Below are 71,175 nucleotides of genomic sequence, written 5' to 3' on the forward strand. Positions count from 1 at the left end.
CTCTTTGTGGGCAGGGAACGTGTCCACCAACTATGATGTACTGAACTCTCCCAAGCATGTAGTACAGTTCTCCCCCTGTAAGCTCAATGAGGACAGAGAATGTGTCTGTTTATTGCTATACTGTACTCTCTGAAGTGCTCTGCACACAGTAAGTGCCCAATAAACATGATAGAGTGAATAAATAGCATGGCTTAGTGGCAAGAGCACGGGCTTGGGAGTCAAAGGACACGGGTTCTAATCCGGGACCTGCCACTTGCCTGCTGTGTGACCTTGGACAAGCTACTTAATTTCTCTGTGCCTCTGTTACCTCATCTGTAAAATGAGGACAAAGACTGCGAGCCCCACGTGGGACAACCTGATTATCTCGTATTTACCCCAGCACTTGGAAGAGTGCTTGGCCCTTAGTAAGCGCTTAACAAACACCATTATTACTATTATTATATAGTGTTCTGCACACAGTCAGCACTCAATAAATACCATTGACTGATTGATTAATATTCCAAGTTGCAGCCTGAACATTTAGAAGCCACACGGAAATGGAGAAAGGCAAAAAAAACCCTGCTGTCCATGAAAAATAAATTAGTACTAGACTTCTTCCTCCTCCCCCGACCCTCCTTTTCCTTTCCTTTCTCCTCCTCTTCCTTATCTTCCTCCTCCACCCCTCCTCATTTTCCTTCTCCTTCCCCTCTTTCCCTTCTCCTCCTCCTTCTCCCCTCCCCGCCCCCCAAGTGTCATTTAAGGAGACATATGCTCCCCACACACACACATGGATCAGTCAGGACAGACTGTCTGCCCTTCGGACATTTACTAATCAGGGAAACATGACATTCCTTCCCAGGGAAACCATGCAGCGTCAGAGGATCCGGTGACACTGCAGAAGCTGATAGCTGCCGATCACATCAGGCCCGCTCGTAGCCCGTCTCAGGGGTGCCAGCAATGTGCCGCTCCCCCCAGGCTAGTAGACCCTTCGCACATTCCCTCCCTCCTGCCAGGCACCCCCTCCCACCTTCAAAGCCCTCTGAAACCATACCTCCTCCAGGAAGTCTTCCCAGATTAATATTTCATCTCCTCAGGTCACATCCCCCGACTGCCGTCGCCACGCGTCAGGGCAAACTATGCACTTATACCATCCTTCCCCTATGCGTAGCCCTTCTGCACACGTTGATTTCCACATCCTACTCTGTAATCATTTACCTTCACATCCATCCTTCTATTCTCTTCTTTGATCTGTACATTATTCTGTTCGTTTCCCCTGCTCGATTGTAAATTCCTTGAGAGCAGGGATCCGTCTTCTAACTTTAGTGTCCTCTAACTCTATTGTCCTCTCTCAAGAGCTTAGACCAGCACCCTGTTCTCAGAATAAGTGCTCAATAAATATCATTGATCAGTTGATTGACAAACACAAGCCTTCGATCAATTAATAGCATCTGTTGAGCACTCACCGAGTTCAAAGCACTGAGGAAAGTACCGTACGACGGAGTTGGTAGACACATTCCTTACCCACAGTGAGCTGACTTTTTTATGGCATTTGTTAAGCCCTTACTCTGTGCCAGGCACTGTACTAGGCACTGGGGTAGAGACAATTTAATCGGGTCGAACACAGTCCATGTCCCAAATGGGGCTCACAATATCAATCCCCGTTTTACAGATGAAGTCACTGAGTCCCAGAGAAGTGAAGTGACTTGCCCAGGGTCACACAGCAGGAAAGTGGCAGAGCCGAGCTTAAAACTTAGGTCCTTCTGACTCCCGGGCCCATGCTCTATCTGCTAGGCCACGCTGCTTCTAGAGGACTGTAATGCTTCCCTCTGTGGGGGCTGATGTTGCATTAGGGACCATTAAATAGAAGGTGCGACTGGTCACTCTGTCCTGTGCCCATTTAGCAGGCAAGGCTCTGGGCAAAGGATAGGATGAGTCTCCCAGGAACCGCCTGCAGCCACCAGCAGGGAAGTAGAATGGGAGAGGGAGTGGGATGGGAGAAGAGACAGGAGGGACAGGCATCTTGAGAGAAGGCACGTGCCAAAACCTAGCAATGGGATACAGATAGCAGAATCTGGTTGAACAGGCAAACTGTTTCTTTGGGAATGGGAAGGTGCTCTCTGGGGAATTCTGTGCAGCTGCACAGAGCCTCTCCCTCGTTGGCACAGAGTCACCAGAGGCCTGGAGGAGAAATCAGGGCCCAAAGCAGAGGCAGCTCACCCTCTTGCCAGAGAGGCCAAAGCCTGTTCCACATCATCCCCCGCCCCCCAGACAAACAGCCTGCCCCCACCCCTGAATAACTGTAATAATAATAATGATAGTAACTGTGCTAATTTGTCAAGAACTTACTCTGTTCCAACCCCTGGGGTAGATACAATACAATCAGATCTGACACAATCCCTACCCGACATGGGGCTCACGGTCGGAGGGGGTGAGAGGACAGGGATTTGATCCCTCTCTGTACAGACGAGACTTCGCCCTCTAGACTCATAATGGGTAGAGAATATATCCACTCATTGCGCTGTACAGGGCTCTTACTCCAGGGCTCTACCCATAGTAAGCACTCAGTAAATACCATTGATTGATTGATTGAGGAAACAGGCACGGAGAAGTTCAGCGACATTATAATAATAACAATAATGGCACTTGTTAATTGCTTACTATGTGCCAAGCACTGTTCTAAGTAGTGGGGTAGATGCAAATCAATCAGGTTGAATACGGTCCTTGTCCCACATGAGGTTCACACTCTTAACCCCCATTTTACAGATGAGGTAACTGAGGCCCAGAAAAGTGAAGTGACTGCAGACATGTGGCAGAGACAGGATTAGAAATCATGTCCTTCTAACTCCCAGTCCCATGCTCTATCAACTAAGCCATGCTGCTTCTTAAGTTCCCACATGGAACAGGGACTAGGTCTAACCCAATTTGCTTGTATCCACCCCAGCGCTTAATACAGTGCCTGGCACATAGTAAGCCTTTAACAAACACCACAATTATTATTTTGATCAGGTCACAGAGCAGGTAAATGGCGGAGCAGGGAGTTGATGCTGGGCTTTTCAGCCCCCAATCCTGAGCTCTTTCCATCAGACCACACTGTTTCTTATACACCAGAATTGTTTTTAATGGTACTTGTCAAACGCTTACTATGTTCTAGTCACCGTACCGAGCTCTGGAATCTGGCGGGAGCGGGTGACTTTTCAGTCCCGGCCACCACCTCCCTCGCCGAGCCCCTTGGAACCGAGTCCGTCCCCTGCCCTCGATTCTGTCCACAAGCCCAAGCCCACAACCCGGCCCAAGAGACCACCGTCCCAGCCGGTCCCTGATTTCTCATTTGCACCACAGGGAATAGCCGATGCTCCTAGCCGGTGCGAAGTGGCAACATCTTCCAGCTCAAACCTGAATCCATCTTCAGGCCCCTCAGATAAAAAGCTCCAAAGGCCCCACGTTCATTTCGGAGGCAGGCTCGCCCAGAGGTCGGGGCACTAATGGAGGGGAGCAGATTTGACACCAGAGAAGCTGCTATAAAAATTAGCCTGTCATAAGATTAAGAGAACTAAGTGTTATCGGATGATAAGGTGTGATGTGTTAATAATAAATTATCTTGCCAGCAAAATTGAAAAAGTCGCCGATGAAATTTGCATTTATTAAAAGCTTTGATGTGATATTAAAAGATCCCAGATAAGCTAGTTTACGTCTACATTAAAGATGAAATTGGAAAAAGTCCTCCAGGTGGAATCGAGGCAAGAACGCATTTCAGAGCTTGGTGGCTCTCAGTGGGGAGCGTCTGGGCCGGAGAAGGAGAAACTGCGGGTTGTTAGAGGTTATGAGAGGTCGCCTTGGAAACCGAGCTGATGGAAAGCTGAAGAGGAAAGATGCAATGTGACCCAGTGGAAAGAGCAGGGTCCGCAAGCCAGGGGATCTGGGTTCTAATTCACTCATTTATTCAATCATATGTATTGAGCGCTTTCTGTGTGCAGAGCACTTGGGAGTTTCACTAAACAGACACATTCCCGGCACACAACACACAAGCTTTCAGTCTCCCCTGCTCCGTTACTGCTGTGCTGTGCGACCTTGGTTAAATCACTAAATTCTCTGTGCCTCAAATATTGCATCTGTGAAAAGGGGATTCAACATCTGTTCTTCCTCCCCCGTAGGCTTTCGGCCCCAAGTCGGAAAGGGACCGTGCTTGATCTGATTTTCTTGTATCCACCCCAGAGCTCAGTAGCTGAGAAGTAACTTGACTTAATGAATAAAACATGGACCTGGGAGTCAGAAAGACCTGGGTTCTAAACCTGGCTCCGCCACGTCTGCCGTGTGACCTTGGGCAAGTCACTTCACTTCTCTGGGCCTCAGTTACCTCATGTGTTAAATGGGGATAAGAGTGTGAGCCCCATGTGGGACAGGGACCGTGACCAACCCGATTTACGTGTATCTACCCCAGAACCTAGAAACAGTCCTCAGCACAAAGTAAGCACTTAACAAGTACCGTTATTATTTCAGTGCAGGGCACATAGTAAATGTTTAATAATAACAATGTCGTTATTTGTTAAGCGCTTACTATGGGCAGAGCACCGTTCTAAGCGCTGGGGTAGATACGGGGTCAACAGGTCGTCCCACGTGAGGCTCACAGTTAATCCCCATTTTGCAGATGAGGTAACTGAGGCACAGAGAAGTTAAGTGACTCGCCCACAGTCACACAGCTGACAAGTGGCAGAGCCCGGGAGTCGAACCCATGACCTCTGACTCCCAAGCCCAGGCTCTTTCCACTGAGCCACCTTATCGTTTGATTGTAAATTCCTCGAGAGCAGGAATCCGTCTTCTAACTCTGTTGTCCTCTAACTCTATTGTCCTAACTCTAACTCCATTATTAGAGGGCTGCCCAGCCTTAACTGGCACAGCTCAGGCCCTCCAGAGAGAGTCCACAGGTGCCCGCTTCTGCTGCAGTACTTGAACAGAAAGGAAACCCTGGGCACCACCCCTGCCAACACGAGGGGAATCTGGTTTCTGAGAAGCGCCAGCTTTCTCTCCCACCCCCTCTTCCCTGGTCATAGGATCCAGACTGGGAGAGCAAGTCCCAATAAGTTTTGGTTGCCCAACTGGTACATTTGGAATTTTTCAGCGTGGCATGGTCTGCAGCGAGCCCCGCAGACAGCTCTGCTGAGCTTCCTGCAGGGCCCCCCATCCTGCCAACGCGGACCATGGACCGTCCCTGTTTGGGCACGCTAGGCGGTCGGGCTACTCTGGGCCTCCAGGGAGGATGCCAATTCCCTTAGGGGTCCGGGAAGAGACAAAAAAAAATGTTGGTATTTGTTAAGGGCTTACTATGTGCCGAGCACTGTTCTAAGCGCTGGGATAGATACAGGGTCATCAGGTTGTCCCACGTTCATTCATTCATTCATTCAATAGTATTTATTGAGCGCTTACTATGTGCAGAGCACTGTACTAAGCGCTTGGAATGAACAAGTCGGCAACAGATAGAGACGGTCCCTGCCCTCTGACGGGCTTACGGTCTAATCGGGGAAGACGGACAGACAAGAACAATGGCAATAAATAGAGTCAAGGGGAAGAACATCTCGTAAAAACAATGGCAACTAAATAGAATCGAGGCGATGTACATCTCATTAACAAAATAAATAGGGTAATGGAAATATATACAGTTGAGTGGACGAGTACAGTGCCAAGGGGATGGGAAGGGAGAGGGGGAGGAGCAGAGGGAAAGGGGGAAAAGAGGGTTTAGCTGCAGAGAGGTGAAGGGGGGGCGGTAGAGGGAGTAGAGGGAGAAGAGGAGCTCAGTCTGGGAAGGCCTCTTGGAGGAGGTGAGTTTTAAGTAGGGTTTTGAAGAGGGGAAGAGAATCGGTTTGGCGGAGGTGAGGAGGGAGGGCGTTCCGGGACCGAGGGAGGACGTGGCCCGGGGGTCGACGGCGGGATAGGCGAGACCGAGGGACGGTGAGGAGGTGGGCGGCAGAGGAGCGGAGCATGCGGGGTGGGCGGTGGAAAGAGAGAACGGAGGAGAGGTAGGAAGGGGCAAGGTGATGTAGAGCCTTGAAGCCTAGAGTGAGGAGTTTTTGTTTGGAGCGGAGGTCGATAGGCAACCACCGGAGTTGTTTAAGAAGGGGAGTGACACGCCCAGATCGTTTCTGCGGGAAGATGAGCCGGGCGGCGGAGTGAAGAATAGACCGGAGCGGGGCGAGAGAGGAGGAAGGGAGGTCAGAGAGAAGGCCGACACAGTAGTCTAGCTGGGATATAACGAGAGCCCGTAGCGGTAAGGTAGCCGTCTGGGTGGAGAGGAAAGGGCGGATCTTGGTGATATTGTAGAGGTGAGACCGGCAGGTCTCAGTAACGGATAGGAAGCGTGGGGTGAACGAGAGAGACGAGTCAAGGATGACACCGAGATCGCGGGCCCGAGAGACGGGAATGATGGTCGCGCCATCCACGGTGATAGAGAAGTCTGGGAGAGGACCGGGTTTGGGAGGGAAGATGAGGAGCTCAGTCTCGCTCATGTCGAGTTTTAGGTGGCGGGCCGACATCCAGGTGGAGACGTCCCGGAGGCGGGAGGAGATGCGAGCCTGAAGGGAGGGGGAGAGGACGGGGTGGCTCGTGAGGCTCGCAGTTAATCCCCGTTTTCCAGATTTTCCAGATGAGGTAACCGAGGCACAGAGAAGTTAAGTGACTTGCCCACGGTCACACAGTTGACAAGTGGCAGATCCGGGATTCGAACTCATGACCTCTGACACCCAAGCCCGGGCTCTTTCCACTGACCCACGCTACTTCTCTGTAGCAACACCCCCCCCCAACTCCTCTGAGCAGGTCTAAGACCAACCAGCCCAACCTGGAGCCCTCTGGACTTTGGGGTCTGAGCTTCGGGGAAGGGGCTGCACTTTAGAGATGGGTCTCTGGCCTCTCCAATCCCTACCCCACCCTCCCCAGCCCCAAGGTGGGCTGGACGAGGGATATCAGGCCAGCACAAAGTATCCACCATCAGCTGAGATTTTTTTTTATATATATAGTATTTGTTAAACAGCTTACTATGTGCCAGATACTGTTCTAACTGCTGGGGTAGATATAAGATAACCAGGTTGGACACAATCCATGTCCCGCATGGGGCTCACGATCTCTGTCCCCATTTTTTAAAGATGAGGGAACCGAGGCCCAGAGATGTTAAGTGATTTGCCCAAGGCCACACAGGAGATAAATCACGGAACTGGTACTCGAACCTAGGTCCTCCTGACTTCCAGGTCCATGCTCTATCCACTAGGCTATGCTGCTTCTTGGCAAGATGGAGCATCCCCGCAAGGCACTGTGGGACCCCCCAAAGCCCCCCCCCAGAGAAGCAGCGTGGCTCAGTGGAAAGAGCCCGGGCTTTGGAGTCAGAGGTCATGGGTTCGAATTCCGGCTCTGCCACTTGTCAGCTGGGTGACTGTGGGCAAGTCATTTCACTTCTCTGGGCCTCAGTTACCTCATCTGTAAAATGGGGATTAAGACTGTGAGCCCCATGTGGGACAACCTGATTCCCTTGTGTCTACCCCAGCGCTTAGAACAGTGCTGGGCACATAGTAAGCGCTTAACAAATACCAACATTATTATCATTATTACTATTATTATTATTAAAATCCATGGCTACCTTTGGGGGAGCCATTCCCGGCCCAGGACTCCCGGATGGGTGGGCTTGTCCATCCATGAGGCCAAACCTTCAGAGGGAAGTGCTGACACCGTTGAGAGAGTCTCAGAAATTCATAACAAGGGAATTATGATAACTTTTCTGTTCCCAAAGAGAACACGGGTAATCTCAGTGATTGCACAAAACCTGTTTAACTGTTAACCTTGATTTATTGGTAATAGAAGCAATCACACGATCTCGATAACCTTAGCTCTATTTCAGGCCCAACGTGAATATCTGTGAAGCAGGAACTTCCGCACACTTCTCCGGTCTGTTTCCACGAGAGAAACGAGAAGCAGCGTGGCACAGTGGAAAGAGCCCGTGCTTGGGAGTCAGAGGTCATGGGTTCGAATCCCGACTCCGCCCCTTGTCAGCTGTGTGACTGTGGGCGAGTCACTTCACTTCTCTGTGCCTCAGTTCCCTCATCTATAAAATGGGGATGAAGACCGTGAGCCTCACGTGGGACAACTTCATTCCCCTGTATCTACCCCAGCGTTAAGAATGGTGCTCTTAACAAATAAGTTAACAACTTAACAACATAGTAAGGGCTTAACAAATACCGACATTATTATTATTATTATTGATCTCATCTGGCTCAGCACCGACCCCTTGCCCACAACCTGCCTCTGGCCTAGAACTCCTATCCGCTTCATCTCTGACAGTCCACCCCTCTCCTCACCTTCAGAACCTTCCTGAAATCACCTCTCCTCCGAAAGGCCTTTGCAGACAAAGCCCTTTATATCCCCTATCTACCCTCTCCTCTGGGTGGGCTACGCACCCGGCTGTGTACCCTTAAGTAGCTTGATACTTGCCCCAGCCTCACAGCACTTATGTAAGCCCGGCGTAGGCAGGGATCGTCTCTCTTTATTGCTGAGTACTTTCCGAGTGCTTAGTACAGTGCTCTGTACACGATAAGTGCTCAATAAATGCAATTAATGAATAAATACCATTGAATGAATGAATCCTCATACTCTACCATTTCCCCTGTCTGTAACTCATTTTAATATCCGTCTCTCCCTCTAGCCTCTAAGTTTCTTGGGGACCAGGGTCCTGTCTCCCGAGTCTTTTGTATTGTACTTTTCCAAGTGTTTAGCCCAGTGCTCTGCACAGTAAGTACTTAATGAACACGATAATAATAATTATGGTACTTGAGCACTTACTAGGTGCTCAGCACTGTTCTAAGAGCTGGGGTAGATGCAAGTTAATCAGGTCAGATACAGTCCCCTGTTCCACATGGGGCTCATGCTCTTAATCCCCATTTTGCAGATGAGGTAACTGAGGCTCAGGGAATAGTAACTTGCCCAAGGTCACACAACAGACACGGGGTGGAGCTGGGATTAGAACTCAGGTCCTTCTGACTCCCAGGCTTGTGCTCTATCCACTAGGCCAGGCCACAGTGCTTCTACCAGGAGGCCAGTGGCAGAGTCAGGATTAGGATCGAGGCGGTCGGACGGACTCCCTATATGGTTCTTGGACTCCTAACCCCTCCTGCCTCAAGGGCAGGGACCTGCCACTTGGGACTGAACCCCGGAGACCATCTGGCTGTGCCAGCTGCCCCGTGGGAGGGTTCAGGGAGTTGTTTCTAGGTGAGTTGGGAGGCTGAGGGGGGGCAGGGCTGGGGGGCAAGGAGGGTCATTCCTTCTCTTCCCACACCCTGGCCCTCAAAGGGAGCGGAAGCCACCTGGATGACTGAAAACAAGATGCATCTGCCTCACCGTGCTCCCTGAAAAGGTCCTGGGGGACTTTTCCAACATGTGGAATATTGACTTGGTTAAGCGGAAGGGCTTGGAGGAGCCGTTTAAGAGGCTATCTTGTTAATGGCTCCAGAGGGGACGCTTTAACATGTGGGCTATTGATCATGCCGAGGCCGGCTTCTAAATGAAACAATTCCTTCCGGAAGCTCACGGCTCCTGCGAGTGCGGGCCTGAGTCCCTCACCCAAACTTCTCCTCACCCGAATGCTGCCTCACTGGGAATGGGTCTCATGGGCACCTGACGTGAGTCAGTCTGGGCTCAGCTCTCCACTTTCTGGAGAATTTACAGTGGTATTTGTGATTCTATATTTGTCAGATTTGTTAAATGCTGACTATCCACTGGAGTAGATGAAAGTTAATCCAGTCAGACACGATCTCTGCCCCACATGGAGCTCGTGGTCTAACAAGGAAGAACTGGTATTTAATGTCCATTTTGCAGTTGAGGAAATGGAGGCCCAGTGAAATGACTTGCCCGAGGTCACGCAGCAGGTAAGTGGCAGAATCAGGTTTAGAACCCGGGTCCCCTGAACCCCAGACTGGGGTTTTTTCCATTAAGCCACACTAATAAGGGAGATTTTAGAGAAATGGGGAGAAATTGGGGAATTGGTGAGGGAGGAAAGAGGAAAAGATGCTACAGCGGGTTTCGTGGGATTCAGAACACAGTCTGTAGGACTCACACTGTAAAATGTGCTGTAAAATGAAATTCACTCTTTGGTTTAATTCCCTATATTCTGGGCATATTGGACCAAATTTTCCCAGCTTGTAAATTCTGGGGCCAATGGTGAGGAGGAGGTTGCTTATAATAGGATTTCTAAAGCACCCTTCTTCTGAGACCTTGAAGAGGATTCAGACTCCTTATCTAATTTGTATTCCTAGGTCTTTAGACAGGCTTTGAAGAAGGGGAGAGCTGTGGCCTGGCAGGTTTGGGAGGGAGGGAGCTTTACTGATGATGATGATGATGATTATAATGACAATTACGGTATTTGTTAAGCACTCACTTTGTGCCAAGCACTATACTGTACTAAGCACTGGGGTAGATAGAATCGGTCAGAGACAGTCCCTGTCCCACAAGGGGGTCACAGTCAAAGTAGAAGGAAGAGCAGGTATTTCCATTTTACGGATGAGAAAATAATAATGATAACAATAAACAATAATAATTGAGGCATTTGTTAAGCACTTACTATATGCCAATCTCCTGCACCAAAAACTGGGGCAAACACAGTAAATGCAGATTGGATGCAGTCCCTGTCCCACACAGGGCTCGCAGTCTAAATACGAGGAAGAATAGGTATTGAATCCCCATTTACTGATGAGGAAACGGAGGCCCAGAGAAGTTAAATGACTTGCCTGAGCAAGTCACACAGCGGGAAAGTGGAAGAGTCAGAATTAGAACCCAGGTCCTCTGCCTCCCCACACCCTTTCTCTTTCCACTAAGCTTCACTGTTTCTCTAGACTACTCCCTTCCTCCCTTCCTCCCCTCCCCACCTCACTAAGGTGACTTTCTTAACTTGTCTTGATTTTCTCTCCTTAATTTATTGTCCTCTACCTTGCCTACTTTTCTTCTACCACTTGAATTAATTACCTCTCCTTGCCTCCTTGGAGGAAATCAGAAAATCAGATATATTATCTGGGTCAATCAACCAACCAATCAATCATATTTATTGAGTGTTTACTGTGCAGAACGCTGTACTGAGCACTTGGGATGATACAATATGACAGAGTTTGTAGACACATTCCCTGTCCATAAGGAGTTTACAGTCTACAGTCTTATCTCTCTCCCTCTCTGCAGTCTCACATTTCCTCCTGCCTTCAAGATATCTCTACTTGTCCCGCCAACACCTCAAGCTTAACATGTCTAAAGTAGAAATCCTTATCTTCACACTCAAACCCTATCCTTCCCCTGACTTTCCCATCACTGTAAATGGCACCACCAACCTTCCTGTCTCACAAGTCAGTAACCTTTGGTGTTTTCCTTGACACCTCTCTCTCTTTCAACCCACACATTCAATCAACACTAAGTCCTGTAGGCTCCACCTTCACAACATTGCTAAAATTCACTGCCATATAAAAAAAACAGCTACGACATTAATCCGAGCACTTTTCCTAGTCTGCCGTGATTACTGTATCAGCCTCCTTGCTGCCCTCCCTGCCTCCTGTCTCTCCCCACTCCTGTCTATAATTTACTCTGCCGCCCAGATCATTTTTCTACAGAAATGCTCGGTCCACGTTTCCCCCCTCCTCAAGAACCTCCATTGGTTGCCCGTCCACCTCTTCATCAGCATTAACTCTTTACCATCAGCTTCAAAGCAGTCAATCAGCTTTCCCCATCCTACCTCACCTCACTACTCTCCTACTACAACCCAGCCCACAAACTTTGCTCTTCTAACACCAACCTCTTCATTGTACTTCAGCCTCGCCTATCTCACCGCCAACCTGTCACCCTTATCTGCCTCCGGCCTGGAATGCCCTCCCTTCTCATATCCCACAGACAATCACTCTCCCTACCTTACCGAAGGCACATATCCTCCAAGACACCTTCCCTGACTAAGCCCTCCTTTCCTCTTCTCTCAGTCCCTTCTGCGTCAACTTGCTTCCTTTATTCCCCCTCTCAGCCCCAAAGCACTTATGTAAATATCTGTCATTCTATTTATGTATATTAATGTCTGTCACCCCCTCTAGACGTTAAGGTGGCTGGGAGCAGGGAATACATCTGTCACATTTTACTCTCCCAAGCACTTAGTAAAGTACTCAATTAATGCAATTGACTGACCGGAGAGGGAGACAGATATTAACATGAATATATTATGGAAATGTACACATGTTGTGGGCCTGAGGGAGCGGTGAATAAATGATGCAAATCAAAGGGCAAGGGTGACACGGAAGGGAGTAGAAGACGAAATGAGGGCTTAACCAGGAAGGCCTCTTAGAGGAGGCAGGTTTTAATTAAGCTATATGAGGGGGAAGGTGTTCCAGCACGGAAGCAGGATGTGGGTAAAGGGTCAGTGGCGTGATAGATGAGATTGAGGAATAGTGAGAAGGTTGACATTAGAGCAGCAAATTGTGCAGGCTGGGCTGTAAGTAAATCAGTGAGGTAAGGTAGGCGGCGGTAACAAAATTTAGTGTTTTAAAGTGAAAAGAAGTTTCTGTTTGATGTAGAGGTGGGTGGACAACCAATGGAGGGGTTTTTGTGTGTTTGCTTTTATAGTATCTGTTTAGTGTTTACTATTCATTCATTCAATCATGTTTATTGAGCGCTTACTGGGTGCAGAGCACTATACTAAGCACTTGGAAAGTATAATTCAACAACAGAGATAAACCCTGCCCATGGAGGCTTACATTCTAGAAGCGGGGAGACAGACATCAAAACAAGTAAACAGGCATCAATAGCATCAATATAAATAAATAGAAAAGTTATGGAACGCTTCACGACGTGCCAGGCCCGGCACTAAGGTAGACCCAAGCAAATCAGTTTGGAGTTAGCCCCTGTCCCACATGGGGCTCGCAGTCTTAATCCTTATTTTACAGATGAAGTAACTGAAGCACAGAGAAGTTCAATGACTTCCCCAAGGACACACTGCTGATATGTTTTGGAGCTGGGATTAGAACCCAGGTCCTTCTCACCCCACCCGTACTTTCTCCATTAAGCCAGACTGAGGAGTGGGGAAACACGGACTGAATGTTTTTGTAGAAAAATCCTGGCAGCAGTGTGAGATATGGACTGAAGTGGATTGAATTATCCTTCTATTCAATTATTTGTTCGATTCAATTATACGTACAATGTATATTTAATGTATATAGTATATTATGCAATATATATATATATTTCTACTCATCATTTTATCACTTACTGTTCTAGTCTTGTCCTTCCTTCTGTTCCCACGATTTGGAAATCATTTTTGTCTGTATCTCCTGATAGACTGTAACTTCTTGGCAGATAGGAACTTGTGTCTTGCTTCTATCCCCTTATTCCCAAATGCTTTGGGGCTTCTCAGTCAGGAGATACTCAGTAAATTCCACTGATTGGTTGATTAGAAGAAGAAGACATGGAAATTTGAAGTGTGGAAAAGAAGGAAAGAGCCAGAGGGAGGAAGAGCAGAGATCAAAAATACTATCAACAAAGGTTGATAGTTGTGACGCATTGAGAAGCAGCGTGGCTTAATGGAAAGAGCCTGAGCTTGGGGTCAGAGGACATGAGTTTTGATCCCAGCTCCGCCACTTATCAGCTGTGTGACTTTGGGCAAGTCAGTTAACTTCTCTGTGCCTCAGTTACCTCATCTGTAAAATGGGGATTAAGACTGTGAGCCCCACGTGCTTATCTCGTATCTACCCCAGCGCAAAGAACAGTGCTGGGCACGTACTACGCGCTTAACAAATACCATTGTTGTTATTATTATTACATCAGCTACATTTGAAACTCCTTGACAGCGGGAGTCTTCTGCCTTCACCAGCTTAGTATAACACTCTGCACCTAGTGCACGCTCAAGAAATACTAGCGCAGCAGGAGGCCCACCTGCATCTAGCCAAAGCTAAGGAGCCTCCGCCCCCCAAATCAGAAAACATTGCCGGAAGCTGAAAGTAGATTCACAGGGAGCAGTTAATCCATCAATTAATCAATCAGTGGTACTCAGTGAGCATTCTGTGTGTGCAGAACACTGTACTAAGGACTTGGGAAAGCCCAATTCCATAGAGTCGGTAGACGCGATCTCTGTCCACAAAGAACTTCCAGTCTAAAGAGCTGACAGGGACCCCAGCTTCAGGTCTCCTGGAGACAACCAGATCCCCCCGATGATAATGATGATGGTATTTATTAAGCCTAGCGTGGCATTGCGGATAGAGCACGGCCCTGGGAGTCAGAAGGTCATGGGTTCTAATCCCAACTCGGCCATTTGTCTGCTGTTTCACCTTGGGCAAGTCACTTCACTGGGCCTCAGTTACCTCATCTGTAAAATGGGGATTAAGACTGTGAGCTCCACGTGGAACAGGGGCTGTGTCCAACCTGATTTGTTTGCATCGACTCCAGTGCTTAGTACAGTGCTTGACACATAATAAGTGTTCAACAAATACCATCGTTTTTTACTGCATGCCAAGCGCTGCGGTAGGTTCAAGATAATCAGATCAGAGTCCCTGTCGCTCACTGCGGTCTCACAGCCTAAGAGGGAGGAAGAGCAGGGATCTCATTCGTTCAGTAGTATTTATTGAGCGCTTACTATGTGCAGAGCGCTGTACTAAGCGCTTGGAATATACAAATCAGTACTAGATAGAGACAGTCCCTGCCCTCTGACGGGCTTACGATCTAATCGGGGGAGACGGACAGACAAGAGCGATAGCAGTAAATAGAATCAAGGGGATGAACATCTCATTAAAGCAATAGCAGATAAATAGAATGGAGGGGATGTACATATTAACAAAATAAATAGGATAATGAAAATATATTCCCATTTTACAGATGAGGAGACTGAGAAACAGAGTGGTTAAGTGATTTACCAAAGGTCACTCGGGAGGCAAGTGGCGAGGGGCTCTTCCCACTAAGTCACACTGCTTCCTGCTAGGGCTGGCCCTAGTACACTCCCTGGCACCTAGCACGGGCTTAATAATACCACAGTGATTAATCTGTGTTATTTTCACCGGACCAGGTGGAGACGGGTCTGGGCAGGGGATGAGAGAGGGGAGTTTTGGAGGGCCGGACAGGGCAGCGTGGCTTAATGGGAGTCAGAAGGACCTGCGTTCTGATCCAGACCCCGTCCCGTGTCTGCTGCGTGACCTTGGGCAAGTCGCTTCGCTCCTCCGTGCTTCAGTTTCCTCATCTGTCAAATGGGGATTAAGAATGAAGGCCTCTCGTGGGAGAGGGACTGTGTCTCACCTGATTAACTTGTATCTACTCCAGTGCTTAGAACAGTACTTGGCACACAGTAAGTGCTTAACAGGTACCGTAATTACTCTTCTAGACTGTCAGCCCTGGTGTGGGCAGGGACTGTCTCTCTTTATCGCTGAACTGTACTTTCCAAGCACTTAATACAGTAAGCTCCGCACACAGTAAGCGCTCGATAAATACGCCTGAATGAATAATTGTGTGCTTTCAGCCTGTGTCCCAGGATCTCTTTGTCTGTCCGTCTCCCCCGATTAGACCGTAAGCCCGTCAAAGGGCAGGGACTGTATCTGTTACCGATTTGTAGATTCCAAGCGCTTAGTACAGTGCTCTGCACATAGTAAGCGCTCAATAAATACTATTGAATGAATGAATGGGGCTCCCCTTGGGGGGTCTGGAGGGAGGGGAGTGTTGAGCACCACGTTTTTCCAGGCGTTTCGCCTCCCCACCGGATCCGAGGAGCCCATTAGGGGAGAAGAGAGGTCCGGTTAACCCCCCTAAGTGCTTATGACGGATAACGCTTTAAAGAAAAATTGATGGGAGGCTGGAAAGACTATTTATGGTGGGTGGCTTTGCTGAAGGCTGTGAGCCTCAAGGGGGACAACCTGATGACCCTGTAATAATAATAATAACGTTGGTATTTGTTAAGCGCTTACTATGTGCGGGGCACTGTTCTAATAATAATAATGTTGGTATTTGTTAAGCGCTTACTATGTGCCCAGCACTGTTCTAAGCGCTGGGGTAGATACAGGGTAATCAGGTTGTTCCACTTGGGGCTCACAGTCTTAATCCCCATTTTCCAGATGAGGGAACTGAGGCACAGAGAAGTGAAGTGACTTGCCCACAGTCATACAGCTGACAAGTGACAGAGTCGGGATTCGAACTCCCGCCCTCTGCCTCCCAAGCCCGTGCTCTTTCCACCGAGCCACGCTGCTTCTCCGCATTGGGGTAGATACAGGATAATCGGGTTGTCCCACGTGAAGCTCACAGTAAATCCCCATTTTCCAGATGCGGGAACTGAGGCCCAGAGAAGTGAAGTGACTCGCCCACAGTCACACAGCTGACAAGTGGCAGAGCCGGGGGTCGAAACTCCTGACCTCTGACTCCCAAGCCCGGGCTCTTTTCCACGCTGCTTCCCAGCGTGTATCTCCCCCAGCGCTTAGGACGGTGCTCTGCACACAGTAAGCGCTTAACAAATACCAATATTCTTGTTATCATTATTATTATTTCTGCAATCAGCACGTGCTTGGGACACGAGGCGAGTGGAGAAAACAGGCGGCCGAAAAAACGGACGGCGGCGGCACAGCGCCACCTGCCGGCCGAACCCCAACCGCGCAGCCCCGGCCGACCCAGCTCATTCGCAGCTAAAACTGAGAATGGCAGGACCATGTGCTAAGCGCTGGGCAGAGACATTCCAAGCAGCTCACACGCAGCCCTTCTCCCGCGAGGAACTCACGGTCTAAGGGAGAGAGGGGACTGGGAGTAAGAGCAGCGTGGCTCGGTGGAAAGATTCCGGGCTTGGGAGTCCGAGGGCATGGGTTTGAATCCCGGCTCTGCCACTTAATAATAATGTTGGTATTTGTTAAGCGCTTACTATGTGCAGAGCACTGTTCTAAGCGCTGGGGAAGACACAAGGCAATCAGGTTGTCCCACGTGAGGCTCACAGTTAATCCCCATTTTCCAGATGAGGTCACTGAGGCCCAGAGAAGTGAAGTGACTTGCCCACAGTCACACAGCTGACAAGCGGCAGAGCCGGGAGTCGAACCCACGATCTCTGACTCCCAAGCCCGGGCTCTTTCCACTGAGCCACACTGCTTCTCTATCAGCTGTGTGACTGTGGGCGAGTCACTTCACTTCTCTGGGCCTCACTTACCTCATCTGTAAAATGGGGATTAACTGTCACTTGGGACAATTTGATTACCCTGTATCTACCCCGGCGCTTAGAATAGTGCTCTGCCTATAGCGCTTAACAAATACCAAAATTATTATTATTATTAGTCGTTTTTACTAAGCGCCTAACAATAATAATAATAATTACGGTATTTGTCCAGCGCTTACTGTGAGCCAAGCACTATGCTAAACGCTGGGGGAGACACGAGGTAATTAGGTTGTCCCATGTGGGGCTCACGGTCTTCATCCCCATTTTACGAGTGCGGTAACTGAGGCCGGGAGAAGTTAAGGGACCTGCCCAAAGTCACACAGCTGATAAGTGGAGGAGGCGGGATCGGAACCCACGACCTCAGACTCCCAAGCCCGTGCTCTTTCCACTAAACCATGCTACTTTTCAAGTGCTTACTGTCGATCGATCAATATCAGTGGATATCGAGCACCGCACTCAGCACTTGGGAGAGTACAGTGCAACAGAGATCGTGGACACAACCCAGTCGATCAATCAGTGGTATTTATTGAGCGCTTATTTTGTGCAGAGCACTGAGCTAAGCTCTCGGAAGAGGGTTATACTATAGAATGAGGTGAAACGTTCCCAGTTCCTTAGCGAGGAGGCAAAGCACTGAACTGAGTGTTGGGAAAGAATATTTGGATGAGAGACAGAATGCCTGGCCCTCAAGGGGCTCACATTATTCTTATACTGTGGAGGACTGGTGGAAGGAGCCCGGGTTTGGGAGTCAGAGGTCATGGGTTCGAATCCCTTCTCTGCCACTTGTCAGCTGTGTGACCTTGGGCAAGTCACTTAACTTCTCTGTGCCTCAGTTCCCTCATCTGTAAAATGGGGGTTAACTGTGAGCCTCACGCGGGACAACCCGATTACCCTGTATCTACCCCAGCGCTTAGAACAGTGCTCTGCACGTAATAAGCACTTAACAAATACCAATATTATTACAAAGGAAAAATAGCAAAAGCGGAATAGCAACGTAAAAGATGAGAACAGGGATAAATACGTATGTAAAGTGCTTAATATGTGCCAGACGCTGAGCTAAGCACAGGACTAGATACAGTGCAAATCAAATCAGAGTTCCTGTCCCACATGGGACTCACATTGTAAGGGAGAGGGAGAACAGTACCAGTAATTGTATTTATTAAGCACTTACTGTGTATAAAGTAGAGAATTCAGTGCTGGGAAAGATTACACAGGTGAGAATTAGAAGGGGTCCCTGACACTCAAAGGGCTCACAATCTAAGAGTAAAGGGGGAAAGGGGACACATTAGGAGAAATTAGTAAAGAACACAAAAACAATATAAAAAATAAGGACAGAGACAAAGACAAAATCAAATAGAAGGCTACAGGGGCAGAGTTTCGCTCTTCTCCGGGTTCAGAGGCCAACGGTCTTAGCCACAGTGACTGCCCCAGCTGTGGGGCGTTGTGACAGGGGTGTGATTTGCAGAGCAGGGTGGTTCGGTGGAAAGAGCCCGGGCTTGGGAGTCAGAGGTCATGGGTTCGAATCCAGATCCGCCACTCGGCAGCTGTGGGACTGTGGGCGAGTCGCTTCGCTTCTCTGTGCCTCAATTACCTCATCCTGCAAAAGGGGGATGAAGACTGTGAGCCCCACGTGGGACAACCTGATTATCCCGTATCTACCCCAGCGCTTAGAACAGTGCTCTGCACATAGTAAGCGCTTAACAAATACCAACATTATTATTATTTGGAAACAAGTGTGTTGAGGCAGCCGATCATATCTACTCCCAGCAGGAGGAGGAGATGATGATTCCATCTGACACCTGGCAGGAGCAGCCAAAAGCCACAGAAGGAGCCCCGAGAGGTGACCCAGCCCGGCCCCGCCTCGGGGTCAGTGCCATCCTGTCGGAGAGATGGCCAATAACTGATTCCACGATACCCCTCCAGGCTCGCATCGGGGCTTAGCCTTACCTCTAACCCAAACCCCTCTTATTGTCGTTGGTCCCTTTCCTCCAGGTCGGCCTGGCCAGTAGCCCCCTGGCTTCCCCCGTCTCCCTGACCCACAGCAATGTTTGTATCTATAATTTGATTTATTTATATGGATGTCTATTTGTACTGATGTCTGTCTCCCCCCTTCTAGACTGTGAGCTCGCTGCAGGCAGGGATTGTCTCTGTTGCCGTATTGTACGTTCCCGAGCGCTTAATACAGTGTTCTGCACATAGAAAGTGCTTAGATCGATAAGCTTGAATGAATGACTGGAATAGATGAGAAGAGCTGATACTGTCAATCATTTATTGAGTCTTACTGTGCACAGAACATGTACTAAGCACTTGGGAGAGTATACTATAACAGTCATATTCCCTGCCCAAAGTGAGCTTGCAGTCTAGGGGGGTTACGGTCCGTAATCCTGCTCCATAGTCACGTTGCCAAAGACTCCTCCATTTCCCTCTCAGGGAAGCATTGATCAGTTATTAGGATGAATGAATAATGAGTCAGAAGCCCAAGCAGCTAATTGCTACTGCGGCTTTTCACAAGTGAAGAAAACAAACCAACCATCAGGCTCAGCACCTCCGTAGGGAATGGGGGTAAGGCCTCCGAGAGCCTGCCCCTCTCCTTCTTCCTCCTTTTCCCCTCCTCTTCCCCTTCCTGCCTTCCTTCCTCCTTGTTCTCTCCCTCCCTCCTTGTTCTTCTCTCCCCCCTCTTCCCTTCCCTTCTCTCCTCTCCTTCCATCACTGGTCCCAGCCGGGGAGCCAAGCTGGGAAGGGGAAAATTATGTGTCTTCATTGAAAAATGGAAGTCACGGGTCATGGGGAACGGTGGAATGCCTCAGACTGTCTGTGAGCTTCGGGACATCCATCCTTATCAGGCAGAGAGCCCTCGTTCCTTCCACTGGGACGAGCGGGGCTGGAGGCGGCGTCAGAAGGTCAAAGCGGCCCTGCCCGTTTCTCCCAAGTTACTTGGGCAACGCTGGATTGGGCCTTCACCTGGAGATACCCAGGCTGATGGTCAGTCTTCCCCTCAATCTCCGCCCAGGGCCTGAGCCGGTGACGACTGTCCAGGCCCCAGGGTCCTGCAGGGCTGCCTGGGACTGCCGTTGGGTCCCTACGGACAGGACTCGGAGGGGACTCGGAATCCGTCCCGGTGGATTCAATCCTCTTCCGGGCTCCTTGCCTCTTCCTCCACTCCCATCCCTCCTGACCGAGGGAGCTGGTCCCTCCTGCATGCTGGGCGGGAGGAATCACCTGTCAATCCATCAGAATGGGAAGAGAGCAGCACAGCGGTGACTAAATTGCCCCACCGAGGGAAATGGGCGTGACATTTTTGCCTACGTCCAGCTGTGAATAATAGCTGGAGAGACCTGCTGGAGGGCGGGATGGCGGCAGTAGGGTAAGCCGCAGATGTGCCTGTGCGGATGAGATCGCGGTGCCTGGCTCTGTGTCTCTGTGTGCTTTTGTCTCCGTGTTCACGTCTGCGGATGAAAGGATGTTATGTGTGTACATCTACGGGTGCACTTCTAAACCCTGACCTACACTTCACTTCCCCCTCTCCTCCACTCCTTTGGTTTTCTCTCTTCCTCTAATTTGCCCTCCTTTCGGGATCCATTGCTTTGAAGAATCTACCCTTCCTCCCCAACCCATTTTGAGCTTTCGGGAATACAATCTCCTTAGCGACAGGGCTCTGCCCACAGGTACTCAATAAATACTATGGATGGATTGAAGGTGCAGTGGGAAAGGAAGGTTGGAGTGATAGGGGAGTAATGCAGGGAAAGAGGAGGACGACGACAGACATAGGGCATAAGAGGAGGGAGGAGAAAAGTGGGAGGCAGCAAAACATTTCCCCAGACCTAGGGCTCAATCCATCAGGGATATATATTGAGTGCTAACTGTAAGCAGAGCACTGGACTAAGCGACTGGGAGAATACAAAGCAGTACAATTGTTACAATCCTCAGTCCTCTAGACTGTAAGCTCATTGAAGGCAGAGAACGTGTCTATCCGTTGTTCTTTCCCAAACGCTTAGTACAGTGCTCTGCATATAGACAACATATTTCTTCCCTGCTGTGAACTGACGGCCACCCAACAGTGCTACCCGACCCCTGCTTGGGTAGACTGAGGCAATGGGGCAACTGGGAAGAGGGAATATAAGGAGGAGTGGGGTTTTCTTCAGCAAGTTCCTTGTGAGAAACAGAAAGAAAGCCTCTCTCGCGCGCGCCGCACACATCCACATATATATCCCACCACTTTCCCTGCAAAACAACCATGTCAATTAGTCTGGCTACAGCTTTGCAGATGAAGCACTGTCTGCTTCAAAATATATCTTCCACCAAACCGTACTGACAGACAGCGAGGTGCAAAGGTTAGAGAAGCAATATTCCCAAGATTTACATAAAACAAGGGCATTTAATAACTCAAGTGATGTAGATTTGGATACGATACCGTTGGTCTCTTCATAATTAGACAGCTAATCAGGAGGTAACCTTTCCCAGCCATCAGACACTGTTATCAAGCCCATGGATTCCAACTTGCTCCAAAATGGACAAATCTTTGTCCCTGAGGGACAGAGATTTACCCTTTCCCCTGCAGACTGTTACTGTTCCAGGCCTATAAGCAAGTCACAGGCAGGCAGGCGGAGCCAGTTTGGCTGGGATGGGCCGAAAGGATGGTGGGATCTCCTACAGATAGATCATCGATTCCCTTAGAACTGATCTCTTAGACTCGGAGCCCCACACGGGCCAGGGACTGTGCCTGAAAAGCACTGTGGCCGCGTGGATAGAGTACAGCCTGAAACTCAAAAAGACCTACGTTCTAATCTCAGCTCTGCCACTTGTCAACCGTGTGACCTTGAGCAAGTCATTTCCCTGGGCCTCAGTTACTTCATTTGTAAAATACAGATTAAGAATGGGAGCCCCTTGTGGGACTGGGACTGTCCCCAACCCGATTCGCCGGTGTCCACCCCAGCGCTAAGTACAATGCCCGGCACATAGCAAGCGTTTAACAAAAACCACTATTATTATCTGAACGTATGGTACCTACCCCTGCGCTTAGCACGTTTATGATCGCAGTGGCACAATTATTATCACTCGGTGGTATTTATTTAGTACTTACTGAATTAGAGGACTGAACTAAGCTCTTGGGAGAGAGCAATAGAACTGGTAGACACCACGCCTAGTTGGGGAGACGTGCATTAAAATCAACAGAGGAATAGAGGAAGCAATGAGAATAAAGATATGTGCATAAATGTTCGGAGATGGGAGTGGAATGAGTAATAAGTCCTCAGAGGGTTCTGCCCTAAGTACAGCGTGGCCTAGTGGAAAGACCACGGGCCTGGGAGTCGGAAGGACCTGGGCTCTAATCCTGGCTCTGCCAAGTACCTACCTGTGTGACCTAGGGCAAGTCACTTCATATCTATGGGTGTCTCAGTTACCTCATCTGTAAAATCCATATCCTCCTATTTGGACAGTGAGCGGCACGTGGAAAGGGACCGAGTCCAACCTGATTAACCTGTATCTACCCTAGCACTTAGAACAGTGCTTGGCACAAAGTAAGTGCTTAACAAGTACCATTATCACATAGGTGGTGCGGAAAGGAGGGAGATTAGGTTGAGATGTTTAGAGGTTAGTCCCAAAAGGCTTCCTGGAGGAGACACGGTATTATTAGTAGGGGTTTGAGATGCGGAGAGTGGTGGTCTGTCAGATACCAAGGGGGAGTTCCCAGGCGGGGCGTGAGCAAGGAAGGGTGAGAGACCAGATCGAGGCACAGTGAATAGGTTGGAATTAAGAGTGGAGTGTGTGGGTTGAGTTGTAGTGGGAGAGGAGTGAAGTAAAGAAGAATGAGAGAGCTTACCGGGTACATTTTAAAGCTAACGGTGAGGAATTTTTGTTGGATGCAGAGATGGATGGGTTTCTGAGGCGTGGGGAGGTGCGTGTGGAACAACTTTTTCGAAAAATGAGCCAGGCAGTATGGGAAAGGATCAGCTCTAAGGTACCAGCCGAGAAGGGGCTCAGCTGCAAGAGTCCGCAGACCAGGCCACGGTGGCTGATTCGAGGGTCTAGGAACCAGGCAGGTAGACCTCCCTCCTCTCCCTTGGGTCGTGTGGACAGGTAACCACCATAATCATTGTGGGGTGTTTTAAGCGTCTACTATGTGCCAACCGCTGGAGTAGGTAGATATAAGACCATCAGAATCAATCAAGTAAGAGGAGCAGCCGGAGTATAAGCTTCCGGCGAAGAGAGAGACTGTCTTGTCCTTTCCGCTGTCTTTTCCCAAGTGCTTAAAGCAGTTATTTCATTCTGGCGCTCAATAAATCTCGTTGCTCCACTGCCCCCCCGACCACACTGGTAGTCCACCCTTGCCCGCTGCAGCTAGCCCTGGGCTTGGCACGAAATAAGTGCTTAACGAGTACCATTGTCACATAGGTGGTACAGAAAGGAGGAAGAATAGGTTGAGATGTTTAGAGGTTAGTCCCAAAAGGCTTCCTGGAGGAGACACGGTATTATTAGTAGGGGATATTAGCACATCCCGAGCTCAGGGGCCCCCGGGCTCCAGAATTCCCCCTCAACCAGCAAGAGGAGCACTGTCACCAGGAAGGGGGCCTCTCAACGAACCGTGACTCGGAAAGAAAGGGCCTTTGGAAGACCGAGGCAGGTACCTTCTCTCCACCAGCCGTGGGTTTTCCATAAACACATTCGGGGAGATTGTGGGGCGGGGGATCAGTCGATGGCATCTGTCGAGGGCTTTGGGCTCAGATCACATTCTCGGGCAGAGGCAGGGGAAGCCGAAGGCTTCTCTGACACGATGGCCTTGGAGCACTTTGGGAGAAGCAGAGGAGCGTTCACGGAGCTGAAGTTGGGGGGCTGGGGACACGAGCTGGGGTCATCTGGTCCTTGCAGGAAGGGTTGGGGTTTGGGGAGGAGGCAGAGCAGCTGGAACTGGAGCCTGGATCCTTCCACTTAACCCTACTTTGACCAAAGACCACTGGAGCCGAGGGATCCCCTCCCCCACCAGCAGGAACACCTGGAGGAGCAGGAAATGCCTCCAGGGTCATCGCTACACCGTAAGCTCCTTGAGGGCAGGGATCTTATTTACCACCGCTATCGTTTGTCCGGTGCCCTGCCCGCAGCAAGGACGCCAGAAATTCCACGGACTGACCTGATCCCTTGAGCTGGGCAGGGAATATGTCTTCTTGTTGCATTGTACGCTCCCAGGCGCTTAGTACACTACCCTGCACACAGTAAATGTTCAATAAATATGACAGTGATTGAGCGAACGCCTTCAGGGATGGGAAGAGAGGTCTTCCTTAAACCCTTATTTCCCCTACCGGTCCTCCCCTCTGAATTGCCCACACACTTGACTGTGTACCCCTTAAAGAACTTGCTACTCCCCCACAGCCCGTCGCATCTGGACATATCCTTATACTTCATTTCCCCTCTCTGTAATTCATTTTAATTTCTCCCCTCTAAGCTATTCAATAATAATAATTTTGGTATTTGTTAAGTACTTACTATGTGCCAAGCACTACACCAAGATCTGGGGTAGGTACAAGATAATCAGGTCCCACACGGGGTTTACATTCTAAGTAGGAAGGAGAACAGATATTGAACCCTCCTTTTGCAGATGAGGTACCTGAAGAACAGAGAGGTTAAGTGACTTGCCCAGGGTCACCCAGCAGACAAGTAGCAGAGCAAGGATGAGAACCCAAGTCCTCTGACCTCCAGACCTGTGCTCTTTCCACCAGGCCCTGCTGCTTCTCATACCATTCTCATACTTGTGGACAAGGATCGGGTCTACCCACTCGGGTTCCGCTGTCCCTAGCCAAGAGCTCAGTCCAGCGCTTTGCACACGGTTAACACTCGAATACCACTGATTGAGCGAGAAGGGTGGCAGAGCCGTTGCGACCCAGGGCCTTCCTCCTGCAGCGAGAGGAAAAAACGATGCGTGAAAGTGCCCGTTTCTTGTTACAGTGTACTCTCCCAAGAGCTTAGTACAGTGCTTTGCACACAGTAAGCACTCAATAAATGCGATTGAATGAACAAATGAACGAGTCTGGGGGCCAGCCTTCCTCCCCTCCACTCAGAAGCCAGGCCAGAGATCCCAGAGTCCTTTGGTCCAGTGAGCTGCCATAACTCTCTCCTGTTAATAATAATAATGTTGGCATTTGTTAGGCGCTTACTATGTGCAGAGCACTGTTCTATGCGCTGGGGTAGATACAGGGTCATCAGGTTGTCCCACGTGAGGCTCACAGTTAATCCCCATTTTACAGATGAGGGAACTGAGGCACAGAGAAGTGACTTGCCCACAGTCACACAGCTGACAAGTGGCAGAGGCGGAATTTGAACCCATAACCTCTGGCTCCCAAGCCCGGCCTCTTTCCACTGAGCCACTGCCACTCAGTGGCAGGCAGGAGCCAATCTCAGTGGCCTGGGCTAGCGGGCGACCCCCAGTCCCACGCAGGTCAACTACTCTCATCGACCGTGCGCTGTAATGATAAATTCCATGTAAATATCCGCCTTGGTGTGCCGGAGGGTTTAGGCCCCCCGTTCTGACCTGGAATCAATTACTCTAATGACTCTGTCAAAACTAGGGCTCTAACGGCAGCTGGGCCAACTAGGAGGAAAATCCCTCGGCTGACGAGAGGAAGGACCGGAATGAGCGCGAGGGTGTGTGCGAGCAAGAGGGCATCCCGAGGTCGGTGTGTGCGGAGATGAGCACGTGTGGGCATGGACCCTCAGAAGGCAAATCGCACGCAAGCCCCCAGTTGCCAGCGCATTGGATGAACCCCCTTGGCAAGGCAGCTGTGGGTCGCCTTTTCAATCCCTCTGCCCTCCTCCGCCTCCTCTCACTCGCCCTGTCCTTTGCTCAACCTCCCTCCCTCCACACAGATTGAGCACCAACTGACCCAACAGCTGAACAAATGTGTCAGCGCCCAGAAGCCTTCTGTTCTTTCTAACAACGGGAAGGCTTCTCCCGCAGGGCCCGGGAGCAGAACCGTGCTCTCGTGCTCCAGGAGGCACAAAGCCTGACGATCGACCTGCAAGAAGGGAGTGGGAGAAGAGGAAAGGGGAGCGTAGAAAGGGAAGCCCTCTTGGAGGAGATGTGAAGGGGAGCGCAGTCATTGTCCGTTGGATTTGAAGAGGGAGGGTGTTTCAGGCCAGAGGCAGGATGTGGGCCAGGGGTCAGGGGTGAAAAGACAGGCGAGACTGAGGCACTAGAGGACCGAAGTGTGTGGGCTGGGTTATAGGAGAGTAGCGAGGTGAGGTAGGAGGGGGATAAGGTGGTGGAGTGCTTTAAAGCCAACGGTGATGAGTTTTTGTTCGACGCAGAGGTGGGTGGGCAACAACTGGAGTTCTCCGAGGAGCAGGGTGACGTGTGGGAGCGCGTGGCCTAGTCGGAAGAGCACGGGCCCGGGAATAAGAGGACTTGGCTCCTAATCCCAGGTCACTAGCCTGCTGTGTGACCTCGGGCAAATCATTTAACTTTGCTGTGCCTCGCTTTCCTCAACTGTAAAATGGGGATTCGATACCCGTTCTCCCTCTTACTTTGGACTGTGAGCTCCATCCAGGACTGGGACTATGTCTGACCTGCTCATCTTGTGTATTGAACAAATACCATAATCATCATCCTGCAGCCTCTCCCTTCCCGCCCCCAGGCCCAGCAGTGAAGTGGGGGAGTGGGGTGGATGGGCCCCCTTCCCACCTCCGAGGCCAGAAACTCCAGCAGAGAAGAGGTACCGTCACCCCATGTTTTCAGACTGCCCGGGCCAACGGACCTTCAATTTCCATCTGTCCGGGGCAAGGCCAGAGAGTCAGATAACGTCGACACAATCACCACCGCGCCCGACCAGGCCCCCTCTACTCGTTGAATTCATTTCATCTCTGGGTCTGGGTGGGTATTCAGGATGGGAAACTCCCACAGGGCAGACCCGCTGCAGAACAGAGCCAGCCTGACTCAGGATGGCTTCTCCCAACCATTTGGGCTCCTCAACTGAGAAGCAACAGCAGAAACCTGCAGCAGTGACACCCTCCACTCAGTAGCAAGAAGAGGAATCCAGCGTGGGGAGATGAGCCGGAGCCAGGCCCAGGATCCCAGGGAACCCGAGGCGATGCTTCGACCTGCTTGCGGGCGGAGCTCCCTTTGGCCGGTGGCCCCCGGGCAGGCCACTACCAGGGTCTGGAGTGAAGACTTTGAGGACAGAGACTACATCCCAAAGATAAATTTTCAAGTCAGTACCGACTTTGTGCCCAGTTGTGCCCTGGCACCTGAGGACCCTTAGGTAGGATTTACCTGTGGTTGTCATTTCCACTGAATTTGAAATCAACATACACCGGGACTGCCAACGGAAAAGCGCCATGGGGAACTCTATAGAAATCTGCATTTTAAATTGAGGTGACCCTTTGGTAAACAGGGAAGATTTCCAGAGCCTTCTCCTAGAATAAGCCGACAGCTGATATGCCCAGAGCCACTTAACGGGGACCCCCGACAAAGACACACCCCCCTCCCCATCCTCCGTCGTTCCCCTGATCGCCTGGCGTGCAGGGCCTCAGGCCTCGGCCGGGATACCGGGCTCTTCTCACGCCCTCATCCAGGAGGCAAATTCCCGGTTGAGTGGGAGACAGGAGGAGAGTTTATTTTTTAAAAAAATTATTAATAATATTAAACACAATGGCGAGGACAGAATAGGGACCCCACAGAGCGAAGGAGAGAAAGAGTGAGAGAGAGCCCAGGGAGGCGACGCCTTCCCCGACCTCGGAGGACTGCGGAGGGTCTTCGCCGCCCCCAGTCCCCCACCCCAAGCCCCCTCCCCTGAGATGGTCCCTCTCCCGTCAGCTTCCTTACCCCGGGGCCCGGCCCCTGTACTGAGGCAGGCAAAGCCACGAGCGGAGCCGCTCTCCATTTTCTGCGGCAAAGAGAAATCGATTCCCAGGCCCAACCCGAACCGCTCCTCCACCGGGGAGGCTCCAGAGAAACGCACCGATCGGTTTTCCGCTGGTCCTAGCGTCGTTCCGAGATACTCCTCTAAGGACGAGGAAAACCTGAAGAGCCCCTGGGAAGCGGGGGCCAAGGAAGGCCTGAAAACAGTGAGTGGTGTAGCCCCATCCACCCCCGCTCCCCCTTATCTCACCGGCAACTCACAGCCTGCCGAGGCTCCGGATGCCAGGGTCACCAAAGGAAGGGGGAGATCCCCCCCACCCCACACCAAGCATGCATCCATTTCCCCATCGGCCCTTATTAAAAAAAAAATTAGAAGAGACAAAAGCAGAAGGTCCAGTCCTTCACGATAAAATGAGTGTCCGTGACGTGTGGCTCTGTTTCAGCGTGCCCAGGATCTGCCTGGCTTTCTCTTGCATAAAAATCTGGTCCCTCGTTCCACCGCAGGCAACCGCTTTCCAAGCTTTAGACATCTGGAGGGGGAGAAGAGAGAGAAAGTGAACGTGAAAGCCACTGCAGAACCAAGTATCAGTAGGATTGGTCTGTGCTCAGCTTTTACTGTCCGCAGAACTAGCAGTGGGGGTCTTCATTGAGCACTTCCAAAGCACAATACACTCAACTAAGCGTTTTGCCAAGCAGAGCGGAAGCAACACTTATTTCCTGCTGCCCAAGGAGCTTTTACTCTAACGAGGAAGACAGAGAAAAGCATCTCCAAATGGAGGAAGCCAGAGGAAGAAAAAAGATCAGACGCACTGCGTAGACACTTGAGAATCCGACACCGGGGACAATTCCCCCACCTTGCTTTAAAAAAGGAGGATTTTTGAAGGAGAGGAAGGAAGGGGTTTGCTCAGGTTGAGGGAGAAGAGCCTTTCTAAGGCAGGGAAGGGTGGGTGCAAAGGATCATAAGCAGGACAACTGTGAGTGAGGGACAGCAGCAAGGTGGTTTGGCAGACGGGAAGGCCTCGAGCTGCGGTGGATGGGGAGAAGAGAGCAGATGGGCAAGGTGGACGGAGCTGAGGGGAAGGCCCTGAAGTCAATGGTCCAGGATTTCTTTTAGTTGGGAAGTAATGGGAGGGAGGGAGCGAGTCCCTCGTAGGCATGGAAGGTATCTTCCAACTCTGTTATACTGTACTCCCCCCAGCGCTTAGTACAGTGCTCTGCACGTAGTAAGCACTCAATAAATACGATCAATTGATGGCTGTGCTAATCATCATTTTAAAATATACGTAGCATGGACTCAGTGGGAGAGAGACTAGACAGGAAGACCAGAAAGAAGTCCCACGTGGGAAGGAGACTGAATCTGACCTGATTATCCTGTCTCTAGTCCAGCGCTTAGTACAGGGCTTGGCACAAAGAAAATCCTTAAATACCACAATTATTATTAATCTCATGAGAGCGGCTGAATGTGGGAGCAGCAGCTTGGCTTAGTGGATAGAGCACTGCCCTCGAGGCCAGAGGGACTTGGGTTCTCGTCCCGGCTGCGCCACTCGTCCGCTGTGACCCTGGGCAAGGCGCTTCACTTCTGTGCCTCAGTTACCTCATCTGTAAAATGGGGATTAAGACTGTGAGCCCCATGTGGAACAGAGACTGTGTCCGACCTGATTATCTTCTATATACCCCAGCGATTAGAACGGTGACTGGCACAGAGTAAGAGCTTAACAAATATCATTAACAACAACAACAAGTGAGAGAGAGGCGTCAAAGATGACCCCAAAGTTGCACACTTGGGGACCAGAGAAGAGTGGTGGTTTAATTTAGGAGGAGAGGAGAGTGGAGGAGAGAAGATAGGAAGAGAGGAGAGCGTAGGAGAGAAGATGAGAGATGATGGGAAGAAGGGAAAGAGCCGGGGACTTTGTGGTCTGAGCAGGCTCAGGCTTTGGGCCTGTAGCCTCTTCCCTCACAGAGTCACTGTCTCCCTGGGGCTTCGTGTCCCCAAGCCGTCTGAAAGTGGACCAGAGTGACGTTTCCTTCTCCCCGCCCCATCGACAACACGACACACCGTGGGCAGGGCTCTAGCAAGGAAAACAGAGCACAATTCCCACCTCCAGAAAGCTTCCACCTTGAGTCTGAGGACTCCCTCAAAACAGATCAGCTGGAACACAGTGAGCAACACACCAGGATATTATGGGGAAATGCTCGAGACCAACTTCTAGAGTTTGGCTCTCGGAGGGACGTATCAGCTCCCCAGACGGAACACACCGCCACGGGCCGTGAGCTGTTGTGATACACTGGTACGGACGCCCACGCGGCCTCGCTCGGGGAAGCGTGTTCTTCCCGGGTTCTTTGGAGGTCGAGAGATAAATATGAACGTCTCTCACTGGAAAATGCCGGGGAAATAAACCCACTCCGCCCGGTTCGGGGCAGAGCCGGCACTTACCGGGGCGGGAGCCTGGGGTCGACTTGGAGTTTTCCTGAGCGAGGCCTTCTCAGACTTGCTCTGCGGCTTGGTGTGCGGCTTGGCCTGTGGCCTGGCCTGAGGTTTGGCTTGTACGAACCCCCGGTTGAGCAAACTGTTGTCCTCCTTACTGCTCGAAGACAGGTTTAGGGAACTGGACAGGAAGCTTGTGGACTGCGATCAAAACGAACAGTTCAACCTCACCGCCTTGCCCAGGAAAAACTCACAAACAAAATGGTGTCTGTCCATGAGGCCTGATGGGAGTGACCTCGGCGGAGCTGTCAGGATCGCCCAGGAGGCCGGGCTGGAGCGGGTTGGGACGGGAGAGCAAGGGACAAGGAAGAGGGAGAGAGGCGGGGCCGCCCACGATGCTCTAAACCACAATAAAACACTGCACTCTGTGGAAGCCCTCCGGCCTGGGTTTGGCTCTCTCCACCCTCCCCGGGCCCAAGGCCTGGGCACACAGGCCCACTGACAGTCCGACAGGGGGTGAGGATGGCTTATTTTGAATGTTTCTCTGCATTTGTGTCTACTTTTCCCCAGCAGGGATATGAAGACAGGGAGCCAATCTCTTTCTGAGCCTTAAACAATGAGGTTGCTCCATCCTAAATGGATTTTCCCAAGTGTAACACTAGAACTAGCCAGGGATATTCCGGAAACAGTCCTCCCAGGAGATGGAAGGGCAGATCAAAGAGCAGCAGGAGCTGTCCTTTGAGGTGGAATGGGGCCCCTGAGATAGCAAGAGGTGTCAATGACTATCAGAGCATGGTTGCTGGTGGCTTTGGGAAGGTACTTCCTTGGGCCCCTAGGAAGACCGGAGCTTTCTCAGATGATGAGATTTTATCACCAAGAAGGCAGGGAAATCGACTGACTGTTCTGCATCGCCCTCCTTTCAGTGAGCCCAGTCCCTTCCAAAAGGGTCAAAAACCTCTTCTTTTCAGCTTAGCATTTCTGAGACTCCCAGAGTTGTTCTCACAAGAGGGTCAAAGACTTAAGCAAAAAAGATTCAGTCAAGCAAAACAAGCTTCTCTTGCACCCCCCACCCCGACACACACCTCCAGACCTCCCAGCTACTGAGAGGGGCAGCCACTGGTGGCCCTGCTGGCTATCACTGATGCACAGCACATTTCTCAGGTATGGATTATTCATGCAGTTTCCTCACTTGCAGCGTTCAGGACTCTGCCCTTCCCTCACTCTCTCTTGGGAAATAGAGAAGTAACATCGCCTAATGGAAAGAATACGGCCCTGGAAGCCAGAGGATCTGGGCTCCAATTCTGCCTCCACCAATTAATTGCTTGCTGTTGACCTTGATTTTTCTGTGTCTCAATTATCTCATCTGCAAAATGGGGGGGCTAAACCGTCAATCAGTGGTATTTACCGAGTGCTTACTGTGTGCAGAGCACTGTACTAAGCGCTTGGGAGAATACTATAGAACAAGGTTGGTCGACACATTCCCTGCCCACGTGAGCTTACAGTCGGAAGGACTGTAAATCCAATTTAGACCTTGAGCCCCATGTGGGCCAGGGACTGAGTCCAACCTGATGCACGGGCTTAGGAGTCAGAGGTCATGGGTTCTAATCCCGGCTCCACCACTTGTCAGCTGTGTGACTTTGGGCAAGTCACTTCACTTCTCGATGCCTCAGTTACCCCATCTGTAAAATGGGGATTAAGACTGAGAGCCTCATGTGGGACAAACCTAATTACCTTGTATCTATCCCAGCGCTTAGAACAATGCTCGGCCCATAATAAGCGCTTAAATACCAACATTATTATTATTATAAACCTGCATCTACCCCAGGACTTAGAAGAGTGCTTGACATAATAGCAAGCACTTAATACTATTAAAAAAAAAAGCAAGGTCACCATTCTGGCAAGAAGAGTGGGGAGACCGACCCCTATCTGCCCTCCCCTCGCCCTTCCACCCCCACCCCGAGGACCCCTCCCGGCCGCAGCCCTAGAGCTCAGAAAGGAGCCACTGGCAATTTTTCTCACCTGGTTCCTCTTGAAGCCCATGACCTTGGGCAGGGAAGAGACCGTTAGCTTCGCGTCCTCATCCACAATGTCCAGAGCGAGAGACTTCCGAACTTTCTTAATGGGACTCCGGCGTAGCTGGGAGACCGGCGGAAAGGAACCGAAGCAAGGGAATGGTTTAGAGTGATGAGCCAAGTGAGCAAGCACCATACGAGACTTTCCAACCCACAAAGGCGCGGGGCAACGGGAAATTGTTTCCGGGTCTCCACCATCCCCTCAACATCCGATGGCCATCCCCTAACAGCAAAGCAGTACTATTTGTTCCGCCCCAAGAAACAAACCGCTCCAAATCAGCTGTCCATCCCCAAAAGGCTAGGCTGGGAACACTCAATAGTAATAATAATTATAATATTAGTGGCATCTGTGCTTACTATATGCCAAGCACTGGGGTAGATAGAATCTCTGTTCCACATAGGATAGTCAATCTAAGTAAGAAAGAGGACTGGTACAGTCTTGTACTCTCTCTCAAGTGTTTAGTACAGTGCTCTGTGTGCAGTAAGCACTCAATAAATGCCAATAATTGACTGATATGGGGGAGTAGAAAGAAAGAGAGCGAATGAAGAGGTGGGAAAACTTGTACCTTGTTCCTGCCTTGCCTAGCGAGTCATTTCTGATCTTTGGCAAAGCAACATTACCCCCCAGCCTCCTGGAGAGGCCAGGAAAGAAGCTTAGAAAGTGTCCAGAGAAACTTGGACGAAAGTACACTTCGTAAACACGGAGCCACATCTGAGTCCTCGGCTCTCCCGGGAATTCAGATGGAGGTCGTGGGTCCGGGTAGACAAAGGTGATGACTTCAATGGCTCCTTTTCGCTTAGAAAATAGAACTTCTAAGAGTTTTGTGAGAGGATTCATTCTCCTCTGTTATTAGATGCAGCAACAAGGACATCTTTTCATACTCACTATATCAAAAGGGCCTTATGAATTTCAAATCTGCACTCCCTTATTTTGAAGGGGGAAGTCTGGGAGAAGAAGAATGGAGAAAGAAGAAAATGAGAGAAAGAGGGAGAGGAGAGGGAAAAGGGAAGAAGATGGGAGAGAGGCAGAAAGAGAGAGGAAGAAGGGAAGAAAGAAAATGAAAGACGGGGAAGGAGAACAAAAGGAGTGCGTAATAATATCGATAACTGAGGTACTTGTTAAGCACTTACTATGTGCCAAGCACCATACTAAGCACTGGAGTAGACACGAGATAACTAGGCTGGATACAGTCTCTGTCCCGCATGGGCTCACAGTTCACAACAAGGAGAAAATTGGTACTTAACCCTCATTTTTCAGTTGAGGAAATTGAGACACAGAGAAGTTAAGTGACTTGCCCAGTCAAACAGCAGGCAAGTGGTAGAGTCGGTACGAGAATTGAGGACCCTGACAATCTAGCCATTGAGGTATTTCTTAAACGCTTACTATGTATATAACAGTGTACGAGGTGCTCGGGGGAAAAAATACAAGAGTTGGAAGACACGATCCCTGCCCGCAGGAGCTTACAGCCTCCGGCGGGGAGAGACAGGAAAATGGATGAGGGACTGGGGAAATAGAGTGAGAGCGCTTACATGAGAACTGAGGGAGGCTTGGGTGAGTATCCAAGTGCATAAGCGGTACAAAGTCAAGTTCACAGTTGACACGGGAGTGGGGAAATAATGGGCTTAGTCTGGGAAGGCCTTTTGGAGGGGATGTGATTTTAGGAGGGTTTTGAAGAGGGGGAGAGTGGTGGACCGTCGGCTACAAAGCGGGAAGGAGTTCCAGGTCCGAGGGAGAACGCGGGCAAGGGGTCGGTGGCGGGACAGACGAATTCAAGTTACGGAAAGTAGGTTGGTGTTACAGGAGCGGAATATTCGAGTTGGAGTCTAGTAGATCAGCGTGGTTAAGTAGGAGGGAGAGAGCTGATGCTACGGAGTTTCAGTTTGATGCTGAGGTGGCTGGGCCCAATTTGTTTGAATCCACCCCAGTGCTTAGTATAGTGGCTGGCACAGAATGAGCACTTAAATACCATAATTATTAATTATTATTATTAAGGCTGATGAAATAGCCAAGGCAGGAAATGATGAGTGCCTTAATAGAGTGCTCTACCCATAACAAGCGCTCTACCCATAACAAGTGCTCACCAAATGACCCTGATTAATTGATTAGTGTTTGGATGGAGAGGAAAGGGCAGATTCTAGAAATGTTGTGAAGGACGAAACAACGGGAATTCAATACCGACTGAATGAGGTTGAATCAGAAAGAAGAGTCCAATACTATACCTATACCACAGTTAAGAGCTTATGAGACAGGGAGGATGGTGGTGCTGCCTACAGTGACGGGAAAGTCAAGGGGCTTCTCCTTCCCATACTATGCCCTCCTTTCCTCTTCTCCCACTCCCTTCTGCAATGCCCCGACCTGCTCCCTTGGTTCTTCCCCCCTCCCAGCCCCAAGTCACTTAATTTCTCTGTGACTCAGTTTCCTTACCTGTAAAATGGAGATTTATTGCCTGTTCTCTCCCTTAATTTTGACTGGGAGCCCCATGTGAGATAGGTACCGTGTCCAACCTGATTAGCTTGCCATCTACCCCAGTGCTTGACACATAGTAAGTGCTTAATGATAATACTAATAATAATAATAATGAATGGAGGAATTTAAAATATGGAGGTCAAGATACTTTGGAGTCTCACTTCTAATACCAGAGCTGGGATTCTTATGTTTTGAGATGCATTTGAGGGTGGAAGAAGGGTATTAGTTTCAAGGCCACTGATATGTATTAGAGAGAAGCAGCTTGATTCAGTGGAAAGAGCCAGGGTTTGGGAGTCAGAGGTCATGAGTTCGAATCCCAGATCTGCCACTTGTCAGCTGTGTGACTGTGGGCAAGTCACTTCACTTCTCTGGGCCTCAGTTACCTCATCTGTAAAATGGGGATTAACTGTGAGCTTCACGTGGGACAACCCAATTACCCTGTATCTACCCCAGTGCTTAGAACAGTGCTCTGCACATAGTAAGTGCTTAACAAATACCAACATTATTATGTACTTATGTACATAACTGCAATTTATTTATTTGCTTTGATGTCTACCTCCCCACCTCCAGACTGTCAGCTAATTGTGGACAGGGAATGTGCCCGTTTAATGTTGGACTGTACTCTCCTTTAGTGCTCTGCACACGGTGAGCACTCAAAAAATACAATTGAATGAATGAAAGGGGCAAGACAGGGAAGATGAAGAGTTCTGTTTTGGCCACGTTAAGTCTGAAGAGACGGTGGGACATCCAAGTAGAGATGTCCTGAAGGAAGGAGGAAATGCACAGACCCAAGTGCTTTCCACTAGGCCACGGGGACACAGGGCACTCTGACATGTGAGTATACCGATGCACATAAAAGGAGATAACAGAGCAGACAACAGCAAAACTCCCCCGGCACCAATAAAATCAATTCTAAACCTTCTAAGCTTCCTGGAGGGCGGCCTTGTCCCCACTGTGCTTTTCCAAACACAGAGTACCTGCTCTTCACCTCTCAGCAGGTCCTCAAATGAATACTGCCAGGCAGGGGAATACCGACAAAGCGCAGTCTCGGCACTGGCCAGGTGGCCCAGAAGTGTTTGGAATAACAACAGTACTGATACTGTTAAGCGCTTACTGTGTGCCCGGCACTGTTTTAAGCACCTGGGTGGATTTAAGCAAATCGGGTTGGACACAGTCCCTGTCCCATGTGGGGCTCGCAGTCTCCACCCTCATTTTACAGATGAGGTAACTGAAGCACGGAGAAGTGAAGTGACTTGCCCAAGGTCACACAGCAGATGGGTGGAGGAACCTGTATTAGAGCCCCTGACCTTCTGACTCCCAGGCCTGTGCTGTATCCTTTCATTCCTTCATTCAACAGTATTTACTGAGCGCTTACTATGTGCATAGCACTGTACTAAGCGCTTGGAATGTACAATTCGGCAACAGATAGAGACAATCCCTGCCCAATGACGGGCTCACAGTCTATCCACCACGTCATGCTGCTTCTTTAGAGAGAAGCAGCGTGGCTCAGTGGAAGGAGCCCGGGCTTGGGAGTCAGAGGTCATGAGTTCGAAGCCCGGCTCTGCCACTTGTCAGCTGTGTGACTGTGGGCAAGTCACTTCGCTTCTCTGTGCCTCAGTTACCTCATCTGTAAAATGGGGATTAACTGTGAGCCTCACGTGAGACAACCTGATTACCCTGTATCTACCCCAGCGCTTAGAACAGTGCTCAGCACATAGTAAGCGCTTAACAAATACCAACACTATTTGTAAGACGGGACTGTAAACTCCTTGGGTTCAGGAATCCTGTCTACCAACGCTACTGTGTTGTACTCTCCCAGGCACTTAGTGAGTGCCCGGCATCGCAAGTGCTCAGTAAATACCATGGAATGAATGAGGGCATTAGAGAAGCAGTGTAGTCTAGTGGAGCCCGAGAGTCAGAAGGACCTGAATTCTAATCCTGCCTCTGCCACTTGTCTGCAAGTGGCACTTCACTTCTCTGGACCTCACCTGTAAAATGGGGATTGAGACTGGGATCCTAAGACCCACACTACAACCAATCTAGTAACTTTGTTTCTCCCTGTATTCTATCCCTTTGTCGGCCTCATACCGCTAACCCACAGCCCTGGATCATCTCCCCAGTCCTCAGCTACTGTGCAGGAGTGGCAGAATGCTGCTAATGGAAATCTAGATATCAGGCCGGCCTCATCCACTTCACGCTCATCCTTGTGTGCTTTAACTCTGCCTTCACCTCTGCCCGGCAAAATTATTTTGCCATCCTTTCTGACACCCATGCTCATTGCCCTTGCCAGCTGCTCCAAGTGTTTAACTCCCTTCTCAAACCCCATCTCCCACCCGCTTTCTCCATCTTTTGCCCCTAATGGCCTGGCCACCTATTTTATTACGAAAATTGAAACTATCGGGCCTGATCTCCCCAAAATCTCCCCTGCCCCTCCATCCTCCTGCCTCTTCTTCAACTCATCTTTCCCACCAGTATTTCAAGAGGAGATCTCCTGCCTTCTCTCAAAAGCCACCCTCTCCACCTGCACATCCAACCCTATCCCTTTGCACCTCAAAGCATTTGCCCCTTCTCTTTTTCCTGCTCTGACCGCCATCTTCAACTATGTGCTGTCCAATGGCATCTTTCTCACCGCTTTCAAACATGCTCATGTCTCCTTTAACCTAAAAAAACTCCCCCCGACCCCTCAGTTCCCTCTCCAGTTATCTCACCATCTCCCTCCTACCGTTCCACTCCAGACTCCTTGAACACAGTGTCTACACCCACTGCCTCAACTTCCTCTCCTCCAATTCTCTCCGTGATCCTCTCCGATCTGGCTTCTGTCCTCTTCATTTCACAGAAACTACCTTCTCCAAGATAACAAGTGATCTTCTTCCCAAATCCGACGGCTTCTACTCCATTCTAATTCTCCTGGAAACATCCATCCTCAGCTTCACTGACATTGTCCTCTCCCGGTTCTTCTATCTCTCCAGCGACTCATTCTCAATCTCTTTTGTGGGCTCCTCTTCTACCGCCCACCCGCTAACCATAGGAGCCCCATAGGTTCAGTTCTGAGGGCCCTTCTATTCTCCATCTACACCCACTTCCTTGAACAACTCATTTGATCCCACGGCTTCGACTACCTCTATGCAGATGATTCCCAAATCTACATCTCCAGCCCTGCCCTCTCTTCCTCGCTGGAGTCTTGCGTCTCCACCTGCCTTCAAGACGTCTCTACTTGGATGTCCTCCCATCACCTCTCAAGCTTAGCATGTCCAGAACAGAAGTCCTTATCTTCCCCCCAAACCCTGTACTCCCCCTGACTTTTCTATCACTATAGACGGCACCACCATCCTTCCTATCTCACAAGCCTGTTACCTTGGCGTTATCCTTTACTCATCTCTCTCATTCAACTCATATATTCAATCTATCACTAAATCCTGTCAGTTCAACCTTCAAAGCATTGCTAAAATGTGCCCTCTCCTCTCCATTCAAACTGTTAACACGTTAATCCCACCTTGATTGCTTTATCAGCCTCCTTGCTGACCTCCCTACCTCCTATCGTTTCCCACTCCAATCCATACGTCACTCTGCTGCCTGGATCATTTTTCTACAAAACCGTTCAGGCCATGTTTCCCCCCCTTCAAGAACCTCCAGTGGTTACCCATCTACCTCCGCATCAAACAGAAACTCCTCACCATTGGCTTTAAAGCACTCAATCACCTTGCCCCCTCCTACCTCACCTTGTTCCTCTCCTACATCCCAGATCGAACACTTCACTTCTCTAACACCACCTGTTCTCTGTTCCTTGAGCTTATCTATCTCACCACAGACCTCTTGTCCACACCCTGCCTCTGGCCTGGAATACCCTCCCTTTCCATATCTGACAAAAAATTACTCTCCCTGCTTCAAAGCCTTCCAAGAGGCATTCCCTAAGCCCTCATTTCCCTTCTGAATCGCCCTGATTTGCTCCCTTATTCAATCCTCCTTCAGCTCCAAACCACTTGGGTTCATATCCGCAATTTACTTATTTATATTAATGTCTGTCTCCCCCTCTACACTGTAAGCTTACTGTGGGCAGAGACTGTGTCTACCAATTCTGTTATTTTGAACTCACTGGCGCTCAAGTACAGTGCTCTGTACTCAATAAGCACTCAATAAATATGACCGATTACCCTAGCGCTTAGCACATAAGTGCTTAATAAATACCATTATTATTATATCTGTTTCTCCAATCCTGGGGCTCTAAAGCTAAGCTCTAAGAAAAATATGTATGTGTGTTTGTGTGTGTCAATCACAGGACAAGGCTTCAAGGCCCCAATCACATCTCTCAACACCCCTCTCCTCACCACCGGCCCTTAGCAGGCTACTGGTCATTCTGAGCTTCCAACGAGTATTGCCTTTCTTGTGCCAAACCCTCTCCCCGACCACCCCAAATTCTGAGCAGAGGAGGCACTCACCCCTTGTTTCCTCTTGGGCCTGTCCGGCTTCACCTCATCCTCAATGATCAGTTCGATGCCCGCCTCCGTTCGCAGCACCTCTTTCAAGTCTTCTTCCAGGTGGGGGGTTTGGGGCTGTGGACGGTCGGACAGTGTTAGGGGTGGGGAGGTGCGGGAACGGCAGGGAGGGGAGGCCGGAACCATCCTCGGATGGCCGGGGTGGGAAGGAGAGAGAGGGAAGACGCAGGGTGGATCAATTAGAAGAGTTGTCTCATGCTCGTTGTGGGCAGGGAATGTGCCTGCTAACTCTGTTGAAATGTACTCTCCCACAAGCTTAGTACGGCGCTCCGCACATAGTAAATCCTCAATAAATACCATTGATCGATTGATTGATTGGCCATAACTTCTCCCCTCAGGCCTCTGGAAGTTCCATTTTGGGCCCTGCTGGCTCTCCAGGTCAGAGATAAAGCATTTCTAAGATGGAAGCAGGGTGACTAAGGGGAAAGGGCCCGGGAATCGGGGGACTTGAGCTCTAATTCCAGCTTCCTCACTGATCACTCTGCCTCCCAGCTCTAATCCCACTCTTATCTGCAGTGTAACCAAGGGCAAGTCAGTTTAATTTTCCGTGCCTCAGATCTCACATCTGCAAAATGGAGACCTGTTCTCTATCCCCTTTATACAGTGAGCCATAGATGGGATAGGGACTGTGCCTGACAATTATGTTGTATCTACCCTGGTGCTTAGTACAGTGGTAGATGCTTAAAAAACATCACCCGAGAATTCACATCTCCTCATCATCCCTCTACCTCTGCCACCCCAAACCAGCCACTCTCTGGGAGAACACCGGCGCTTAGAACAGGGCTTGGCATATAGTAAACGCTTAACCAATACCATCATTATTATTAGTAGTATTATTCGCTCCCACGGCTTCAACTACCACTTCTATGCAAATGATTCCCCAATCTACCTGTCCAGTCCTAACCTCCCTCCTTCTCTGGAGTCATCTCCTCCCGCCTTCGGGATATCTCTAGCTTGGGGGTCCCACCGACATCTCCAACATAGCTTGTCTAAAACAGAACTCATTTTCCCACCCAAAACCTGCCCTCCTCCCTCGACTTTGCCATCACTGTAGACGACATTACCGACTCTCTCATTCAATCCACGTGTTCACTCTGTCGCTAAATCCTGTCAGTTCTACCTCTGCAACATCTGCCCTCTCCTCGCCATTCAGACTACAACTACACTGGTCCAAATACTTATATCCTTCCTTGATTACTGCATCAGCCTCCTTGCTGACCTCCCTGCCACCTGTCTATCCCTCTCCAGTCCATATTTCGCTCTACTGCCCAGATCATTTTCTTAAAAATAAAAAAATTCAGTCCACATCACCCTACTCCTCAGAAGCCTCCACTGGCTGGCCATCCATCTGAAACAGAAATCACTAAAACATCTAGTCCTCTCATATTTTACCTCGCCGATTTTCTACAAACCAGACTCCACGCTTTGCTCCTCCAATGCCAACACCCTCACTGTACCTCAGTCCCATCTACTTCACCCCTGACACTTACCTACATCCTCCCTCTAGCTTGGAACTCCCTCCCCCTTCATAAATGACAGACTGCCACTTTCCCCACCTTCAAAGCCTTATTAAAAACCACATCTCCTCTGAGAGGTCTTCCTGAACTAAGTTCTCATTTCCCCTGCTCCCTCTTCTTTCTGCATTGATGAGGATGATATTTGTTAAATGCTCGCTAAGTATCAAGCACCGGGGTAGCTACAAGTTAATCAGGTTGGACACAGTCCCTGTCCCACCTGTGGCTCACAGTCTTAATCCCCATTTTACAGATGGGGTAACTGAAGACCAGAGAAGTTAAGTGACTTGCCCAAGGTCACACAGCAGATGTGACAAAGCCAGAATGAGAACCCAGGTCCACCTGACTACCAGGCCCATGTTCTAGCCACTAGGCCGCAATGCCTAGGTAATTAGATCTGCAGCTTTTAAACACTTGATATTCACCCCATCCTCAGCCTCTAAATCATATACCTAGTCATAATTTATCTTAATGTTTTTCTCCCCCTCTAGATTCGTGGGCAGGGAACACGTCTACCCACTCTGTGGTACTTCCCCAAGTGACTAGTAAAGTATGCTGCGCTCAATAAATACCACTGACTGATTGATGGAGGTGTGGGGGCTAAGAGCTGCTTGCCTAGTTGCTTCTCAAAGAAAAAACATCTTTCCTATTTTCAACAGCAGGAATCCTGCACTGTATACGTATGGGGAGATGGTTTCCTCTATGTCACCCTGACTTGGTTTCCCACAACTCAGTTAAGGCGTTAGGGTGTCAGACTTTGATCCTTGTTATCCAGGAGTTCAACTGATTCCTGAGCTCCGGGACTGAGTCTGTACAAGGGTAGCTGTGAATTAGTCCAGTTATCCATCGTGGCTGGGGAGATTTAAAGTGAATTTGGGAAGACCAAGTGAACACAACACAGACGTTCCAGAAACGAGTAATGGGCAGCCCCAGGAAGAATTTGGTTGACTAACAAATCGGGTTTGGAGTCCATCAGCCTTTTCTGCCCTCAAGAGATATCAGAAAGCCAAACCAAGTCAGCGTTTTCGTAAGTGCCCAGCAAATCAACAGGCGACCAAGTCAAAAGTTACCTGCAAATCAATCAGAGGTACGGCACAGGACACTTCATTCAATTCTTCAGTACCCACTAGAGGGTATTTACTTAATATTTACCATGTGGATTATAGCCATGACCCACTTGCTACATCTTTATTTTTTTTTAATGGCATCTGTTAAGGGATTACTACTATCTGCCAGGTCCCACACCACACGCTGGGGTAGATATACAAGCTGCACACGTGGGGCTCAGAGTCTTAATCCTCAATTTACAGATGAGGTAACTGAGGCACAGATGTCCAACGACTGGGCCAAGGTCACACAACAGACAAGAGGCGGAGCAGGGTTTAGAAACCACGTCCTTTTGACTCCCAGTACAGTGCTCTACCCACTAGGTCGTGCTGCTTCCCTATGGTTGGAGATTTCTGCCTTTTGAGCTAGGCCTACCTTGTGCTTCTGCTGCGCTTTCCCAAAGAGCATTCAGTCAATACTCAATAAATACCATTCCTTCCACCACCACGGCTCCCAAGATTCCCCCCGCGACCACCACCGCTCCCAAGACTCCTCTCACCACCACCGCTTCCAAGATTCCCGCTACTCTCATGATCACTAAGGTAAAGAGTTCAGAAGCTGCACTGAAAAGTCAGGCACCAGGCATCTAAAGTAGGTACCTGAACTTCACACTTAAATGGACCTCAACCCAGCCCTCTCCCTTTCCACCCTGTGCTCCCTCTCCCCCCAACCAGCTCCTTTCAGCTTGGAAAATGAGACCTGGAGACAGAGATCCTGCGCCTTTCGGCAGCCACCTGATCTGAGAGCCCACGCACGTCTCTTTCGCCTCCGACAGTAGGGATGGCAGGCAGAGGGGCACTCAGCCCGCTCAGCGGCCGCTGATCGGAGTCCAGCAGCGCTCCCGAGTCGCTGAGTGATCTCAGGTGAGTTTTGGAGAGAAACCCGGCCAAGAGCTACTACCCAACTCCTCCGTACCAGGGGTTTGAGTGGTCCGTACTTTTCCAGGGCATTCTTGAAAGGGGTGGGCGTGTGTGGCGTGTTGTCCATCGAGTATTTCTGATCCGGGGTCACAAACCTGCCGGGGACCGAGGAAGAACGGCTCGGAGTCAATGGACCAACAGTAATAATCACTGTGGCACTTGTGGCTCTCACGTACACAACACGATGCTAAGCATTAGGACAGAGATACTACAATCAGATGCGATTCCTGTTCCAAATAGGGTCAGTCTAAAGGGGAGGGAGAAAAGATACTGAATCCCCATTTTCAGATGGGGAAATGGAGGCCCGGAGAAGTTGCCCAAGGACACACAGCAGGCAAGTGGGGGAGCCAGGATTAAGCCCCACTTATCCTGACTCCCAGGCCCGTGCGCTTTCCACTAAGAGACACTGCTTCGACACATCTTGTGTCTCCCTCCCTCCCCTGCCCAAGGCGCTCCCTGGATCAGGAGCAAACCCAGAGGGGCTGAGCGAGCAAGTCTTGACTCTCCCATGCTGAGCCCAGAGTCACCTCCCCCTTTTAAAAACAAAGGCTTCTGAGGGTGACCTCAATCACATTCTGGACCATGAACACGGTTCTTCTTCTCCCTACCGAGTGCTCTGCCACCTTGCCCGAAGGACAGAGGGGGACCAGGCCAGGGAGTGCGGATGGCTCAGTGCAGATCATCACACCCCCTACTTCAAAAAAAACTCAAGCACCTTTCTTGGCTGATGGTATGTGAAAAACTCTCACCCGAAATGTCGAAGAGGTGCTTTGGGATTTTGTTAAAGTGTGCGCGTGTATAAGAGTTTCTCCTTCAAAGACACTCTCATGGATGTATATTCTTTTCCCTCCCATCCCTACAAAACGTATGTATATATCTGTAATTTAATTATGTATACTACTGTCTGTCTCCCCCTCTAGACTGTGAGCTCACTGTGGGCAGGGAATTTGTCTGTTTGTTGTTGTATTCTCCCAGTAATGCTTCGCACACAGTAAGCACTCAATTAATATTACTGAATGAATGAATGAATGAATGGATGGATGTGCGAATACCAATTTATCCACTTCATTTCCCTGCAGATTGGCATACCACGCTTATCACACAAAATGATATTCCTTGTCTGCAGAAAAAAAAAAAAATCGGGTCTAGAATTTCCCCGCAACCTCTGGCCTGACGTTTGATCCACCCACTGGGGGAGCTGCCAGTCCAGGGGCTCGGGATTCATCCACCTGAGCTGCCAGGGCTGTGGAGGTGGGTCTCCAGAAGGGAGCCCCTCTTCCACCATCTCCCCCCACCTACCGGTCCAGACAACAGATCAAGGGCAGGAGTGGGCTGATCTCCAGGGTCTAGACAACCAAGGAAGGAACTGCGAAGGGCTCGGCGGCCTGCGGCTCCAGTTTCCCCCGGCTCCGGCCCAGGGTGAGGGCAGGGACGAGGCGGGTGGGGGACGGGACTTACGCAGAGTTTTTCTGGTGCAGGGGAGTCTTGTCGCGGTGCAGCGGGGTGGTGACAATCACCTTCTGACTGCACACGGGGGTGGAAGTGAGAGAAGGGCTCTCCAGGTCCAGGCTGTCCTGTTTGGTCCAGAAGTTGAGAAACTGCAGAAGGAGGAGGACCCGAAATGACCACTCAGAAGAGCAGAGTATTGGCAGGTTGGCTCAGAGCAAACGCTGAACAAAAGATCACCCTTAATGTTGTTGATGGCACCCGAGTGCCTGGTGGAGGAAATCCCGGCACATTACTGAGCGTCCGGGAAGTCCAACAGAAGCAGCACCCCCATTCCCGGTCCCCTAGGAGCTTACAAAGTCTTGTGGGGGCCAGGCGAGGAGTGGGACTGGGAGCCAGGACGTCTTTCTCTGCCAGAGCTCGGGAGGCCAGCTCCCAGAGGGTGCCATCCCTCCGCCAACCCTGGGTGGTCACGCGTTATGGTCCCCTCGGGTCTCAAACGGGGGGAAGGGCGGCAGGGGATGGAGGAGTCCCTCTGGATTTGGGCAGGAGGGGGACCCAGCCCCGACCAGATTGGTGAAGTCAACCCGCTATTTGCCTCATACTCTAGTCTCATCTCACGACGGTGGAAAGACCCCCGCAAGTTCCAGTCGGCCGCTGCCCCGGCAACGCTCAACCCCTCCGCTCCCCTCAGACCCGGCCCCCGGCCAGCTGCCCACCTGAGAAGGGGAGAACGGCAACGTCTTCACCGGGGTGCTTTTGGGCGTCAGACTGTTGCACGAGTCCAAGAAGGAGAGGCTGGTGTTGGTGCCGTTCTCGGTGACCGGAGACAGCGTGACCTTCCTCTTCTTGTGCCGCTTGAGGACGGACGGGGGCGTGCCGAAGCGGACGTCCGTGCGCGGGGAGATGGGGATCAGCTCGCCTTTGCTGCTCTTGCTCAGGTCCGAGATGGTGTGCCCGTCCAGGCGGTACTCGGTCACGCTGGGGAGGGAGGCCGGAGGCTTGCTGGACGTCCGCTGGACCGGACTGCCGTCGCTGCTATTGCCGTTTCCATCTCCGTTGCCACCACCGGGAGACTGATCGTCCGGCAGGTCGAAGTTGCTCAAGTCGCACCACCCGTCGAGATCCTGCCCAAGGAAAGGGATATCGGCCACCGGGGAATCAGCAGGGAGTGAAACGAGGAGGGCCCTGGAGCTCGGCCCTGACCCAGAGAGGAGATCCAGGTTTTGGGTGGGGAAGGTTAAGGGGGGCGTCTGGGGCATAAGTCCCCCGGGGTGGGGGCGTCGAGCGGTGCCAGGGATCGTCAGCCATCGGGCCGCTCTGAGTCCAGGCTAGCGCATCCCCTGCCCTGAGGAAACCTTGCACTCACCAGTGCTTCCCGGAGACACTTCCGAACCAAATTAATCTGGGACGGGAAGGGGAGACGGAGCCAAGCAAAGCCACTCCCTCCACGCGTCCTGCTCCGTATTGGATATCGGACACTCGGTCAATCAACCAATATTACTTACTGAGCACCTATTTGGCGGAAGACACGGAATCAAGCGGTCGAGAGCCTACGCCAGAGGGAGAATAAGACACGATCCCGGCCCCTGGGGACTTTACAACCCAGCGGGGGAGACGGATCGAAACGACTGTGGGTGAGAGGACGTAGAGAATGGCAAGATGGATACACGGACGAGGAAGTGGCGAATAATAGAGTTAGCTAGTCGATACGAACAAAAGTGCTGCGGGTGGTCGTGAGGGCCTAAGGACAAAAGTTGTTGAGGGGGTGGCCGGTAGGATATGACCTGGGAAGAAGAAAAATGAATCGGGGAAGGCCTCCTGGAGGAGGTTGGATTTCAGAAGATGGAGAAAGTGGGAAATGGGCACACTTTAAGGGAGAGAGGGCTAAGGAAGAGTTGGCGACAGGAAGTAGAACAAAGACCTCCAATCTCTGGGTTTCCTCCAGGCATACCAGACCACAGAGCCCTATTTGGACTCCCTGCCCAATCTCCCCTTTCTTGACACACACACCCCTTCACCGAGCTCACACACCAAACCCCAGCTGCGGATCACCTCCTCACCAGATCTCTGTTTCTGCCTCAGAGCCCGGTGGGCATAAGTGGGTATTTGTTAAGCGCTTACTATGTGCAGAGCACTGTTCTAAGTGCTGGGGTAGATAGAGGGTCATCAGGTTGTCCCACGTGAGGCTCACAGTTAATCCCCATTTTACAGATGAGGTAACTGAGGCACAGAGAACTTAAGTGACTTGCCCAGTCACACAGCTGACAAGTGGCAGAGCTGGGAGTCGAACTCATGACCTCTGACTCCAAAGCCCAGGCTCCTTCCACTGAGCCACGCTGCTTCCACAAACATTTTAAACTCTAAGCTCATTGTGGGCAGAGAATGTTGGTATTTGTTAAGTGCTTACTATGTGCAGAGCACTGTTCTAAGTGCTGGGGTAGATAGAGGGTAATCAGGTAGTCCCACATGAGGCTCACAGTCTTAATCCCCATTTTACAGATGAGGTAACTGAGGCACAGAGAAGTTAAGTGACTTGCCCAAAGTCACACAGCTGACAAGTGGCAGAGCCAGGATTCGAACCCATGACCTCTGACTCCCAAGCCCGGGATCTTTCCACTGAGCCACGCTGCTTCTAAGCATAAGTGCAGGCACTAGGCCGATTCTAGCCACTTGCCAATCATCCCTAACTGCCCTTTTCTCAGCTCAGAAACATTACAGCAGCCCCTTGGGTTCACAGACTTTTCATTCATGATTTTGCCTCTGTGCAACTGGGCTGCTCTTGGTCAATCCCTCTCGGTCTCTTTCCTTTCTCCGACTCTTTCTCCCTGCTCTTCCTCTGCTTCCCACCCCCATGAGAAACAACGTGGCCGAGCAATAATGATAATAATGATGATGGTATTTGGTAAGTGCTCACCATGTGTCAAAGCACTGTTCTAAGCGCTGTGGTAGACACAAGTTAATCAGGTTGGACGCAGTCCTTGTCCCACATGGGGCTCAGTCTTAATCCCCATTCTACAGATGAGGGAAACGAGGCCCAGAGCAGTGAAGTTACATGCCCGAGCTCACATGGTAGACAAGTGGTGGAGCCGGGATTAGAACCCAGGTCCTTCTGATTCCCAGGCCCAAGCTCTATCCACTAGGCCAAGCTGCTTTTAGTGGATAGAGCATGGCTCAGTGGAAAGAGCCCGGGCTTTGGAGTCAGAGGTCATGGGTTTGAATCCCAGCTCTGCCACTTGTCACCTGTGTGACTGAGGGCGAGTCACTTAAATTCTCTGTGCCTCAGTTTCCTCATCTGTCAAATGGGGATGAAGACTGTGAGCCTCACGTGGGGCAACCTGATTACCCTGTATCTACCCCAGCGCTTAGAACAGTGCTCGGCACATAGTAAGCGCTTAACAAATACCAACATTATTTATTAATCCTGGCTCTGCCACTTCTCTGCTGTGACCTTTGACGGGTCACTTCTCTGTGCCGCAGTTGCCTCATCTGTAAAATGAGGATTTAGACTGTGAGCCCCATGTGAGATATGGCCTGGGTGCAACCTGATTAGCTTGTATCCACCCCAGACTTTAGTACAGCGCCTGGCACAGAGTAAGCACTTAACAAAAACCAGCCAAATGGGGATGTCCTTAAAGACTCTCCTCTGGGCCTCCTCATTACCAGTCACTACCTTTGACTTCAACTACCATCTCTAAGCCAATGCCTCAGCATCAAACACTCCTTACCGACAGCTTTAAAGCACTCTCTCTCTTTGCTCCCTACCTGCTGATTTCCTTCTACAATCCAGCACGCTCACTTTGCTCCTCTACCTCCAACCTATTCACTATACCTAGATCTCATCATTCTCTCACCACCGACCCCCTGCCCAAGGCCTGCCTCGGGTCTGGAACTCCCTCCCCCTTTCATATCCAAAAAACCTTCACTCTCCCCACCTTCAAAGCCTCATTAAAACCACATCTCCTCCAAGGGACCTTCCCTGGCTAAGCCCTCATTTCCTCTTCCACTCCTTTCTGCGTTGCCCTTGAACTTGGATTTGTACTTACCCCACATCACTTCTGTACAAATTGGTAATTTATCTATATTAATGTCTGGGCTCTAGACTGTAAGTTTGCTGTGGACAGGGAATGTGTCTACCAACTCGGTTATGTCGTACTCTCTCAAGCGGGCTTGAAGTAAGCATTCAATAAATATGATTGACACTGTCCTCCAGCTCGCGAGCTCCCAACTTCTCAAGCTAAACTACTCCCTGTACCTAGTTTTCTTCTCTCCTGCTTATCACGCTGCTTACCCCCCTCCCTCCATGCCCTTTCCCTTCATATTTGATAGCCCCCTCTTCAAAGCCCTTCTTAAATGCCATCTCCTCCAGGATAATCCCCTCCTCTGAATAGTTTCTTACCTCTCCACTTAACACCTCCAACTCCCACTTTCATACCTTCAAGCACTTAATTACTCGCAATTCCCTGTAGCATTTATGTACTTTTTTAATGGTATCTGTTAAGTGCCTACTATGTGCCGGGGTAGATACAAGTTAATCAGGTTAGACACAGTCCATGTCCCACATGGGGCTCAAGGAATTAATCCCCATTTTACAGATGAGGCAACTGAGGCACAGAGAAGTGACTTGTCCAAGGTCACACAGCAGACAAGTGGCAGAGCCGGAATCAGAACCCAGGTCCTTCTGACTTCCTGACCCGATCTCTATCCACTAGGCCATACTGCTTCTCGATATGTACCTGTCTTATATGATGATGTTGGTATTTGTTAAGCGCTTACTAAGTGCAGAGCACTGTTCTAAGCGCTGGGGTATACAGGATAATCAGGTTGTCCCACATGAGGCTCACAGTCTTAATCCCCGTTTTATAGATAACTGAGGCACAGAGAGGTAAAGTGACTTGCCCACAGTCACACAGCTGACAAGTGGCAGAGCCAGGATTCGAACCCATGACCTCTGACTCCCAAGCCCGGGCTCTTTCCACTGAGCCACGCTGCTTCTCACTATGCTTTATTACTTCCTCCTACCTGCAATTTTACTCTAGTGTACATCTCCACTACATTATAAGATCTTTGAGAGCATGTCATTATGTCTATTAATCCTGCTGAACTCTCCCAAGTGTTTAGTACAGTGCAGAGCACACAGGAGGCCCTCCCTAAATCCTACTGATTGATTGTGAGTGTGAGAGGAATGAAGAGTAAGACCTGGAGTGAAGTGAGACAAAAGAGTAGATGTGAAAGAGGGAGCGGGACCAGGGTGGAGTTTCTACGTGAGGCAGAAAGGAATGAGTAACCAATCAATGGTATGTTTACTGTTATACTATACTCTCCTAAACAGTATAACGCTCCGCACACAGTAAGCACTCAATAAATACGATTAACTATGGAGCATGCATACTGTGAGCAGAACACTGTACTAAGCACTTGGGAGAGTACACTACAACCGAGTTTTTTTGTTTTTTTTTTTTTAATGGCATTTGTTAAGCGCTTACTATGTGCCAGGCACTGGGGATAGATAAAAGCTAAGCTAATCATGTTGGACGCACGCAGTCCACACCCCACTTGGGGCTCACAGTCTTAATCCTCATTTTGCAGATGAGGGAAGGCACGGAGAAGCTAAGTGACTACTCAAGGTCACACAGCGGATTAGCGACGAAGCCGGGATTAGAACCCAGGTCCCTCTGACTACCCAGGCGGCCCTTGTTTTCGCCACTAGGCTATGCCACTTCTCTAAGAATTAGAAGACGATTTCCTGCTCGCCATCTAGAAGGAGCGGCGGGATTTAATAGAAATTGCACATAACCACTAAAAATTCTGAGGAGTGAGGACACGGTGGGTGCAGAATGCCATCTTGAAAAATTAGCCGGGCCGCAGGGTGAAAAGTGGGCCATAGAGGGGAGCCCAGAGGCAGCCGGGGAGCCCAGTGGGTGGGCTGAATGTAACAAGGATCTGGGCCACGAGGAGCTCCTAAACAGCCACGGCCACCTGACCGGCAAGGCACAGGGGCCAGCCATCCGGTAGCATCTCTGGGCCCCGGCTGGTGCCAAAGAAACCCGGGCCACGAGCCCGGGGCCTGATTTTCTCAGCAGAGCCCTCCCGGGAACGGACGGCGTCCCTCGGGATCCCGCAAGGCAGCGCCGCGGGCTGACCGCCGGCCCGGCACCGGACGCCGTCCGTCTATGCGCCCACCCAGAGCGGGAGGGACGGAGGCTACACCACCGCCAAACTCATGGGCCACCTGTGATGAGCGGGGACGGTGTGATCTGAGGAGGCGGCGGGGAGGGAGAAGAGGGGTGACAGCGGAGGAGAGGACCTTTAACCTCCGGGGAGAGGTGCGCGAGTCCAGCCTTCCAGGTCAAAAAACCACCGCGCCCTGCGGCCGCAGCAGACCACGGGACTCCGATTCTTGGCGCTCAGCCTTGCGGTCCGTCACACTGGTACTCCGGACCGTGGGAGCCCAGCCTCTTGGACCGGGCCCGGAAGGCTCCGCCCTTTCTTTCTCCCCCTCCGCTGATACATCTCTCACCGATTCTATCAGCTCCAGGGCTTCCGTGAAGGCTGGCACCGAGGCTGGGCACAGGAAGTTGGCCGCTTCCACTACCCATCTGTACGGAGAGCTACCGTCGTCGGGGGAGCCCTCGGGCTCCCCCTCTTCGGGGGCCCCCTCCGCAGGACGCGGGACCGCCGCTGCGGCCGGCTGCTCGGGGGGGGTCTCCTCCTGGTGTGGGGGGGTTGTGGCGATGGCGGCCGCAGCTGCTGCCGCCTCCTCCTCCTCCTCCTCCTCCTCACTGACCTCTTCCTCCTTCGGCTCCAGGGCGTCGCCAGGCCAGCTGGCTATGAGGCTCTTCTGTGGAAGACAACGGCGTTTAAGCGGGGGCCCGGGTGCTAAGTCGAGGGCTGTAATTCGGGGAGCGTGAGGGCGGGGACAGGGACGGGAGGGAGAAACGGAGGGAGGGACGGGTTGGTCGGAAGAGGAGCCGTCTGGGTTAACCGTCCTCCCGAGGTTTGGAGCCTCTCGAGGTCACTGAATCCATCCCCCTGCCTCCAGCCAAAGCCTGGCTACCAGACCCCAGAGCAACCAGCTTCTGCATCTGATTTGGTCATCTGAAAGCCAAAAGCTGCAGGGGGTGGTCTACAAGAGACTCCGCAGGATTTGGGGGATTCGTTGTGCAAAGTGCCCCTTGGTGACATCAACGCCCCGTCGGCCCCCCACATCCACTTCCTCCCCGGCTTTCTGTATTTCGCAGCAGGAAATACAGGCATCCCCTTCCCAGGCTGGTCGTTGGTCTCCCTCCGCTCCCTCCTACCCGCTCTCTTCTCTGCTGCCAAGTCACAGGTGGACCTTGCGACCACGAAGGGGGAAAGGAGGGATGGGACTAGGGAAGTGAAGAGTGAGGGACCCAGGGACAAAGACTCCGAATCTGAAGGGGGCGGGCACAGGAAAATGAAATCCCCAGCTACCTCCTCACTCGTGGTCCACGCTCCTGGGGCAGGCAGAGGGGAGGAACCCTGGTGGCCTCCCTGCCCACCGACCCAAGAGAAGGGACTGGAGGCTCCCAACGAACTTGGCACCCGGCCTGTACACTCCCCGCCCCCGGCCCCTTACCTGGCGGTCCGCTGGCTGGGCCCCCGGGCTGTCCTGTTCCTCCACTTCCAAAAGAAGGTAGAGGGGCTTGGAGTCCTTGGTTTCGCTCAGAAAGCCTCCCGTGTCCACCTTCCTCTTGATGGTGGAGTTCCAGTGGTTCTTCACGGCGTTGTCCGTCCTGCCGCGGGAGAGGCCACCGTCACCTCGGCCGGAAGCCTCCGACACAGAAGGGCCCAGGGCCCTGGGAGCCCATCACGGAACTTGGAGGCGGGGTCTCCACTCCCGACTCCCCCCCTCGGCCCCCGATCCACAGTGCAGCGCCGGGAAGCTCGGAGACCACCGGCACTGTCCCCGGGAGACGTTTCGGTGGTTTGGGGCCACTGGGCTTTTAGCCCAACTCCACAGGACGACTTTAATCCCTTAACTCACGTGCTCTCTCGGAGGTTCCCTCGGCTCCCGCCCCTCCCGCTCAGGTTAGGGCAGTGCCGGTCTCTGGTGATGGGTCAATCAGAGGAGGGGGAGTCTGCCTCTTCCTGTCCCCCTCCCTCCCTTCCCTAAGGACTCTGAGGACACCCCCTAAACGGGAGCGACTCGGGCCCTGGGGGGATCCCCGAGCCCACGCTCGAAGCGGGCCCCGCTTCGGACCAGCACCCACCTCCCGGGCAGCAGCTTGGCGATCTCGGCCCAGCGGTTGCCCAGGACCTTGTGGGCCTCACAGATGACGCGGTCCTCCTCCTCCGTCCAGCAGGACTTCTTGACCTCGGGGTTGAGGTGATTGTGCCAGCGTTCCCGGCACTGCTTGCCCAGACGTCCCCTCAGGTGCTTGGCGATCAGCGTCCACTGCTTGGTGCCGTGCTTCTTCACCAGCTCGATGACCTTTGGCGGAGGGGAGGGGGGAAACCAGTCCAGCATGAACGGTCAGGGAATAACCTTGTGCTTGACCGTTCGCTCTCTAGTGACCGGGAAAGAGGCCCACCCAAACCTTGCTGACCCGCGGGCCGATCTCTGGGCTACCGCTGGGTGGCCGGCGCTCTATCGCCGACCCTGAGGTCCATGCCGAAGGATTGCTACCTCTGCTTTCCCAGAGGAGCCCGCCGAAGTTTGGTCAAAACTCCCTCAGGCGTTCCCTCGGGCCCGTTTGGGAGAGGACCTGGGGGGTCAGGAGCGGGAGAGAAAGTGAGAGGACAGTGATATCAGAATCACATTTTGGAACCGAGGAAGCAGAGGCTCAGAGGTCAAGAGGTACAGTGAGGCGATCCCAGAGTTGGGAAACGGAACCCAGCAGCTCCATTTCTCCATCCAAGACTCGGAACCCCAAGGCTGATCCAGTACCAAATGCCAGCAAGGCCGCTACTAGGTCACACCTACGGTCCAGTCAGCCCCATATCCTGTCTGCGACAACAGCAGCGGAATACCTGGAACATGGCAATGCTCACACTCCTTGAACTCCGTCCACCCTGGAACTTAGTAACGTACCATCTAACACCCCCAACTCTCTCTCTCGTGATCCAGCCCAAACCTCTCACCCAATAATTTAATGACATCGCTAAGAACACAAGAAATCCCATCATTCGCTCTCTTTAACCTAAAGGAAACGGGTGAGAGATGAAGACCGTGGGAGAGGGAGGTTTCCCCAGAAAAGCACAGAGAGCCGATGGGCTGGTACAGCCCAGAGAAGGACTGAAATAAGCAAACGGGGCATTAAAGAAGTGTGAAGGAAGGCCAGCGACTGAGAGGGAGGACCTCTAAAGTGCCAGGTCAGGAGTCTAGAAGCCAGGATTGTGATTCAGCCAGTCAATCCTATCTATTGAGCACTTACTGTGTGCAGATCACTGTACTAAGTGCTTGGGAGAGCACAATACAACGATATTCAATTTCCAGCTAGGTCAACCATTGCCTGGTAAAATCCTTTCCCTCCCTCAGCCACGGTCCTTTCGATTGTAAAACTGAGAAAAACGTTGAGAGATTAAATGACCTGTTTTTGGAAGACCGGTGGCTTGCGTGAATTGATTTACTTTTTTAAAACCACAGTCATTCCAAGCCAAGATTCCCACCGTGGACAGCTGATGGAAAGGATCATCACGAACTGGTCACAACTCAAGTGGCATTAACCCTGGGGTCTGCCACCAGCAGCTCAGATGCCCACAGTAACCCAGCCCTGAAAGCGTGTGATCAAAAACGGCCGATAAGCGGATTAGAAGCTTGGGGGTTGCGGGCTTGCAAATGGAAAAATGCTTGTCCTCAACTTAGACGAAAGCGACAAATCAGTTCCAGCAGACGCCTTGAAAAGCCCAGGCTGTGATCATCTCTCAATGAAAATATCCAATGCGCATGTTGTGAAATGTTGTGTTAGCATCTATTGGGTGAAAATCTGAATTGAAATTTCAGCTTCACATGACTTTTAACTGGTATTTGTTAAGCATTTATTATGTATATGCCAGGTACTGTACTAAGTGCTGGAGAAGATATAAGGATATAAGCTAATCAGGTTGGAAACAGTCCAACGTGAGGCTCACAGTTTTAATCCCCGTTTTACAAATGAGGACACCAAGGTCCAGAGAAGTAAAGTGACTTGCCCAAGGTCACACAGCAGACGGGCGACCACGCCACGATTAGAACCCAGGTCCTCTGACTCCCAGGCCAGTGCTCTTTCCACGAAGCCACACAGCTTCTCATGCCCTCAATTATTCAATTATAGAGCAAGTATCGCCACGCAGTTACCTTCTCATCTTCTTCTTTAGTCCAAGGCCCCTTGACCAGGTCAGGATTCAATACCCTCAGCCATCGATACTGGCACTGCTGATCGCTCCGGTTCTGGGAGAGAAAATTTGGAGTTCACCGGTCAGTCACAACACAGGGAATACGACGACTCCAAGGGTGTGGAGCCAAGGAGTCTCCGGGCTGAGGGAGACTGTAGACTCTGAGCTCATTGCGGGCAGGGAATGTGTCCGTTTATTGTCGTATTGTACTCTCCCAAATGCTTACTACAGTGCTCTGTACACAGTCAGCGCTCAATAAATACGATGGAATGAAGACTCTGGCTTCTCCTACCAGCGAGGGTAAGAGGAGACCAGGCCTCTGTGCTTCGTCTGACTGGAACCTCCCTGTCTGCCCCACTTTGGGAATGCAGAGGACATTACCGACTCACCTGGCAGGGACGAAGATTAGCTAATAAGCTAAGGGTTCCAGCTTACTGCTCTCCCAAAGCTCTTTGCAAATGTGCTATATACCTCACATACATTTTTTAATGAATAACCATCGGGGCGGGAGATTGGAAATCCGCAGAGAATGGTTCAGGGGAGTGGAAGTTTCTCCAGCGACTCTACCCCAAACAATTTTGGGTAAAGTGGAAGTCGACCACAGCTGGCATCGGCACCGTGCGGGGAAGAAACCTGAACGAGCGAACGCTCTAAGGAACAGCCTTCCGCAGAGTTTTGCCACCCTTAGCCCATGGGCTTTTCAGGCCCATCTTCAGCGGGTGTTTTGATTCAGTTATTTATTCAGCCACATCAATCTAACCTCTATCACTACCTGTTGCTTCCTGGTTTTTCCCTTGGCTCCCACTGTCAAAAACAACAACAAAAAAAAAAACCAGTATTTGTTCATCGTCAAGCACAAGGCTAAGTGCTGGGGAAGATATAAAACAAGCACACCACATACTGTCCCCACGAGGCTCACGGCCTACAAGGGAGGGAACAGGTACTTCACCCCCATTTGACAGAAGAGGAAATGAGTCACAAAGAAGTGATTTACCCAAAGTCACACAGCAGGCAGGAGGCAGAGCCAAGATTAGAACCCAAGACTCCTAATTCCCCGTCCTATGCTCTTTCCACTACCCCCTGCTCCTTCTCTACGGAATTTTTGCCCGTCTCTCTGCTGGACCGTAAGCTTCTCGAAGGCAGGGAGCATGTGCTTTGCTCCTACTGTAACTTCTCCAAGCACTTAGCAGGAGTTGCAGCAAATCCCACGGATTGAGCAGCTGCGGTGGTACGGAAACGGACAAACTCCGTCCCACACAGCGAAGGTGGCCACTGCATGAGAATCAGAAGGAGTTGGGCAGTGCTGTCTCTCAGGAGCATGAAGGCTCCTTACTTACAGGAAAGTGGCTTGCCAGGAACTTCCAGTCATTCTGCCCAAACTGTCTCACCAGCACTTTCAGCTGCTCATCCTGCCAAGAGTCAGATAAAGAAGGCATCAGCTAATACAGACATCCAGGATGCATCGTAGGTTCTCTTGAAAAAGAAAACATTCCCTGGGCCAGGAAAAGCAGCAGAGGCTCTGGATTCTCCCCAGATCTGCTCAAGTTGGCAAAGTGGGTTTCTTTATCGGGTCTCAGGTCTTATTTTGGAGGACAGACATCTCCCTCCTCGGAAGTTCATTAGGCCTCTGAGAGGCTCTAGGTAGGTTTCAGGCTAGGTGGGGCTATCAAGCCCCGGGGTGAAAGGTGTCAAACTTCCACAGGACATTTACCTAGTAGTGTCACCCTAAAAAAGGTAAGCAAAGATATTCCCCCCGGTTACCTGCCTAGCCTTTACACGTAAAGAGTACATCACCAAGGTGGGGATGCAATCTGCCTCCCCCGAGCCACGTCTGAAGACACGTCACAGCCCCTTCCGCGGGTGGCAGCCGGGAGGTCGGTGAGACCCCAAGCCTGAAGGCGCTTTGCGTCCCGGGGACTGTGTGGGGCCGTGCCGTGGGGTCCTAGGACCGTTACGGTGTGGCGGGGGTGATCCCGACAGGCTACAAGCCCATCGCCCCCGCCCCATTCTCTCAAACTCTGTTCTGGGCTACGAGGGGGAGGCCCACCGATCATCTTGGGTAAGCGCCACGTGGAGGGCGTGAGGGCAGAGATGAGAGGAAGGAGCCGCAAGAGGAGGAAGAGGAGAGCAAGACGAGTGATGCAAAATGGCCGTGCCGGCAGCCCCGGCGGAGAGGACTGGCACGAAGGGATTGGCCGAGGCTCGGGGCGGAGGCCGGGAGGTGCGGTGAGCCAGGCGAGACCGGCCGCCGTGAACCGAGGGGTGGGACTTGAGCTGCGGTGTGGCCAGCTCCGAACGACGACGACGGTACAGCCCGGTCTAGTGAAGTGGGGTCGGGCCCATTCCCGTGGCCGATATCTCGCCACCCAGATCCGGCTAAGTAAGAATACGACGCAAGTGCTTATTGCGCTGAACTCTGGGGCCAGCTGCTTCCTCTTTCTTTCCAAAGTGACGGGAACCTAGGGATCTACCCCATTTCACCTACCTCTTCGAGGGTCCACTTGACTTTGCACCTGTTTTCCCTCTGCTCCGGCACATCTGAGTCCGTGTCCTGATAGTGCAATTCATCTTGTTCCTCACTGCTGAAATGACAAGTGTAACCATGTGAGTTCATGACTTTAAAAAAAGAAACAGTTCCAAGTTAGGGTTCCAGATTCGCCAAGGAAGGTCTTTGCTCACTTCACTTCTCACCTCATAATTAGTCAATCGGCCTTGACGGTCTACTCGGGGGGGGGGGGGGGGGGGGGGGGGTGTCAACGTACCCTTTATTTCACTGATTCTTTTTGGAAATTCCTTATACTGCAGTTTCATTGCAAGCCAGAGGTCTCAAAGACCAAGGCTCATTTCACCATCTGCCCCAGAAATCGACTTCCGTCGCTCTTGATTTGGTTTTCCTGAGCATTTCCCCAGTTACGCCTCCCCGGGGCCTCAGCCCCGTCCCCTCGGGGGAAGGCCAGTCTAATTCCCACAGGGCATTTACCTATTTGTGGCCAACCAAAGGACTCGGGAAGAAGATTCCAATGCCGTTGCTTAGAGCAAGGCTGTCCCTGAATAGCCAGATGGTGGAGCCGGATTCAGACAGGAGAGAGAAAGGACAAAACAAGCGACCCCGGATCACTCTGGTCTGAGAAGTGATCCTTAAGAAGCAGGAATCTGCAAAGGAATGTTTTTCACTTCCAGGATCTTCTGGGGGGGAGGTGAGGAAGAGACTTTTACAAGGAAATTAGCCCTCAGTCATTGGCTCAGTATGGCTCGTCGACAGCCATATTTCGGTTCCTCTGTTCCAGAGAGGGGAATGGCCAATCGACAGTGAAAGAGAGTGACAAATATGTGTCCTCCTAACAAACATGGGAAACAAAAGAAAGTGGTCACCAGAAAAAAGCTTAGGTCCATTCTGAAAGCCAACTCGTAATCTTAATGCTTGGATAACATTTTTCTATCAGTGGAGAGGCAGATTACACCCCGAAGACTGAATTCACGGGCTTTGGAGAGAACTAAATGAGAAACGATCCTGTCTGTGACATGTCAGTCTCTGGAATTCTGGCTGGCTGTTGGCCGGCTACAATCCTCTGGTCACGATCATCAACACCCACTGGGCGCCCAGCCTAGGGGATAGAGCACGGGCCTGGGAGTCGGAGAGTCGTGGGTTCCCATCCCGGCTCTGCCCCTTGTCTGCTGTGTGGCCTTGGGCAAGTCATTTCACTTCTTGGTGCCTCAGGTTACCTCCTCGGTAAAATGGGGATTAAGACTGTGAGCCCCATGGGGGACAGGGACTGTATTCAATCTGATTTGCTTGTATCTACCCCAGCACTTACTACAGTGCCCGACAGACAGTGAGCACTTAAATACAATTACTATTATTACCACCCCCCAACCAACGCCCACACACAAGCACCCTAGCCTAAAGATCTTTCACTTTAGACTTGTGGTCGGCATCATCCTCTCAGGTAGCCCAGCGAAGCTTTGAACTTTAAAGGATGACTTTAAGCGACCATTTGTCTTGGCCTGAAAAAGGGCACCAGCTGCCCCTACCCCACACCCATTTTAATCTCATCAAGTTCACTCCTTCCTCGTTAATCAGAGGCTTGATCTGCCAGGGCCCCTTTTCCCCTGCCTGAGGGACAGCCGGGCTCCCACCCCGCAATCAGGGAAGCCTCTTGGGCACCAAGGGTGGGGCGGGGGGGGGGGGGGGGGGGAGAAGAGTGCCTGGATCCTCCCACCTTCCCGAGAAAATCCACTCTCATCAGCTGGGACAGACGGGCAGGGGTTTGGAGTTATCTTGGCTATCTTTATCCCGGGAGTTCCCTTCCTGCCTGCCTAAGAGTTCCTTGTCTAAAGGACCTGGATCGGCTTGCGATAGGCAGTAAGCGGGCTCACCGGAACAGGTGAGGGGATCTGGCTGTTGGAGCTCACCGGGCCGGTTGGGGCCCACTGAGGCACCAGCTGTCAAAACTGGCCAGGCAGAAAAGCACAAAGAAGCGTCCCGGCCCCTAGGAGCCAGGCTTACCCCCAGAAGCAGAAGGCCATTATACCGGTGGGAGGGGGAGTGGGGGAGGGGGGCTTCAACCTTTCGCCGCTCTGCAGCCTTAGGTGATTCCCCAGGATCCCCCGTCTGCGTTTCCCTCCCAAATTCACGGTGGGGATTTGGTGAATGATTGGGCCCCGAGAAAGCACTCACCACGCCCTGCCCTGTTAGCCCTCATTTAATAGCCCGTTTAGCCCCGGCTCGGGGCGAACCCATCTGGGGGAGGCAAAGCCCGGCCGGAGTGAGGAGACCCAGGAGTCCCGGCCCCAGATGGGCTCGGAAACCCTATGGTGGGCGACCGTCTCCCGGGACTTACTCCGACCGGGGTCGTGGGCGGGGGTGGTGCAAACCGGGCAGAGCCCCCCCTCCCCGCCCCCGGGGTCCCCGGGCGGGCTCGGACCGGCGTCGGTATTGTCCGGGGGAGGCCGGCGGCCATTCATTCATTCATCCCTTCGACCCTCCCGATTGAGCGCTGTACTGAGCGCTTGGACCATGCAGAGCCCATCCCCGCCCGACGACGGGCTCACGGTCTACAGACGGAAAGGGAAAAAGGAGGGAATTCCCTTACGCCTCCCCTCGCCTTCCCGGAAAGACCCCCAACCCGGCCGGAGTCAGGGGAGGGAGAAAGAAGGAAGAGAGGAAGGGGGAAGGAAAGTTTCAACAGCAACGGCGAAAAAGAGGGAAGGGGTTGGGGGGGGAAGGGGGGTCCACCGAGGTGGAGGCGACTCACCCCCGCGTCCTCCTTGCCATCGGGCCGGGCTGGGGCCCCTCGGGGTCGCCACCATAGAGCCGGGGGGGCTGCGGGACGGGCCGGGGCCCGGCCGCTTTCCTATCTGGCGCCAACTGGCCGGTGCGGAGCCCTGGGCGGGGGTCGGGGGGCGGGGGGCGGGGGGCGGGCTCGGGCCGGGCCCGGGGGGCGGGTCCACAAAAGAGGCGCGCGCGGGCGGCCGCCGAGGCCCGCCTTCGCCGGGTGACCTTGGCCGAGTCGCTTCCCTCGCTCGGCGCCAATGGGGAGCCCCACGTGGCCCGTCCCCCCACCGCCTCGGAAGTGCCCCGCCGCTCACTACAGTGCCGGGCGCCATAAAGCGCCCAGAGGGAACTTTTCAAAAAAAATCCCGCCGCCTTTCTGGGAAAAAAAAAAAGAAAGAAGCTTCCTCTTCCTGACCCGATGGACCCCTAATAATGGGATCTGTTAAGCGCTTAGTACGTGCCAAGCGTTCTTCTAAGCGCTTACTATGTGCAAAGCGCTGTTCTGAGCGCTGGGGGGGGATCCAAAGTAATAATAATGTTGGTATCTGTTAAGCGCTTAGTACGTGGCAAGCATTGTTCTAAGCGCTTACTATGTGCTAAGCGCTGTTCTGAGCGCTGGGGGGATCCAAAGTAATAATAATGTTGGTATCTGTTAAGCGCTTAGTACGTGGCAAGCATTGTTCTAAGCGCTTACTATGTGCAGAGCGCTGTTCTGAGCGCTGGGGGGGATCCAAAGTAATAATAATGTTGGTATCTGTTAAGCGCTTAGTACGCGGCAAGCATTGTTCTAAGCGCTTACTGTGTGCAGAGCGCTGTTCTGAGCGCTGGGGGGGATCCAAAGTAATAATGTCGGTATCTGTTAAGCGCTTAGTACGTGGCAAGCACTGTTCTAAGCGCTTACTATGTGCAGAGCGCTGTTCTGAGCGCTGGGGGGGATCCAAAGTAATAATAATGTTGGTAACTGTTAAGCGCTTAGTACGTGGCAAGCATTGTTCTAAGCGCTTACTATGTGCAGAGCGCTGTTCTGAGCGCTGGGGGGGATCCAAAGTAATAATGTTGGTATCTGTTAAGCGCTTAGTATGTGCCAAGCATTGTTCTAAGAGCTGGGGGAGACAAAGGGTCATCAGATTGCCCCACGTCAGGCTCACAGTCTTCATCCCCATTTTACAGATGAGGGAACTGAGGCACCAAGAAGTGAAGTGACTTGCCCACAGTCACACAGTTGACAAGTGGCAGAGCTGGCATTCGAACCCATGACCTCTCACTCCCAAGCCCGGGCTCTTTCCACTGAGCCACGCGGTGGTCAGGAGCTCACAGTCTTCATCCCCATTTTCCAGATGAGGTCACTGAGGCCCAGAGAAGGGAAGTGACTTGCCCAAAGTCACACCGCAGACAAGTGGCGGAGCTGGGATTAGAATCCAGGACCTTCTGACTCCCAAAGCCGGGGTCTTTCCACCGAGCCACGCTGGGGTGGATACAAGGTAACCAGGTTGTCTCACCGTCTTCATCCCCACTTTACGGATGAGGTGACTGAGGCACGGAGAAGGGAATAGACTTGCCCAAGGTGACACGGCAGACAAGGGGTGGAGCCGGGATTAGCATCGGATACACCGAGTGCGGGGCACTCGGGGCAGCAGAGCACAACGTTGACAATCAGGCAATCAATCAGGCAATCAATGGTGTTAATTAATAATAATGGTGGTATTTGTTAAGCGCTTACTTTGTGCAGAGCACTGTTCTAAGCGCTGGGGGGATACAAGGTGATCGGGTTGTCCCACGTGGGGCTCACAGTTTTAATCCCCATTTTACAGATGAGGGAACTGAGGCCCAGTGAAGTGAAGCGACTTGCCCAAAGTCACACAGCTGGCAAGCGGCGGAGCCGGGATTAGAACCCATGATCTCTGACTCCCAAGCTCGGGGTCTTTCCACTGAGCCATGTTTATTGAGCACTTACTATGTACAGAGCGCTCTAAGGGCTTGGGACCTCGAGGACCTTCACCGTCTAGCGGGGGAAATGGACATTAAAAGAAATTACAACTTGGGGGAGACCCCCGAATAATAATAATGATGATTCTGGTATGTGTTAAGTGCTTACTGTGTGCCTGACACTGGACTGAGCGCTGGGGTGGACACAGTCATTCACTGAACGTCCCTCTTGCGGATCCTGCTGCCACGGGAATAGGTCGAGGTGACAACCGTGGTACACGGGGCATCGTTTTGCAGGGTCTTATACCATACATTTAAAGGGATGGAAAACATTTTCTGTTTTCTCTTTCATCTCCTCACCACCCTGGCCTTTAAAATAAGGTCAGGGCCTTATTCATTCATTCAATCGGATTTATTGAGCGCTTACTGTGTGCAGAGCGCTGTACTAGGCGCTTGGAAAGGACAATAATACAGTTCAGCCTTAGAGGTCACGGGGAAGAGGGAGGTAGAAGCAGCGCAGCCTATTCATTCATTCAATCGAATTTATTGAGCACTTGCTGTGTGCCGAGCGCTATACTAAGCGCTTTGAATGGACAAGTTGGCAACCACGGGCCGACAGTCTAAAAGGAGGTGAGAAGCAGCGTGGCTTAGTGGATAAAACACGGGTCTGGGAGTCGGAAGGTCCTGGATTCCAATCCTAGCTCTGCCAAGTGTCTGCTGTGTGACCTCGGGCAAGTCACTTCACTGCGCCTCAGTTCCCTCATCTGTAAAATGGGGACAGAGACTGTGAGCCCCACGAGGGACAGAGACTGTGTCCAACCCGATTTGCTTCTATCTACCCCAGTGCTTCGTACAGTGCCTGGCACATAGTAAACGCTTAACAAAAACCATAATTATTATTATTAGTGAAAAGAACACCAGCCTGGCAAACGGGAGCCCTGGGTTCTGATCCCAGATCTGTCCTCTTGCCTGTTATGGGACTTTAGGTGAGTCACACAACTGCTCTGTGGCTCGGCCTTCTCATCTATAAAATGGAGACTCAGTGCCCATCCTCCCTCTCCCTTAGACAGCGACTCTCTTATGGGACAGGGACTGTCCCTGTCCCGCAATTCATTGCGATGGCACATAGTAACTCTTTACCGGCAGGAAATGAGTTTACCAACTCTGTTGTACTGAACTCTCCCAAGTAGCTTAGTACAGTGGTCTGCATACAATAAGGACTCCAAAAATACCATTGATGAAGGTGATAAGCTCCTTGTGGGCTGGGAATGTCACTGTTTATTGTTGTATTGTGCTTCCCCAAGCGCTTAGTACAGTGCTCTGCACACAGTAAGTGCTTAATACGATTGAATGAATGAGTATGCACTCAATAAATACCACTGACTGATAGATTGATCACTCATCATCATCATCATTTTATGAGAGCCCTGCACCACAAGGAGAGCGAAAACATTACCAAAAGGGGTGTCTGCGAACGCCGACGCACAATTCAAAATGCGTTCTCGACACGGTCCGAGAAACGTGGCCCGGGCACTACTTGTGGAGGGCTGGATTCACATTTCAATCCGTGGAATCGATCGGTGTCATTTATCGAGTGCTTACTCTGGGCAGAGCAGTGTATTAAGGAGTGAAGTGTGTAGGTTGGGTTGTAGTTAGGAGAGCCGCAAAGTGAAGTAGGACGGGGCAAAGTGGTACTAAAGCCAGTGGTAAGGAATTTCTGTTTGATGCAGAGGCGGATGGGGCAACCACTGGAGGTTCTCGAGGAGTGCCTCGGGAACAGAACAGGCCCCTAGAACATCTAACGTCGTGAGAAATTCCCGAAAGTATCCCCCGGCATGAAGCTTTCCTCTGCTTTGGTCACACCAACTGCAACCTGCCCGCCCTTTACATACGCAGCTTTGCGTTTAGTCAATCGTTCTGTGTGGTACGTTCGGCTCTCCACTAGACTAAGCTTTTCGAGGGCAAGGACCTCACCTCTTGTAGGTCCCTCCTCAGCTCCACGGTGCTAAATAAATACTACCCCTCAGAGGAGAAAATACTCATAATCCAAATGAATCAGTCCTTGAGTCACCAGAAGACACCTGGATGACCAGCAGCTAATTCACCATCGCGTGTAATGCACGTGAAGAATAGCAGTGGCTGCCTTAAGAGATCACAAAGCAAGCCTGCCTTGAGGATGTTTTGAAGTCTCTGTAACTGAGAAGCAGTGTGGCCTCATGGATAGAGTGCAGGGCTGGAAATCAGAAGGGCCTGGGTTCTAATCCCAGCTCTGCCATCTGTCTGCTATGTGACCTGGGGCAAGTCACTTAACTTTTCTCAATTACCTCATCTGAAAATGGAGATTAACAATGTTGGTATTTGTTAAGCACTTACTTTGTGCAGAGCACTGTTCTCTGCACTGGGGTAGATACAGGGTAATCAGGTTGTCCCACATGAGACTCACAGTTGATCCCCATTTTACAGATGAGGGAACTGAGGCACAGAGAAGTTAAGTGACTTGACCAGAGTCACACAGCTGACAAGTGGCAGAGGCGGAATTCGAACCCATGAAATCTGACTCCCAAGCCCGGGCTCTTTCCACTGAGCTATGACAGGGACTGTGTCCAAACTGCTTAGCTTGTCTCTACCCCACCACTTAGTACGGTATCTGGCACATAGTAAGCACTTAACAGATACCATTAGAAAAAAAAAACTGTCGTTCCTATGGTCCCACGGAACCAGCGAGGCCCCAAAGATAGAAGGAGGGAAGTGTTCCCCCACAAAGAGGGGAACCTCACGAAACCACTTTCTAGGTTGATTTCAAGATGGTTTGGTTGGCAATCATGTCCTCCTTGAACAAGAGAGAAAGCCTCTTCCTGAAAAGAGCCCTGGAACTCTGTGAATTGGGATGGTTTCCAGCACAAATGGCTATCCTCCTTCCACTCTACGTTGAGCTGGTCTGTGAGTGGATTTTTTTTAATGTTAGATAAGATTCCATAGTACAGGCCTTTGGCAAGGGGAGGAGTAATAACAGTAATAATATAATAGTACTCAAGTACTTTCCTTCAATTGTATTTATTGAGTGCTTACTGTGTGCAAAGAACTGCACTAAGCACTTGGGAGACTACAGTATATCGACAGACAAATTCCCTGCCCACAATGAGCTGAGATTGTACTAAACACTGAGTTGATATAAGGTAAACAGCTTGGACATAATCCCTATCCACATGGGGTTCACAGTAAGAGTATGATTTAATTCCCATTTTACAAATGGGGAAACTGAGGCATAGAGAAATTAATTAAGTGACTAGTCCAAGGTCTCACAGCAGGCAAGTGGCAGAGCCAGGTTGAGAACCCAGGTCCCCTGACCATCTAAGGCCCATGTTGTTTCCACTAGGCCATGCTGCTTCTCCGTAGCATATGAGATGGTGCAGGGAAGTGAAACTGATTATTTACCCTATTAGCCCAGGGTCCAGAAACCAGGATGTTGCCAGTGAGTGAAAATGCCTTGATTGGGAATACAGAGAGGGACTGTGTCAAATCCACTTGAGGGAAGTCACTCCGTATCTAAGTCCAGATGCCCCTGAATCTGAATCTGGGTATCATCCTTGACTCTGCTCTCTCATTCACCCCACGTATCCAAGCCGTCACCAAAACCTGCCGGTCTCACCTACGCGACATCGCCAAGATCCGCCCTTTCCTCTCCACCAAACCGCTACCTTGTTGGTACGATCACTCATCCTATCCTGACTGGATTACTGCATCGGCCTCCTTTCTGATCTCCCGACCTCCTGTCTCTCTGCGCTTCCTTCTATACTTCACTCTGCTGCCCGGATCATCTTTCTACAGAAATGCTCCGGGCACGTCACCCCCTCTTCAAAAATCTCCAGTGGCTGCCTAACAACCTTCTTATCAAGTAAAAACTCCTCACTATTAGCTTCAAAGCTCTCCATCCCCTTGCCCTCTCCTACCTCACCTCCCTTCTCTCCTCCTACAGCCCAGCCCACACACTCTGCTCCTCTGGTGCTAACCTCCACACTGTGCCTCGTTCTCGCCTGTCCCGCCGTCGACCCCTGGCCCAGGTCCTACCTCTGGCCTGCAGTGCCCTCCCTCCTCACTCTGCCAAACTAGCTCTCTTCGCCCCCTTCAAAACCCTACTGAAAGCTCACCTCCTCCAGGAGGCCTTCCCTGACGAAGCCCCCCTTTTCCTCTGCTCCTCCTCCCCTCCCCATCTCCCTGAATCCCTCCCTCTGCTCTACCCCCCGCTCCGCACAGCACTTTTGTATATATGTCAATATTTATGATTCCCTTTATTTTATTAATGATGTGTATATATCTATAATTCTATTGATTTGCATTGATGCTATGATGCCTGTTTAATTGTTTTGATGTCTGTCTCACCCCTTCCAGACTGTGAGCCCGATGTTGGGTAGGGGTTGTCTCCATTTGTTGCTGAACTGTACTTTCCAAGTGCTTAGTCCAGTGCTCTGCACATAGTAAGCGCTCAATAAATACGACTGAATGAGTGAATGAATTATAGTCGTACACTGCACTACCACTGAATGGTGTTCAGGTATTAAGGAAGCTCATGTTGAAGATTAAGGTAATAAAATCGCACATTTTGGTAATGTTTAAATTTTGGTTTGAACTATTTATTAAGTATAGGGAAGCAGCTTGATCGACTGGAAAGAGCGCAGACTTGGGAGTAAGAGGACTTGGGTTCTAATCCACCACTTGCTTGCCGGACGACCTTGCACAAGCCACGTAACTTCTTCACGCCTAAATTTCTTCACCGGTAAAACGGGGATAAAATTTGGTTCTTCCTCCCCGTTAGACTGAGAGCCACATGTGGGACAGGAACTGTATCAGATCTGATTGTACTGACTCTCCCCCGGTGCCTGGCATTGTCAGCACTTCACAAATGCCACAATTATCATTACTATTTTCTTTTCTGTGAGACTCAACCCTTTAATTCCCATTGGTTCAATGATTATCCTTTAGTTCCCATGGGTTCAATGATTTAATAATAACAATTAAGTGCTTACTATATGTCAAGTACACTAGCCTGTAAGCTCATTGTGGGCAGGAAATGTGTCTGTTTACTGTTGTATGGTACTCTCCCGAGTGCTTAGTACCCATTAGAGAAGCAGCATGGCTCAGTGGAAAGAGCACGGGCTTTGGAATCAGGGGTCATGAGTTCGAATCCCAGCTCTGCCACTTGTCAGCGGTGTGACTGTGGGCGAGTCACTTAACTTCTCTGTGCCTCAGTTCCCTCATCTGTAAAATGGGGATTAAGACTGTGAGCCCCACTTGGGACAACCTGATTCCCCTGTGTCTACCCCAGCGCTTAGAACAGGGCTCTGCACATAGTAAGCGCTTAACAAATACCAACATTATTATCATTAAGTGCTCAATAAATAAGACTCGATGAGTTTCCTCTTTTGAAAATTGGAGATTCAATACCCGTCTCCTTCCTTAGACTGAGCCCCATGTGGGACCTGATTATCTTGTGTCCAACCCAGCGCTTAGATCAATCAATCATATTTATTGACTGCTTTTTGTGCGCAGAACACTGTACTAAGTGCTTGGGAGAGTACAATATAGCAGAGTTGGTAGACACGTTCCCTGTCCACAAGGAACTCCCGGGCTAGTGGAGGAGCTTATAGTTTAGAACGGTGTTGGACATGTAAATGGCTCACAAATACCATTTGGAAAAATAAAAGCCACGCTAGCCTTACTTCTGAAATCCCGGACCTTATGGACTTGTGATCTTGCAATCGTGTCCGTTATGACATGTACATATCCGTAATTTATTCATATTAATGTCTGTCTCCCCATCTAGACTGTCCACTTGTTGTCGGCAGGGATGTTTTACAGTGTCCTCTCCCAAGTGCTTAGTGCAGTGTTCTGCACACATCAAGCGCTCAGTAAATATGACTGATTGTGGTACTTTTTCCAGCCTGCTGTCAGAGGTGAGGTAGACTCATCTGTTTAAATTTGGAATTTGATAGAACTTCAGTGTGCCAGTGAGGAAGGGGGAGACCTGCTTCAGGTGTACTCAAGAATTCTTCTGTGGACTTTAGAAAAATCACACACTTATTGTTTCCATGATTACCAACTGTTACCAATAATACCATTATTGTTGTTATATTTAAGTACTTACTGTGTGACAAGCACAGTTCTAAGATCCGCTGACCTGATTATTTTTCTACTAAAACATTCAGGCCATGTTTCCTACTCCTCAAGAACCTCCAGTGGTTGCCTATCCACCTCCACATCAAACAAAAACTTCTTACCGTCGGCTTTAAAGCACTCAATGACCTTGTCTCTTCTACCTCACTCACTTCTCACCCGTTACAACCTAACCCGCCCACTTGGCTCCTCACCTTGCCCCTTCCTGCCTCTCCTCCCTTCTCTCTTTCTACCGCCCACCCCGCACGCTCCGCTCCTCTGCCGCCCACCTCCTCACCGCCCCTCGGTGTCGCCTATCCTGCCGTCGACCTCTGGGCCACGTCCTCCCGCGGTCCCGGAACGCCCTCCCTCCTCACCTCCGACGATCTAATTCTCTTCCCCTCTTCAAATCCCTACTTAAAGCTCACCTCCTCCAAGAGGCCTTCCCAGACTGAGCTCTCCCCTTTTCCCTCTGCTCCCTCTACCCCCCCCCTTCACCTCTCCGCAGCTAAACCCTCTTCTCCCCCCTTTCCCTCCCCTCCTCCCCCTCTCCCGTCCCACCCCCTCAGCACTGTACTCATCCACTCAACTGTATATATCTTCATCACCCTATTTATTTTGTTTAATGAGATGTACATCACCCTGATTCTATTTATTTGCCATTGTTTTAATGAGATGTTCTTCCCCTCGACTCTATTTATTGCCATTGTTCTTGTCTGCCTGTCTCCCCCGATTAGACTTTAAGCCCATCAAAGGGCAGGGACTGTCTCTATCTGTTGCCGATTTGTACATTCCAAGCGCTTAGTACAGTGCTCTGCACATAGTAAGCGCTCAATAAATACTATTGAATGAATGAATAGGCACTGGGGTACATACAAGATAATCAGGCTGGATGCAGTCCCTGTCCCACACGGGACTCACAGTCTAAACTAGAGGAGGAGGATTTAATCCCCATCTTGCAGATGAGGTAACTGAGGCACCGAGAAGTTAAGTGATTTGCCCAAGGCTAGAGAGCAGGTAAATGGCAGAGTCGGGATTAAAATCCGGGTCCTCTGACTCATGGCCCTATGCTCATTCCACTAAGCCACACTGCTAATAAAACATGCGTTAACACATTAAACGTGTGGAAAGAGCACAGGCCCGGGGAATCAGAGGACCTCGGTTCTAATCCCGGCTCTGCTAATTGCTTGCTACGTGAGCTTGGGCAAATTACTTAACTTCTCTGTGCCTCAGTTACCTCATCTGCAAAATGGGGAGTAAACCTTCCTCCCTCCAATTTAGACTGTGAACCCTGCCTGTGTGGTACGGGGCTCTCATCCGATTTGATAAACTCGAACCTATGCCAGCGCTTAGAACACGCTTGACACAAAGAAAGCACTAAACAAATATGTGTGTGATTGTGGCTGTTTCAGAGAATGCTACTCGACTGTTACGCTGTACGAGGTTTTATTGGGTCAGAGAGCAGCTGGGCGAGTCTCCCCGCTTTGTTAGCTTCCTCTTAACCCTAACCTGGGCTCCAGATCCCTGTGCACAAGTGACTCGCCCCAACAGAACCATCCTTATAAACCACACTTCACGTAGCCTTGACACAGAGCCCACCCCCACCCCCAGGTGCTTCCCGTACTTTCTGCCCCGTTACCCGCCTCTCCCGCCGCCAGCAACTGCTCCTCCCCAGAGCTCAGATGAGTCAATCAGTCAATGGTATTTACCAAGCCCTTACTGGGTGCAGAGCACTGTACTAAGTGCTTGGGAGAGCACAATTTAAAAGAGTTGGTCGACACATCCCCTGCTCACAGTGAGTTTACAGTTAGAGGGACAGATTGGTTGGACTTGGTGAGGGGAAAGGGAGGGAGGGGAAATGAGTACCCCTAAGAGAAGTGGTCATCGCATACTTTTCCAAGCGCTTAGTACAGTGCTCTGCACACAGTAAGCGCTCAATAAATACGATTGAATGAATAGGGTGCTTCATTTCCTGTCAAAAGATCACCAAAAAGATGAACGGCACCCTTCTTTCTCGCCATCCCCCGTCAACAGTTCCCCGGGTGCCCAGCTGCATTCCAGGTCTAAATTACGACCTCAGCGTGCCAGGAATCCCCGTTAGGTGGGATGGTCACAGATTTTTGACTGCCCTCCTGAGAGTGGGACGGGCCTAAAAATCCCTCTTCGATTGTTTGGGGGGCGGTGGCGGTGGGAGGGAGGCTGACCATAGGCAAACCACAGCCAAACATCGCATCCGGGTGGAGCCCACACCGCAGCCCCAGTGTCAAACACCTCTGCCAACCCCCCTTTACCTCTCCGCAGCTTAACCCTCTTTTTCCCCTTTTCCCTCTGCTCCTCCACCTCTCCCTTCCCATCCCCACAGCACTGTACTCGTCCGCTCGACTGTATATATTTTCGTTACCCTATTTATTTTGTTAATGAATTGTACATCGCCTTGATTCTATTTAGTCGCCATCGGTTTTTACAAGATGTTCTTCCCCTTGACTCTATTTATTGCCATTGTTCTCGTCTGTCCGTCTCCCCCGATTAGACTGTAAGCCCGTCAAACGGCAGGGACTGTCGCTATCTGTTGCCGACTTGTTCATCCCAAGCGCTTAGTACAGTGCTCTGCACATAGTAAGCGCTCAATAAATACTATTGAATGAATGAATGAATGAAAGGATGCCACGACCGAGGCAATGAAGACCGTGGCTCAGTGGAAAGAGCACGGGCTTGGGAGGCAGAGGTCATGGGTTCGATTCTCGGCTCTGCCACTTGGCAGCTGTGTGACTGTGGGCAAGTCACTTCACTTCTCTGGGCCTCAGTTACCTCATCTGTAAAATGGGGATTAAGACGGTGAGCCCCACGTGGGACAACCTGATTCCCCTGTGTCTACCCCAGCGCTTAGAACAGTGCTCTGCACATAGTAAGTGCTTAACAAATACCAACATTATTTCCCTCAACCCTCATGCCCCTGCTTCCGCTTCCTCTGTCGATTCTGCACAGTCTGGGAGGAGCCTTCAGACCGGGGGGAAGCAACAGAAGGGGGAGGAGGAGGAAGCTGTGCCGCATCAGCTATGGCTTCTCCTTAC

General features: G+C 51.0%; 1 protein-coding gene across 4 annotated transcripts; it reads right to left on the minus strand.

Annotated features, from left to right (window-relative positions):
* Nucleotides 1–27,888: 27,888 nt before the first annotated feature.
* On the minus strand, nt 27,889–60,104 carry MYBL2 (MYB proto-oncogene like 2). Of its 4 annotated transcripts, none has more exons than XM_029071004.1 (14): nt 60,009–60,104; nt 57,239–57,332; nt 56,091–56,162; nt 54,716–54,808; nt 52,650–52,870; nt 52,016–52,172; nt 50,936–51,256; nt 45,135–45,542; nt 44,428–44,567; nt 42,965–43,064; nt 39,372–39,485; nt 32,416–32,532; nt 30,406–30,597; nt 27,889–28,501 (listed from the first exon to the last, which is right to left on the minus strand). In XM_029071004.1, exons 1-14 carry the CDS (start codon nt 60,026–60,028, stop codon nt 28,373–28,375), a joined length of 2,178 nt encoding a protein of 725 aa, XP_028926837.1. In that variant the 5' UTR covers nt 60,029–60,104; the 3' UTR covers nt 27,889–28,372. The 4 variants fall into 4 exon arrangements, with proteins under 4 accessions (XP_028926837.1, XP_028926835.1, XP_028926836.1 ...); XM_029071002.1 differs by having other exon boundaries at nt 52,016–52,235; XM_029071003.1 differs by having other exon boundaries at nt 57,239–57,335; nt 60,009–60,103.
* Between the last annotated feature and the right edge of the window lie 11,071 nt (nt 60,105–71,175).

The sequence above is a fragment of the Ornithorhynchus anatinus genome, chromosome 8, assembly GCF_004115215.2.
Source record: "Ornithorhynchus anatinus isolate Pmale09 chromosome 8, mOrnAna1.pri.v4, whole genome shotgun sequence".
NCBI classification, from domain to species: Eukaryota; Metazoa; Chordata; class Mammalia; order Monotremata; family Ornithorhynchidae; genus Ornithorhynchus; species Ornithorhynchus anatinus.

What these genes read in the sequence shown, in the direction of transcription:
- MYBL2 (XM_029071001.1), bottom strand. Translation starts at nt 60,028, where the DNA reads ATGGCAAGGAGGACGCGGGG. An exon ending in ATGGCAAGGAGGACGCGGGG is followed by an intron (nt 57,336 to 60,008) that starts GTGAGTCGCCTC and finishes TTGTCATTTCAG; the next exon opens with CAGTGAGGAACAAGATGAAT. An exon ending in ACGGACCACTCAAACCCCTG is followed by an intron (nt 39,486 to 42,964) that starts GTACGGAGGAGT and finishes GACCGTCCACAG; the next exon opens with CCCCAAACCCCCCACCTGGA.